The sequence below is a fragment of the Macaca nemestrina genome, chromosome 15, assembly GCF_043159975.1.
Source record: "Macaca nemestrina isolate mMacNem1 chromosome 15, mMacNem.hap1, whole genome shotgun sequence".
NCBI lineage: Eukaryota > Metazoa > Chordata > Mammalia > Primates > Cercopithecidae > Macaca > Macaca nemestrina.
In genome coordinates this window covers 109,764,519-109,833,693 of record NC_092139.1, presented here as the reverse complement: position 1 = coordinate 109,833,693, position 69,175 = coordinate 109,764,519, and the positions used below count along the sequence as shown (strand labels likewise).

The following is a 69,175-nucleotide window of genomic DNA, read 5'->3' as shown; positions in this document are numbered from 1 at the left end:
GTCTCTACTAAAAACACAAAAAATTAGCCAGACGTGGTGGCAGGTGCCTGTAGTCCCAGCTACATGGGAGGCTGAGGTGGGAGAATGGCATGAACCCAGGAGGCAGAGCTTGCAGTGAGCCAAGATTGCGCCACTGCACTCTAGCCTGGGTGACAGAGCAAGACTCGGTCTCAAAAAAAAAAAAAAAAAAAAAGAAAAGAAAAGAAAAAAGAAAGAGCAACAAATTAAAAAACACTGCTGTTTTATTTGGACTCAGGGACCCTATCCTCAAACTGTGATGTGTCAATTTTTTTTTTTTGAGACGGAGTCTTGCTGTGTTGTCCAGGCTGGAGCGCAGTGGCACAATCTCATCTCACTGCAAGCTCTGCCTCCAGGTTCACGCCATTCTCCTGCCTCAGCCTCCCAAGTAGCTGGGACTACAGGCACCCGCCACCACACCTGGCTAATTTTTTGTATTTTTTAGTAGAGACAGGGTTTCACCTTGTTAGCCAGGATGGTCTCGAGCTCCTGACCTCGTGATCTGCCTGCCTCAGCCTCCCAAAATGCTGGGATTACAGGCATGAGCCACCGCGCCCGGCCGCCAACTTCTAATTCAATATGTAAATGATAAAAGTCCAGTCTCTCAAGAAGAACAGGTCTATGCTCTTCGTTGGAGGCAGGGACCTGTCCTCCTCTTTCCCTTAAAGACAACTAGGGAAAAACCCAATCCAGCACCTCACAATGAAGAGTCAGAGGGCCATCCTGCTTCTGTCTCCCAACATCAATGTCACCTCATGTCTCTCCTGACAAGGGGAAAACTTGGCGTTCCTTGGAAGCTTAACAGGATGCAGTGAGCTTAAGCCTTTCCAAGAGCTTACCCATCAGTCTGCCCTTACTCATCGTCAAGCAGATGTACGGTGGTACTGTGGTGGACCCTTACTGGACACTCTGCCAAGTAACTGGAGTGGTACTTGTGCTCTTGTCCAATTGGTTATCCCTTTCACCCTGGCATTTCATCAACCAAAAAAAACCACAACACTGTAAAATAAGAGAAGGCCCTTATGGTTTTTTTGACTCTCAAGTTTATTTAGATGCAATTGGAGTCCCATGGGGAGTACCTGATAAATTCAAAGCCCAGGACCAAATAGCTGCAGGATTTGAATCAATATTTCCATGGGTAACTATTAATAACAATGTAGACTGGATAAATTACATCTATTATAACCAACAGCAGTTTATTAATTACACTAGGATGCTGTCAAAGGAATAGCTGAGCAGTTAGGGCTGACCAGCCAGATGGCCAACAGAATGGCTAATTTTTTAGCCTAGGCATGATATTAGCTGAAAAAGGTGGAGTTTGTGTTATGATTAAAACTCAGTGTTGTGCCTTAATCCCGAACAATACTGGCCCAGATGGGAGTATAACAAAAGCCTTACAAGGACTTACCATTTTATCTAATGAATTGGCTAAAAATTCTGCAGTCAATAACCCTTTTTCAGGATGGCTAGACAGGTGGTTTGGTATACAGGTGCGCCACCACACCCAGCTAATTTTTGTATTTTTAGTAGAGACGGGGTTTCATAATGTTGGCCAGGATGGTCTTGATCTCCTGACCTCATGATCTGCCTGCCTCGGCCTCCCAAAGTGGTGGGATTACAGGCGTGAGCCACCACGCCTTGCTGAGTAGCTATTCCTATATCACACAAACAGACTTTAAAGCAACAACAGTTAAAAAAGACAAAAAGGAACATTACATAAGGATGAAAGATCAGTCCAACAGGAAAATATCGCAATTCTAAATACATATGCACCTTAATGCTTAAGCTCCCAGTGTATAAAATAATTATTACTAGATCTAAGAAATGAGATAGATGGGCTGGGCACGATGGCTCACACCTGTTATCCCAGCACTTTGAGAGGCTGAGGCATGTAGCTTTTGTTAGAGTATTTTCTCTATGTATTTTACATTTTGGATGCTATTATAACTGGGTTTTAAGAAATTTTAATTCTCAATTGTTTATTGCTATTATATAGCAATATAATTGATTTTAATACAGTGATCTTGCATCCTTCAACCTTGTTAAGCTGTAGTAGTTTTTGGATGATCTCACAGCATTTTACACACAATCCTGTTATTTGAAAATACAGTTTTATTTCTTTCTTTCCAACCTTGCATTCCTGGGAGTGAATGCTATGGATAATGTTGAGGTCGGGAGTTCGAGTCCAGCCTGGCCAACATGGTTAAACCCCATCTCTACTAAAAATACAAAACTTATCTGGGTGTGGTGGCAAGCACCTGTAATTCCAGCTACTCAGGAGGCTGAGGCAGGGAAATCACTTGAACCTAGGAGGCAGAGGTTGCAGTGAGCCAAGATCATGCCACTGCACTCTAGCCTGGGCAACAGAGCAAGACTCCATCTCAAAAACAAACAAACAAAAACAGGTAAAGATGACACAGATTAACACCCTCATAAACACAGATGCAAATATTATTAACAAAATCTTATCACATTGAAAATAATATGTAAATATATACAACATTATCCATAGCACTTACTCCCAGGAATGCAAGGTTGGAAAGAAAGAAATAAAACTGTATTTTCAAATATCAGGATTGTGTGTAAAATCCTGTGGGATCATCCAAAAACCACTACAGCTTAACAAGGTTGAAGGATGCAAGATCACTGTATTAAAATCAATTATATTGCTATATAATAGCAATAAACAATTGAGAATTAAAATTTCTTAAAACCCAGTTATAATTAGCATCCAAAATATAAAATACATAGAGAAAATAATCTAACAAAAGCTACATGCAAAATCATATACTAATAATGAAAAAACATTCCTGAGAGAAATTAAAGATGATCTAAATAAATGAAGAGCCATACCATGGTCATGAATCAGAAGACTCAACATTTTAAATATGTCAGTTCCTCCCAAATTAATCTATAGATTCACTGTAATCACAATAAAAATTCCAGCAATTTTCTTGTTGAAATTGATTGCTGTTTCTAAAATTCACAGAGGAATGCAATGCAGGCCAGGCACAGTGGCTCATGCCTGTAATCCCAGCATGTTAAGAGGCCGAGTCAGGTGGATTGCTTGAGTCCAGGAGTTCGAGACCAGCCTGGGCAACATGGTGAAACCCCGTCTCTACAAAAGGACAAAAATTAGCTGGGTGTGGTCGTGCATGCCTGTAATTCCAGCTACCCGGGAGGCTGAGGCAGAAGAATCTCTTGAACCTGAGAGGCAGAGGTTGCAGTGCACCAAGATTGTGCCACTGCACTTCAGCCTGAGTGACAGAGTGAGACTCCATCTCAAAAAAAAAAAAAAAAAAAAAAAAAATACAGGTATGAACATGCTTCAAAAAATAAAAATAGAGTCTCAGCATAGAAATAGGAGATATAAGGAAGAATCAGATAGAAATTTTAGAACTAGAAAATATAACAACTGAAATAAAAAGCTCAGTGAATGGGCTCAAAAGTATAAAAGAGGACAACACAAGCAGTGAACTGGAAGACAGGACAACAGAAATTACCCAATCTGAACAACAGAGAGAAAATGGACTGGAAAAAGTAAACAAGAAAGAAAAGAAAAGAGGCCAGGCGCAGTGGCTCCCACCTGTAATCCCAGCACTTTGGGAGGCCAAGGCGGGTGGATCACGAGGTCAGGAGATCGAGACCATCCTGGCTAACACGGTGAAACCCCATCTCTACTAAGAATACAAAAACAAAATTAGCCGAGCATGGTGGTGGGCACCTGTAGTCCCAGCCACTCGGAGGCTGAGGCAAGAGAATGGCGTGAACCCGGGAGGCAGAATTTGCAGTAAGCCAAGATCACACCACTGCACTCCAGCCTGGGCAACAGAGTGAGATTCCATCTCAAGAAGAAAAAATAAAAAAGAAGAAGAAGAAGAAAAGAAACAAACAATAAAAACAACCTCGGGGATCTGTGAGGCTATTAATAAAGGATCAGAGTGGGGCGTGGTAGCTCACCCCAGTAATCCCAGCATTTTGGGAGGCAGAGGCAGAAGGATTGCTTGAGTCCAGGAGTTTGAGACCATCCTGGACAACACAGTAAGATGCCATCTCTACAAAAAATACAAAAATTAACTGAGTGTTGGGGCCGGGCACAGTGGCTCACACCTGTAATTCCAGGACTTTGGGAGGCCGAGATGGGCGGATCACAAGGTCAAGAGATCAAGACCATCCTGGCCAACTTGGTGAAACCCCATCTCTACCAAAAATACAAAAATTAGCTGGGCGTGGTGGCAGGTGCCTGTAATCCCAGCTACACAGGAGGCTGAGGCAGGAGAATCACTGGAATCCGGGAGGCAGTGGCTGCAGTGAACCGAGATCATGCCACTGCACTCCAGCCTCGCGAAAGAGCAAGACTCCCACTCAAAAAAAAAAAAAAAAAAAAAAAAATTGAGTGTGGTGGTGCACACCTGTGGTCCCAGCTACTCTGGGGGCAGAAGTGGGAGGAACGCTTGAGCCTGGAAGGTCTAGGTTGCAGTGAGTCATGATTCTGCCACTGTACTCTAGCCTGGGTAACAGAGTAAGACACTGTTTCAAAAAAATACATTAATAAATAATCAAATGAACAAATATTCAAAGAAAACTTTCCTACTTGACAAATACGTGACAAATGCACAAGCTTCAGTAACCGACTCGATCAACTGGAAGAAAGAGTATCAATGATTGAAGATCAAATGAATGAAATGAAATGAGAAGAGAAGTCTAGAGAGAAAAGAGGAAAAAGAAATGAACAAAGCCTCCAAGAAATATAGAACTATGTGAAAAGACCAAATCTACGTCTGATTGATGTGCCTGAAAGTGAGGGGGAAAATGGAACCAAGCTGGAAAATACTCTTCAGGATATCATCCAGGGGAACTTCCCCAACCTAGTAGGGCAGGCCAACATTCAAATTCAGGAAACACAGAGAATGCCACAAAGATACTCCTCAAGAAGAGCAACTCCAAGACACATAACTGTCATATTCACCAAAGTTGAAATGAAGGAAAAAATGTTAAGGGCAGCCAGAGAGAAAGGTCAGGTTACCCACAAAGGGAAGCCCATCAGACTAACAGCAGATCTCTCGGCAGAAATTCTACGAGCCAGAAGAGAGTGGGGGCCAATATTCAACATTCTTAAAGAAAAGAATTTTCTTTTTTTTTTTTTGTTGAGACGGAGTCTTGCTCTGTCACCCAGGCTGGAGTACAGTGGCCGGATCTCAGCTCACTGCAAGCTCTGTCTCCCAGGTTTATGCCATTCTCCTGCCTCAGCCTCCCGAGTAGCTGGGACTACAGGCGCCCGCCACCTCGCCCGGCTAGTTTTTTTTTTTTTTGTATTTTTAGTAGAGACGGGGTTTCACCGTGTTAGCCAGGATGGTCTCGATCTCCTGACCTTGTGATCCGCCCGTCTCGGCCTCCCAAAGTGCTGGGATTACAGGCTTGAGCCACCGCGCCCGGCCAAGAAAAGAATTTTCAACCCAGATTTTCATATCCAGTCAAACTAAGTTTCACAAGTGAAGGAGAAATAAAATCCTTTACAGACAAGCAAATGGTTAGAGATTTTGTCACCACCAGGCCTGTCCTACAAGAGACCCTGAAGGAAGCACTAAATATGGAAAGGAACAACCAGTACTAGCCATTGCAAAAACATGCCAAAATGTAAAGACCATCGATGCTAGGTAGAAACTTCATCAACTAATGAGCAAAATAACCAGCTAATATCACAATGACAGGATCAAGTTCACACATAACAATATTAACCTTAAATGTAAATGGACTAAATGGTCCAATTAAAAGACACAGACTGGCAAACTGGATAAACAGTCAAGACCCATCAGTTTGCTGTATTCTGGAGACCCATCTCACATGCAGAGACACACATAGGCTCAAAATAAAGGGATGGAGGAAGATCTACCAAGCAAATGGAAAACAAAAAAAAAGCAGGGGTTGCAATCCTAGTCTCTGATAAAACAGACTTTAAACCATCAAAGATCAAAAGAGACAAAGAAGGCCCTTACATAATGGTAAAGGGATCAATTCATCAGGAAGAGCTAACTATCCTAAATATATATGCACCCAATACAGGAGCACCCAGATTCATAAAGCAAGTCCTCAGAGACTTACAAAGAGACTTAGACTCCCATACAAAAATAATGGGAGACTTCAACACCCCACTGTCAACATTAGACAGAACAATGAGACAGAAAGTTAACAAGGATATCCAGGAATTGAACTCAACTCTGCACCAAGCGGACCTAATAGACATCTACAGAACTCTCCACCCCAAATCAACAGAATATACATTCTCAGCACCACATCACACTTATTCCAAAATTGACCACATAGTTGGAAGTAAAGCACTCCTCAGCAAATGTAAAAGAACAGAAATTATAACAAACTGTCTTTCAGACCACAGTGCAATCAAACTAGAACTCAGGACTAAGAAACTCAATCAAAACTGCTCAACTACATGGAAACTGAACAACCTGCTCCTGAATGACGACTGGGTACAACACGAAATGAAGGCAGAAATAAAGATGTTCTTTGAAACCAATGAGAACAAAGATACAACATACCAGAATCTCTGGGATACATTTAAAGCAGTGTGTAGAGGGAAATTTATAGCACTAAATGCCCACAAGAGAAAGCTGGAAAGATCTAAAATTGACACCCTAACATCACAATTAAAAGAACTAGAGAAGCAAGAGCAAACACATTCAAAAGCTAGCAGAAGGCAAGAAATAACTAAGATCAGAGCAGAACTGAAGGAGATAGAGACCCAAAAAACCCTCCAAAAAATCAATGAATCCAGGGGCTGGTTTTTTGAAAAGATCAACAAAATTGATAGACCACTAGCAAGACTAATAAAGAAGAAAAGAGAGAAGACTCAAATAGACACAATAAAAAATTATAAAGGGGATATCACCACCGACCTCACAGAAATACAAACTACCATCAGAGAATACTATAAACACCTCTATGCAAATAAACTAGAAAACCTAGAAGAAATGGATAATTTCCTGGACACTTACATTCTCCCAAGACTAAACCAGGAAGAAGTTGAATTCCTGAATAGACCAATAACAGGCTCTGAAATTGAGGCAATAATTAATAGCCTACCAACCAAAAAAAGTCCAGGACCAGATGGATTCACAGCCGAATTCTACCAGAGGTATAAGGAGGAGCTGGTACCATTCCTTCTGAAACTATTCCAATCAACAGAAAAAGAGGGAATCCTCCCTAACTCATTGTATGAGGCCAACATCATCCTGATACCAAAGCCTGGCAGAGACACAACAAAAAAAGAGAATTTTAGACCAATACCCCTGATGAACATCGACGCAAAAATCTTCAATAAAATACTGGCAAACCGAATCCAGCAGCACATCAAAAAGCTTATCCACCATGATCAAATGGGCTTCATCCCTGGGATGCAAGGCTGGTTCAACATATGCAAATCAACAAACGTAATCCAGCATATAAACAGAACCAAAGACAAAAACCACATGATTATCTCAATAGATGCAGAAAAGGCCTCAGACAAAATTCAACAGCCCTTCATGCTAAAAATTCTCAATAAATTCGGTATTGATGGAACATATCTCAAAATAATAAGAGCTATTTATGACAAACCCACAGCCAATATCATACTGAATGGGCAAAAACTGGAAGCATTCCCTTTGAAAACTGGCACAAGACAGGGATGCCCTCTCTCACCACTCCTATTCAACACAGTGTTGGAAGTTCTGGCCACGGCAATCAGGCAAGAGAAAGAAATCAAGGGTATTCAATTAGGAAAAGAAGAAGTCAAATTGTCCCTGTTTGCAGATTACATGATTGTATATTTAGAAAACCCCATCATCTCAGCCCAAAATCTCCTTAAGCTGAGAAGCAACTTCAGCAAAGTCTCGGGATACAAAATCAATGTGCAAAAATCATAAGCATTCTTATACACCAGTAACAGACAGAGAGCCAAATCATGAATGAACTCCCATTCACAATAGCTTCAAAGAGAATAAAATACCTAGGAATCCAACTTACAAGGGATGTAAAGGACCTCTTCAAGGAGAACTACAAACCACTGCTCAGTGAAATAAAAGAGGACACAAACAAATGGAAGAACATTCCATGCTCATGAATAGGAAAAATCAGTATTGTGAAAATGGCCATACTGCCCAAGGTAACTTATAAATTGAATGCCATCCCCATCAAGCTACCAATGACTTTCTTCACAGAATTGGAAAAAACTGCTTTAAAGTTCACATGGAACCAAAAAAGAGCCCGCATTGCCAAGACAATCCTAAGTCAAAAGAACAAAGCTGGAGGCATCACGCTACCTGACTTCAAACTATCCTACAAGCCTACAGTAACCAAAACAGCATGGTACCGGTACCAAAACAGAGATATAGACCAATGGAACAGAACAGAGTCCTCAGAAATAATATCACACATCTATAGCCATCTGATCTTTGACAAACCTGACAAAAACAAGAAACGGGGAAAGGATTCCCTATTTAATAAATGGTGCTGGGAAAATTGGCTAGCCATAAGTAGAAAGCTGAAACTGGATCCTTTCCTTACTCCTTATACGAAAATTAATTCAAGATGGATTAGAGACTTAAATGTTAGACCTAATACCATAAAAACCCTAGAAGAAAACCTAGGTAATACCATTCAGGACATAGGCATGGGCAAGGACTTCATGTCTAAAACACCAAAAACAATGACAACAAAAGCCAAAATTGATAAATGGGATCTAATTAAACTAAAGAGCTTCTGCACAGCAAAAGAAACTACCATCAGAGTGAACAGGAAACCTACAGAATGGGAGAAAAGTTTTGCAATCTACTCATCTGACAAAGGGCTAATATCCAGAACCTACAAAGAACTCAAACAAATTTACAAGAAAAAAACAACCCCATCAAAAAGTGGGCAAAGGATATGAACAGACACTTCTCAAAAGAAGACATTCATACAGTCAACAGACACATGAAAAAATGCTCATCATCACTGGCCATCAGAGAAATGCAAATCAAAACCACAATGAGATAGCATCTCACACCAGTTAGAATGGCAATCATTAAAAAGTCAGGAAACAACAGGTGCTGGAGAGGATGTGGAGAAATAGGACCACTTTTACACTGCTGGTGGGATTGTAAACTAGTTCAACCATTGTGGAAACAGTATGGCGATTCCTCAAGGATCTAGAACTAGAAATACCATATGACCCAGCCATCCCATTACTGGGTATATACCCAAAGGATTATAAATCATGCTGCTATAAAGACACACGCACACGTATGTTTATTGCGGCACTATTCACAATAGCAAAGACTTGGAATCAACCCAAATGTTCATCAGTGACAGACTGGATTAAGAAAATGTGGCACATACATACCATGGAATACTATGCAGCCATAAAAAAAGGATGAGTTTGTGTCCTTTGTAGGGACATGGATGCAGCTGGAAACCATCATTCTCAGCAAACTATCGCCAAGAACAGAAAACCAAACACCGCATGTTCTCACTCACAGGTGGGAACTGAACAATGAGATCACTTGGACACGGGAAGGGGAACATCACACACTGGGGCCTATTGTGGGGAGTGGGGGGGGAGGGATGGCACTGGGAGTTATACCTGATGTAAATGACGAGTTGATGGGTGCAGCACACCAACATGGCACATGTATACATATGTAACAAACCTGCACATTGTGCACATGTACCCTAGAACTTAAAGTATAATAATAATAATAAAAAAAGAAGTTCACACCAAGACACACTATAGTCAAACTTCTGAAAACAAAACAAAAAAATTTTTTGAAAGCAGCCAGAGGAAAACAATTTGTTACTCATATAGAAAAAATAATTTGAATGACAGCTGATTTCTCATCAGAGACAACAGAAAGCAGAAAGAAGTGACACAGCATTTTTCAACTGTTTAAAAAAAAAACTATCAACTCAGAATCTCATATCCAATGAAAATATCCTTCAAGAATGCTGGGGGAAATCAGAAAATTCTGAAAGGAAGGAAAACTAAGAGAATTTGTCACCAACTAATATGCCCAATTGGTTTTTTTATAAAGTGCTGATGCAATTCAACAGAGGAAAAATGGCTTTTCAACAAATGGCTCTGGAGTAATCAGATATTCATAGGCAAGAAAATGAACCTTGAACTAAGTCTTACATTATATACAAAAATTATGACAAGGTGTAGTGGTTCATGCCTATAATTCCAGCATTTTGAGAAGCTATGGAGGGTAGATCACTTGAAGTCAGGAGTTCAAGACCAGCCTGGCCAACATGGTGAAACCCCGTCTCTACTAAAAATACAAAAATTAGCTGGGTGTGATAGTGTGCACCTGTAATTCCAGCTACTTCAGAGGATGAGGCACTAGAATCATTTGAACCTGGGAGGCAGAGGTTGCAGTAAGCCAAGATCATGCAACTGCACTCCAGCCTAGGTGAGGGAGTAAGATTCTGTCTCAAAAAAAAAAAAAAAAAAAAGACCACATAGACCATGGACTCAAATGTAAATCATCAAACATCTAGGAGAAAATCTAGAGCTACGCAAAGCATTTTTAGTCTTGACACCAAAAGCACAATCCATAACAGGAAAAATAATAAACTGGATTTCATCAAAACTAAGCACTTTTGCTCTGTGAAAGACCCTGTTCAGAGGATGAAAAGGCATAGAGGGGATAACATATTTGCAAACTATGTATCTGACAAAGGACTAGTATCTAGAATATATAAAGAACTCCCAAAACTCGAAAGTAAATAATCTAAATAAAAAATGTACAAAAGACATGAAAAAGCACTTCACTAAAGAGAATATACAGATTGGAAATAAACTTGGGAAAGGATGTTCAATATCACTAGCCATTAAGGGAATGCAAACTAAAACTACAATGGGATATCCTGTACACTTATCCAAATGGCTAAATGTAAAAAGTTGCTACACCAAATATAGGAGAGGATGTGGAGAAACTGTATCACTCATAAATTGCCAATGGGAATGTAAAATGATACACTTATTCTGGAAAACAATTTGGCAGTTTCTTTTTTTTTTTCCTGAGACAGTCTTGCTCTGTCACCCAGGCTGGCATGCAGTGGTGTGATCTCAGTTTACTGCAACCTCTGCCTCCCGGGTTCAAGCAATACTCCTGCCTCAGCCTCCCAAGTAGCTGGGATTACAGGCAGACACCACCATGCCCGGCCAATTTTTGTATTTTTAGTAGAGATGAGGTTTCACCATGTTGGCCAGGCTGGTCTTGAACTCCAGACCTTGTGATCCACCTGTCTCAGACTCCCAAAGTGCTAGAATTACAGGTGTGAGCCACTGCACCCAACCTAATTTGGCAGTTTCTTAAACAACTAAATATGCAATAACCATGTGACCCATTGCACCTGGGCATTTATACAGAGAAACAGACTTATGTTGACAGAAAAGCCATACACAAATGTTTATAGTAATGTGATTTGTAATAGCCAAAAACCAAAACAACCCACATGTCCTTCAAGGGGTGAATGGTTAAACAAATTGTGGTGCCTCCATACCATGGAATACTACTCAAATGTAAAAAGGAATAAAGTATTTTTACATGTAACAAGCTTGATGAACCTCAAGAAATTGATACTGAGTGGAAAAAAAAAAAAAAAAGCCTAGCCAAAAGGTCATATAGTGCATGATTTCATTTATATCATAATCTTGAAATGATCAAATTATAGAAATGGGTACAGCAAGGTGGCTCACGCCTGTAATCCCAGCACCTTGGGAGGCTGAGGTGGGAGGATTGCTTGAGCCCAGGAGTTTGAGACGAGCCTGGGCAACAAGGTAAGACCCAGTCCCTACAAAAAAAATACAAAACAATTTAGCTGTACATGGTGGTATGTGCCTGTAGTCCCAGCTACTTGGGAGGCTGAGGTGGAAGGATCTCAAGGGGAGGCTGCAGTGAGTGAAGATTGTATCACTACACTCCAGCCTGGGCCACAGAGTAAGATGCCGTCTCAAAAAACAAAAATTACAGAAATGAAGTTCCTTTGTCAGGGACTAAGGAGGGGGAGAGGGAAAGGCAATATGAAGAATCCTTGTAGTGATGGAGATAGTCTGTATCTTGATTATATTAATGTCAATATCCTAGTCGTGACATTTTACTACCGTTTTACAAGATGTTACCATTGGGGGAAACTGGGTAATGGGTACACCTGACCGCTCTGTATTACTGATTATACAAATGAATCTATATCATCTCAACATAAACATTTAATTTAAAATGTGCCATATAATATAGGAAAAATGATAAAAGTCACTCTCTTCCTTATCGAGACAAGAAAGAAAAGCAGAAGTATGAGGCAATGTGTGGCTGTTATGTGGGCTCTGAGGAATTGTTTCCAGTTCCTGATACCTCCCCCTTGCTTTGGCTTGCATCTTGGAGCCCTATGAGCCCATATGCCACTGGAATAAAAAAGACCCTCTGCTCTTAACACTGACTTTATTGTGATCTCAGAGAAGAAGGACACAAACAGATGCTTGGCCATCTTAGGCAGGGGATCTTTAAACTGAAGCCAAAAGAGGGGTGGGGGTGAGGAGAGAGGCAGTAAAACACTGAACTGGGGTAAGAAATTCTGGGATCTGGTTCTCACTCTACTAGCAACTACACAAGTCCTTTAAATGCTGAGGGCTTCAATTCAACCCAATTTAACATTCTCTGGGCACTAAGGACAGTGGCGAAAAGAGGCCAGGTAGGTGGTTAACCCTTATCCCTATCTATGTCAACACCTATCACCAAAAAGAGCAATATTATTTGCTACAGACACTGACATTTCTCAATCTTGGATAAAAGTGCATGAAAGGGGCCGGGCGTGGTGGCTCACTCCTGTAATCCCAGCACTTTGGGAGGCCAAAGCAGGTGGATCACCTCAGGTCAGGAGTTTGAGATCAGCCTGGCTAACATGGCAATACCTCGTCTCTACTAAAAATTCAAAAATTAGCCGGGCATGGTGGTGGGTGCCTGTAATCCCACCTACTCAGGAGGCTGAGGCAGAATTGCTTGAACCTGGGAGACAGAGGTTGCAGTGTGCTGAGATTGTGCCACTGCACTCCAGTCTGGGCCACAGAGCAAGACTCCATCTCAAAAAAAAAGTACATGAACCTACCTTTAGAAATCTCTATTTGGGCCAGGCACGGTGGCTCTCGCTTGTAATCCCAGCACTTTGGGAGGCCGAGGTGGGCAGATCACAAGGTCAGGAGATCGAGACCATCCTGGCTAACACGGTGAAACCCCGTCTCTAGTAAAAATAAAAATAAAAAAAAAATTAGCCAGGCGTGGTGGCAGGCGCCTGTAGTCCCAGCTACTCATAGCACCAGCTACTCAGGAGGCTGAGCCAGGATAATGGCGTGAACCCAGGAGGCGGAGCTTGCAGTGAGCCAAGATCGCGCCACTGCACTCCAGCCTGGGCGACAGAGTCAGACTCTGTCTCAAAACAAAAAAAGAAATCTCCATTTGTATTAATCCATAATTACAATGTAAGTAAAAAATAAGAGGCTTAAGATGCAAACGCAGGCCGGGCGTGGTGGCTCAAGCCTGTAATCCCAGCACTTTGGGAGGCCGAGACGGGCGGATCACGAGTTCAGGAGATCGAGACCATCCTGGCTAACACGGTGAAACCCCATCTCTACTAAAATACAAAAAAAATTAGCCGGGCGAGGTGGCGGGCGCCTGTACTCCCAGCTACTCGGGAGGCTGAGGCAGGAGAATGGCGTGAACCCGGGAGGCGGGGCTTGCAGTGAGCTGAGATCCGGCCACTGCACTCCAGCCTGGGCAACAGAGCCAGACTCCGTCTCAAAAAAAAAAAAAAAAAAAAAAAGATGCAAACGCAGTTTGAAGACAATCTGCTGGATGTTCTCCAACCATCCCCCTGAACAAGGCTGCTGCCCTTCAGTGGCTCTTAGTCACTAAGATCTACTCTGAAAGGTGTGAAGGCTGAGATTAAAGAAAGTTAACAGAATTCTCATAATCTGATTAGTAGACAAAGGAAAAGAAAACTAACATTTATCAAACATCTGTGTCCACCTGACACTCTTCTAGGCACTTCTTATTATATACGTTGTCTCATTTAATCCTACTGTGTGGTAGTCATCCTTATCCCCATTTTATACATGCAGAAACCAAAGTTCGTGGAGGAAAGGTAACTTGACATACAGCTTGTAGCTGATGTCAGGGTCTGACTCTAAAGTTCGAATTCTTTTTACTATATACTACATTGCCTCTATCACTATGGAGGATATTTATTTTCAGAACTGTTCTGTTCTTTCCCAATTTTCTAAAATTACTCTTGTTAATAAGAATAAATAAGGTTTTTTCCCCTTTTTAAGGTATGATAGCAAAAAGGCACCATTCACTAAATTACACTGAACTCTACACATTTAAAAAATGATCAAGGGCCATTTCCGCCCCTCAGTGGCTTTACTGTGATGTAATTTACATACTATAAAATATCTCCTTCACCCATTTTAAGTGTAAAACTAAATGAATTTTAGTATATTTTAAAAGTTGTACACTGTCATCACAAACTAATTTTAGAGTATTGCCATCAGTCTTAAAAGAAACCTTAAGACCGGGCAGGGTGGCTCACCCTTGTAATCCCAGCACTTCGGTAGGCCGAGATGGGCGGATCACAGGTTAGGAGTTCGAAAACAGTCTGGCCAACATGGCAAAAACCTGTCTCTACTAAAAATACAAAAATTAGCCAGGTGTGATGGTGCACGCCTGTAATCCCAGCTACTTGGGAGGCTGAGGCAAGAGAACCGCTTGAACCCAGGAGACGGAGGCTGCAGTGAGCCGAGATCGCACCACTGCACTCCAGCCTGGGTGACACAGTGAGACTCCTCTGTCCACTGCCCCCTGCCCAAGAAAAAAGGAAACCTTGTGCCTTTCACATTCAGTCCCCATTTTCACTCTCAGCATCTGATAACCACTCATCTTCTGTCTCTATAGATTTGTCTCTTCTGAATCCTTTATATAAGGAGAATAATATGATACGTGCTATTTGTGTTTAGCTTTTTTCGCTTAGTGTATTTTCAGGGTTCAACATTGCTGAACAGTATCCATTACATGGATATACCACATGTATTAGGCCCTTCTTGCATTGCTATAAAGAAATACCTGAGGCTGGGTGATTCGTAGAGAAAAGAGGTTTAGGCTGGGCGTGGTGGCTCATGACTGTAATCCCACACATTGGGAGGCTGATGTGGGTGGATCACTTGAGGTCAGGAGTTTGAGACCAGCCTGCAACATGGTGAAACCTTGCCTCTACTAAAAACACAAAAATTAGCCAGGCGTGGTGGCGTGCGCCTATAATCCCACCTACTCGGAAGGCTGAAGCAGGAGAATCACTTGAACTCAGGAGGCAGAGGTTACAGTGAGCTGAGATCGTGCCATCACCCTCCAGCCTGGGCAACAGAGCAAGACTCCACCTCAAAAAAGAAAAAAAAGAGAGAGAGGAAAAAAAAGAGGTTTAATTGACTTAGAGTTCTGCAGGCTGTGCAAGCATGGCTCCAGCATCTGCTCCTGGTGAGGGCCTCAGGAAGCTTCTAATCACAGCAGAAGGAAAAGGGAAAGCAGGGATGTCACATGGTGACAGCAGGAGCAAGAGAGCAAAGCGGGAGATGCCATACACCTTTAAACAACCAGATTGCAGCCGGGCGCGGTGGCTCAAGCCTGTAATCCCAGCACTTTGGGAGGCCGAGACGGGCGGATCACAAGGTCAGGAGATCGAGACCATCCTGGCTAACACGGTGAAACCCCGTCTCTACTAAAAAATACAAAAAACTAGCCGGGCGAGGTGGCGGGCGCCTGTGGTCCCAGCTACTCCGGAGGCTGAGGCAGGAGAATGGCGTGAACCCGGGAGGCGGAGCTTGCAGTGAGCTGAGATCCGGCCACTGCACTCCAGCCCGGGCGACAGAGCCAGACTCCGTCTCAAAAAAAAAAAAAAAAAAAAAAAAAAAAAAAACAACCAGATTGCAGATGAACTCACTCATCACCAAGGGGATGGTGCGAAGCTGTTCATGAGAGATCTGCCTCCATGATCCATTCACCTCCCACCAGGCTTCAACTCCAACACTGGGGATGACATTTCAACATGAGATTTGGAGGGGACAAACATCCAAACCATATTACCATTATTTTGGGTTTTGTTTAGGTTTGTTTTTTTGTCACCCAGGCTGGAGTACAGTGGTAGGATCATAGCTTATGGTAAGCTTGAACTCCTGGGTTCAAGAAATCCTCCTACCTCAGCCTCCTGAATAGCTGGGACTACAGACACGTACCACCATGCTCAGCTATTTTAAACTAATTTTTGTAGAGATGCAGTCTCACTATGTTGCCCAAGCTGTTCTCAAACTCCTGGCCTCAAGCAATCCTGAGATTACAGGAATGAGCCACCATGCCTGGCTGACAGACCACATTCTATTTATCCACTTATCAACTGATAGCCATTTGGGTGTTTTTAGTTTTTGGCTATAGTGAATAATGCTGCTATGAACATTTGCATACAAGTTTTTGTGTGGACAAAAATTTCTTCAGGGTAAGTACCTAGGATTGGAATTGTTGGATCATATAGTAAGTCTACGTTTAACTCTTTTTTTTTTTTTTTTTTTTTTTTTTAAATAGAGTCTATTTTGCCTAGTCTGGTCTCAAACTCCTAAGCTCAAGCAATGCTTCTTCCTGGCTATATTTAACTGTTTAAGAAACTGCCAGACTGTTTTCTCAAATGGCTACACCATTTTACATTCCCACCAACAAAGTATGAAAGTTCTAATTTCTCTACATTCTTGCCAACACTAACTTTTGTCCTCTTTTTTTTTTTTTTGAGATGGAGTCTTGCTGTGTCACCCAGGCTGGAGTGCAATGGTGTGACCTTGGCTCACTGCAACCTCCACCTCCCGAGTCAAGCAATTCTCCTGCCTCAGCTTCCCTAGTAGCTGGGATTATAGGCACGCACAACCATGCCCAGCTAATTTTCCTATTTTTAGTAGAGAAGGGGTTTCAACATGTTGGCCAGGCTGGTCTCGAACTCCTGAACTCAAGTTATCTACCAGCCTTGGCCTCTCAAAGTGCTGGGATTACAGGCGTGAGCCACCGTGCCTGGCTGTGTCTGTCTTTTTTATTCTAGCCATTCTACTGAGTGAGAAATGCTATCTCATGAGGGCTTTGATTTGTATTTCCCTAATGGTTCATGATGTTAAATGTCTTTTCATATACGTATTGGTCATCTGTATATCCCCTTTGGAGAAATGGTTATTCAAATAATTTGCCCATTAAAATAAAAATTTCATCTTTAAGAGCAGTTTTGAGTTCACAGCAAAACTGAACAGAAAATACAGGGTTCCCCTACCCACCCCCCACCATCAACATCAGGCACCAGAAGAAACATTTGTTACAAGCAATGGCGCTATACTGACACACCAGTATCATCCATATCCCATAGTTTACATTCGGTTTCACTCTTGGTGTTGTACATCCTGTAGGGTTTGACAAATTTGTAATAACATGTATCCACCCTTATATCGTCCAGAGTAATTTCACTACCCTAAACATTCTCTGTGCACCACCTCTGTGCATTTCTCCCCACTCCCAGCCCCTGCCATCTTTTTACTCTTTCCATAGTTTTACATTTTCCAGGATGTAATATAGTTGGAACCATACAGTATGTAGCTTTTTCAGATTGGCTTCTTTCACTTAGTAATATGCATTTAAGGTTTCTCCATGCCTTTTCACGGCTTAATAGCTCATTTCTTTCTAGTGCTCAATACAGTTCATTGTCTGGATATACCACAGTTTATTTATCCATTCACCTGCTAAAGGACATCTAGGTTGCTTTCAAGTTTTGGCAATTACAAATAAAGCTGCTCTATACATCCATGTGCAGGTTTCTGTGTGGACATAAGTTTTCAGCTCATTTGGGTAAACACTAAGAAGTGCAATGGCTGGATCTTCTGATAGGAGTATGTTTAGTTTTGTAAGAAAGCCAAACTGTCTTCCAAAGTTGCTGTATCATTTTGCATTCCTACCAGTAAGGAGAGTTCCTATTGCTTCACATCCTCACCAGCACTTGTGTTGCCACCCTTGCCCATTTCTAAATTTGGCTATTTGTCTTTTCATTATTGAGTTGTAAGAATTTTATGTATGCTAGATACAAGTCCCTTATGGAACATGTGATTTGTAAAATTTTCTCAGGCCGGGCACGGTGGCTCAAGCCTGTAATCCCAGCACTTTGGGAGGCCGAGACGGGTGGATCACGAGGTCAGGAGATCGAGACCATCCTGGCTAACACGGTGAAACCCCGTCTCTATTAAGAAATACAAAAAACTAGCCGGGCGAGGTGGCGGGCGCCTGTAGTCCCAGCTAGTCGGGAGGCTGAGGCCGGAGAATGGCATGAACCTGGGAGGCGGAGCTTGCAGTGAGCTGAGATCCGGCCACTGCACTCCAGCCTGGGTGACAGAGCGAGACTCCGTCTCAAAAAAAAAAAAAAAAAAAAAAAATTTTTCTCTCGGTTTGTGAGTTGTTTAGAGGTCTTTTTTTTTTTTTTTTTTTTTTTTGAGAAAGGGTCTCACTCTGTCACCCAGACTAGAATCCCGTGGCGCAATCTTGGCTCACCACAACCTCCGCCTCCCAGGCTCAAGCAATTCTCCTGCCTCAGCCTCCCGACTAGCTGAGATTACAGGTGCCCACCACCACGCCAGCTAATTTTTGTATTTTTAGTAGAGACAGGGTTTCACCATGTTGGCCAGGCTGGTCTCGAACTCCTGACCTCAGGTGATACACCCGCCTTGGCCTCCCAAAGTGCTGGGATTACAGGTGTGAGCCACCACCCCCGGCTGATATACTCATTTTATAGATGAGAAAACTGAGACACAAAGAGACTAAGTTACTTTACAGCATTGGGGTTGAAGCCCAGGCAGCTGGTGCCACAGTCGGTTTTCTGACTCTCACAGCACCTATACCATGATATCTACCTGTGTGATTCTAACTGCACCATTGCAGTCCAGTCTAGGTGAGTCTCACTCTGTCTCAAAAAAAAAAAAAAAGAAAGGATATATCAACATTATCTCACTGATGTGTTGTGGGGCCTAGCCAAGTTAATGTACCTAGAAAACTAGAGAACAGTGGCTACTAAGGACGTCTAAGGACACTTCATATAAACCTTAAGTGTGTTACAACTTCTTAAGTCAGTACTGAAGTTCAAAAGCTTCCATTTTATTATTATGCTTTATACTTTATGTATGTTACGTGCTTCCTTTTTTATAGCTCACTTGAATATACATATACATTTTAGAAGATAATAAGGAAGAAAAAAGCATATCTGGTCTTTTAAACCTTCGAAATGGGAAAGTTTGGACTAGATGCAGGGGTAAGCTCAGTCCTGGCCCCTGGCCCTTCCCCAGTACTCACAGGCTCCTGTCAACTGCACCTTCAGAAAAAGACCGAGACTCTTAGGCAGGAGTCAGGCAGGTGGGGGGCGATCTGTCACGTGACCTAGACTCCGGCCCACCTGAGTTTCCTCATCTGTAAAATGGGGATGCCGACGGTACCTACCTGACCTGAGAGCGGAGAACACTGAGATATCTTGCCCGTGGCCTGCCCTGTGGTTAGCTGTCCTTTTTTCCTTGACACTTGTAGGTTCCTCTCGTGGGAAAACGCCAGCGAAGAGAGACACCCAGAATGGACGATCTAAGGTTCCTTCCAGCTTCCAAATTCTGGTCTGCTTTTCAGAGATCCAGGGCTCGGGATGCGAATGTCCCTGTCTACGATGGGGCTGCCGTTACAGCCTTCCTCCCGGGGCTCTGGAGACGCGCCGGCGCTTTGACACCTCTCTTGTGCTAAGGAAGAGTCGGTTTGCAGAAAATCAAGTATACCCTGGCCCTGCAGAAAGCCGCCAGGCGGCAGGGCAAGCGCCACCGCAGTCCAGGCGCCATTATCTGCCTCAGCAGTTACCTCGGGGGCCCGCCGCGAGGAGGTTCTTCAAGGCCTGCGCGTCCACTGACACTACCAGGGAGCGCGGCGGGCAGCCGGATAGCAGGACGCTGACAGAAGCCCCGCAGTCGCTCGGCGTCCTCGGCGCCAGCTCACGACCCAGCGACCACCCTGCTGCCCAAGCGTCCCCTGGCGGCGACGCCGGCCCGTTAGCGCGACAGATAGGTTAGTCCAAAGGCCAAGCGGCGCTTCTGTAGATGAGCATGCGCAACCCCCACGCTTCGCTCAGCCAGAGAGAGGCTTCGCAGCCAATCGGAGAGCCTTACAGTCATCCTCCCGCCCACCCAGCATACAGGCGGGGCATTTCCCCTCAGCCAATGAGAAAAGACATTCGCCCGCGGGTCGCACGCGCGGCTTGCAAAGAGGTGGGGTTGTGGAGTGGATACTTTGGCAAGATGGCGGCGAGCGGCGTCCGCCAAGCTGCGTCTACCGCCAGCACCTTTGTGAAGCCCATTTTCAGTCGGGACACGAACGAGGCCAAGCGGAGGGTGCGCGAGCTCTACCGCGCCTGGTATCGGGAGGTGCCGAACACTGGTGAGAGGTAGCGGCTTACGTGGGGACCCGGAGGCCGCCGCTCAAGGTCGTAGCCGGCCCAGCCGGGGTTTCTCATGGGCCGAGCTGAGGTCACCAATTTGGGCAGAGGCGATTGCGGGTGCTTCAGGGGAAGAGCGTCACCGGAGCCTACCACGGGCCGGATCCGGCGGCGGCGCCGTGGTCAGACCGGCCGTCCCCAGCATTCGTACGGTGCCCTCGGAGCTTTGGTTTGTCCCCCGCAATTGGCAGGAGGACGAGGACTGTCAGTGACACACTCACTTTGTGGGTGAGGCAGCGGAGGCACCGAGAGGCGAAGTGATGTGCCCAGGGCCCAGGCCGAGCCACTGGTGTACCTGGAACCCAAAGTCTAGAGTTGCGGAGTGTAATTTAGATGCCCGTTGGATTTTTTGTTTTGTTTGTGACAGAGTCTCGCTGTGTAGCCCAGCCTGGAGTGAAGTGGCACGATCTCGGCTCACTGCAACCTCTGCCTCCTGCGTTCAAGCGATTCTCCTACCTCAGCCTCCCGAGTAGCTGGGACTACAGGCGTTCGCTAGCACGCCTGGCTAATTTTTGTATCTTTAGTAGAGACGGGATTTCACCATGTTGGCCAGGCTGGTCTCCAACTCCTGACCTCAAGTGATCCGCTGGCCTTGGCCTTCCAAAGTACTGGGATTACAGGCGTGAGCCACTGCGCCCGACCTGACTCGGTGTTTTCACATGGCGCGTAATGCTAGTCGGAGAAAGAGGTGTTTGGTTTTTTGTTTTTGTTTTTGTTTTGAGACGAAGTCTCAGGCTGGAGCGCAGTGGTGCGATCTCGGCTCACTGCAAGCCCCGCCTCCTGGGTTCTCGCCATTCTCCTGCCTCAGTCTCCCGAGTAGCTGGGATTACAGGGGCCCCCCACCACGCCCGGCATATGTTTTTGTATTTTTAGTAGAGACTGGGTTTCACCGTGTTAGCCAGGATGGTCTCGATCTCCTGACCTCGTGATCCGCCCGTCTTGGCCTCCCGAAGCGTGAGAAAGAGGTGTTTTTGAGTGAGCTGGAGCATGGTGCCACTCCTCAGGGCTGTCTTGTCCCTGCTTGTGTGTGTGTGAAGAGGCGGTAGAATGTGGTGGTTAGGAGCATGGACTTTTATCCAGGCGCTGCCCTCAACTAGCTATGTGACTTTGGGCGAGGTATTTCATCTGTTCCTGTTTCTTCATCTTTAAAATGGCAATGTGGCCGGGCGCGGTGGCTCAAGCCTGTAATCCCAGCACTTTGGGAGGCCGAGGCGGGTGGATCACGAGGTCAGGAGATCGAGACTATCCTGACTAACAAGGTGAAACCCCGTCTCTACTAAAAATACAAAAAACTAGCTGGGCGTGGTGGCGGGCGCCTGTAGTCCCAGCTACTTGGGAGGCTGAGGCGGGAGAATGGCGTGAACCCGGGAGGCGGAGTTTGCAGTGAGCCGAGATCACGCCACTGCACTCCAGCCTGGGAGACACAGGGAGACTCCGTCTCAAAAAAAAAAAAAAAAAAATTAAATAAATAAATAAAATGGGAATGATAATTCCTTCTTCAGAAAGTTACTGTATTAAGTTAAAATATCTAGAGTGCTTAGAACAGGGCTTGGTGCATATTTAACTCATTAAATATTAGCTGCTGCCATTGTTTTTGTTGTTATTTTTGTTATTTATAGGGCTTACCTTAGCAGCAGCTTCCAAGCAGAACCCGGTTCTTTGACATATGAGAACCGTCTCTGCTCCACAGAGTCCCTGTCCTCAAGCTGACTTTTGGAAAAATTGCTACTGACTAGAACTTAAACCCACGCGTTACTAGAGAAGGAGAAACTTGAGTGATCCGCTGGTTCAGGGGCTGCAAATTCAGATGCCTTCAGGGGCAGGCAGATAAAAGATGTGTGTGGGGAGTGACAGTAGCAGTGTGTATGTGTATGTGTGTGTGTTTTGGGGTGGTGCATTCAAATTCAGAAGTTTGAAAACATAATGTTTACCTGGCAGAATACTTCTAGGAGTACCCAGAACCCTCTCTGGTTGCAGGAGGAAGGAGCTGGGGGAAGGAGGACCACATTGAAAAAGGGTGGCTTGTGAAGGGTAAATCAGTGGCCAAGTAGAAGACAGAACCCAGGTATCCTGACTCTGAGAATCCAGCTCTTTCTAAACCATCCCCTCCCAAGACCTTCCCTCAAATTCTGTTTTGGGAAGAAAGTCCTAAAGTCAGAAGGGTCTTGAGAGGAGGAAAGAAGGCAGAGGGTTACAGGAGCCTAAAGAGCAAGGGAAGAGGAGAGAAAAGAAGGGGTCAAGGAGTGTGCATCCCTATGGGGAAGATCAGTGATCTGCAGCTGGCCAGTTACACAGACCTGTGCCACATGGGTTTTATGGTATCCATCATCAGGACTCCAGCTGAGGAATCAAATCAAGGAAGGGGAAAATAGTGTCAATAACTTAGACAGCCTGAGCATTAATAAACAAAAGTAAAATTTTAAGTATTTAATGAAAAAAATAGTATTGATAACTCACTTTTTTTTTTTTTTTTTTTTTTTTTTTTTTTTGAGACAGTCTCGCTCTGTCTCCCAGGCTGGAGTGCAATGGCGTGATCTCGGCTCACTGCAACCTCTGCCTCCCGGGTTCAAGTGATTCCCCATGCCTCAGCGTCCCAAGTAGCTGGGATTATAGGTGCGCGCCACCACACCTGGCTAACTTTTGTATTTTTAGTAGAGATGGGGTTTCACCATGTTGGCCAGGCTGTCTCGAACTTCTGACCTCAGGTGATCCGCCGGCCTCAGCCTGCCAAAGTGCTGGGATTACAGGCATGAGCCACTGTGACTGGCTGATAACTAACGTTTATTAAAATGCTTACATATGACTCAGCACTATGCCTTATTTTAGGGTGGGCTCTAATAGTTTCCCTGCCTTGTAGATGAGAAAACTGAGGCACATAAATTTGTCTCAGATGACATCGTTAGGAAGTAGAAGAGCCTACCTGTAAACCCCTAATACCCGGCTCTTAGCTTCTACTGCAGTTTTCCCTGAATCTCCCAGGGCCCAGTTTTGCATGGGAGCACAGGGATAGAACTGCCTTTGAATCCTTCCTTGGAAAAAATATGACATGCTGTTTGCTGGCCGTAAGGTAACAGGAGACTTTCTATAGAAACAGTTCATTCATTTAATTTCCATTTCATTAAGTATCTGTTGTACTTCAGAGTCAGTACTAGATGCCTAGAGAGATACAAAAATGAATAAAACACAACCCTGCCTTCAAGGGTCTGATGGTCTAGTCTTATGGTCTAGTCTATTATAGGCATTTAACCAGATAATTAAACCCAAGGTATTATAGAGGTATGGGGGAAAAAGTGTGACAGTTTTAACAGCCAGCATTTGGATCATGCTTTACAAGGTGTCACTTGATTTTTCACTATATTCCTGTAAAAGAATTAGGTTAGAGTTTATTTTCTTTCCTATTTTTTTTTTTAGATGAGATGACAGGCTAAGGAGGCTGTACCCCAGGCAAGATCATAATTTATAATGATCTGGAGACCTTACCCAGCTTATTTGACCCCTAATCCCACATTATTTTCCATTATACTATGCTGCCTTCCCATCTAAGAATACAGGCCTTGTGCCTTGTATGAATGCAACCAAAATGAATTGGAGCAAATAACTGAGAGCAGTATCGGATTGTCCTTCCGAATCTGTCAGAGCCTTCTGGACTCAAGAAAGCCTTAACAATAACTTCAGAAAAGCACACAGAGACTGTGGAAAAGTCACCTTCACCCAAAAGGGGTACTTCCTTTTGAGCCTCTCAGATTTTTTCTAATTGAAATAGAAGTATTCAGGATTCAAAGAATAAGCCAGGAATTTGTGAGTTGAGAAAGAACAATTGGAACTGATTTACATCAGGGTTTCTCAACAGTGGCATGTGGGCTGGACGATTGCTGTGCAGGGCTGTCCCCTGCATCATAGGATGTTTAGCAGCATCCCTGGCCTCTACCCACAAGATGCCAGTAGCACCCACCCCATGGGTGTGACAACCAAAAATGCTTCCAGACACTACCAAATGTTCTGGGGGGCAAAATCATTGCTGGTTTGCCACAGATTTAGACCAAGGAACGATTCAGTCTACGGCTAGGCTATTTCCATTTGCTTTTCTGCAGCCTTTCTCGCTGGTTGGGGGGGTGCATTCAGAGTGTTGGGATGGGAGGAGGGAGCCTGGGACAGACCTATATGGAATTTGTCTTTCTAGAGACAAGGGTTCTTAATCTGAGGATGGGCACTCAAGGATCTGTAACCTCCTGAAACTGTAAGTAAAATGTTGCATTTATGCATGTGAATATTTTGCTGATGAGAAGATTCATCACCCAGTGCCCTGCTGTGTAGTAGTTCAGGAGATCATGAGGAATGGGAGCTGATGGGCACAAGCTCCCGTAAGAATGCCCAGAGAAATATTGTTTTTTTGTTCCCAAAGTTGGTCAGGAATCTAAAATAAAAAATGCAGGAAAGATAAGCACTGATAGTAGGGGAAGATTCCTCATAGTCTCTTCCTTAAAAGAGCACTGGATTGTAAAAAAAAAAAAACAAACCCTGGATTCTAGACACACGTGTACCAAGGACAGGTTTGGTCAGGTGTGGTAGCTTACACTTGTAATCCCAGCACTTTGGGAGGCAGAGGCAGAAGGATCGCTTAAGCCCAGGAGTTCAAGACCAGCTTAGGCAATGTAGTGAGACACCCGTCTCCACAAAAAACTAAAAAAGTATGGGCGTGATGGTGCATGCGTGTAGTCTCAGCTACTTGGGAGGCTGAGGTGGGAGAATTGCTTGAGCCGGGAGGTCAAGGCTGCAGTGAGCCATGATCATGCCATTGCACTCCAGCCTGGGTGACAGAGCAAGACCCTGTCTTAAAAAAATAATAATAAAATTCCAGGTTCCATATTAGTTTGCATTTATTTTTGCATCTGTCTTCTTATTGTCCCTTTGCTCTTTACTGGAATTCCTAATATACCTTGGTGAACAGCTCTGTGGGAGGTAGAACTCAAATTTATAGTGTTTGCCATTTTCCATGGTATAAATACTCCCACTATGATTGATTTTTAAGTGAAGTCAGTGTGGATGGATTTGGGAAGAGATATGTAAAGTTGGCTCTCCATGAGAGCCTGCTCCAGCACACCCTGGACACTTACTTCTAGTGAATGATCCTCTGTCCTCTGTGGTGTTAACATTGACCTATCAAGCTGGGATGCCAGTTCTCCTAGTAGATTTCTGCTGTTGCTTTTTCCTTGGTTGGATCAGAAACTTTGTTTTCTTTGCAGCATGGCCTGATATGTCCCTCAGCAGAGGCTTTATTTTTCTATCACTGTCACTAAGTTAGGAGTAAAAAGATTCAGGTGAGGTGCAGTGGCTCATGCCCATAATCCCAACACCTTTTGGGAGGTCAAGGATTGCTAGAAGCCAGGAGTTCCAGACCAGCCTGGGAAACATAGTGAGACCCTGTTTCTACAAAAAAAAAAAAAAAAAATTAAGGTTCAAACTTTATTGCTAATTCAATCAGAAAATGGCGGCCAGGCGCGGTGGCTCAAGCCTGTAATCCCAGCACTTTGGGAGGCCGAGACGGGCGGATCACGAGGTCAGGAGATCGAGACCATCCTGGCTAACACAATGAAACCCCGTCTCCACTAAAAATACAAAAAAATTAGCGGGGCGTGGTGGCGGCGCCTGTAGTCCCAGCTACTCGGGAGGCTGAGGTAGGAGAATGGCGGGAACCCGGGAGGCGGAGCTTGCAGTGAGCCGAGATCGCGCCACTGCACTCCAGCCCGGGCGACAGAGCGAGACTCCACCTCAAAAAAAAAAAAAAAAAAGAAAATGGCCTTCATCGTTTTCAGAGCTGGTTATGATAGTTCTGTAGGCCAGGGTGAACATGTCACAGGAATGGCCACAAGACAAGGTATTCCAAAGGAATACACTGGTTTCCTTCACTACAGTGCTCATTCTAGCCTGGGAGCCTTGATTTTGCTGTCCCCACAGCCTAGTGTGCCTCTGTCACCCTATGTGTATCCCACCTACCACGTAAGACCCTGTTCATGACCTTGTCATCAACAAATCCACTGATGGCTGAGCGTCCCAGGGGGTGGTAATGCATGTAACTAAAACCTAATTTTCAAAGGATATCCGTACGTCTCATCTGAAGTTCCAGGTTACTGAATCTTTGTCACTATTTTAGGAGCTTAATCAGGGATTGTTGAATATTATGATTTTATGTTTATATTCATAGCTGGCTGTCTCTCCAGTCAGAATTTAACACCTAGACAAGTGGAGCTACATCTTAAACTTTGCTTCCTCTAAGTAACCTAAGATGGTATTAATTGCTTGTTGGATTGAAGCCTCCCTAACCTGCATAAACCCCTAGCAGTCTCCCTCAACTCAAAGTTTGTGTAGTACTTAACAGCCTAGGCCACATCCTTTTACATTAATTTCAATCCTGTTTTCTTTTGCCGATTGTTCCATATAAAAATAATGCTAATGTCTATTGAGAGCTTATTCCATGTGAGGCACTATTGTGAGCATTTTGCATTGTCTCATGAAATCTCCACAAGAGCCCTGGAGTTATATGTGCTGTTATTGTCTTCATTTTATTGATAAATAAATACACTCAGCCAGGACAATGGCTCATGCATGCAATCCCAGCAACTTGCCGGGCTGAGAGGCAGGAGGATCACGGGGGCCCAGGAGTTCAAGGGTGCAAGTAGCTATGATCACACAGAGCAAGACCCTGTCTCCAAAAAAATAATTTTTTTTTTTTGAGACACAGTCTCACTCTTTCACCAGGCTGGAGTGCAGTGGCACCATCTCAGCTCACTGCCACCTCCGCCTCCCGGGTTGAAGTGATTCTCCTGCCTCAGCCTCCCGAGTAGCTGGGATTACAGGCGCCCGCCACCACGCCTGGCTAATGTTTGTGATTTTAGTAGAAATGGGGTTTCGCCATGTTGGCCAGGCTGGTCTTAAACTCCTGACCTCAGGTGATCCACCCTCCTCAGCCTCCCAAAGTGCTGGGGATTACAGGCGTGAGCCACCGCACCCGGCTAAAAAAATAATTTAAAAAAAATACACTCAGGCACAAGAAAGTTAACTTACACAGGATCATATACCTAACAAAAGTTGGGATTTGAACCCAGGTTGTTCAAACTCTTGAACAATGCTTTACTGCCTCTTCAAATTCAGTGGTCTTTTTCCCCAAACAAAATAATAAGTTCCTTGAGAGCAAATGCCATGAATCACACGTCTCATCCTCAGGCACCTAGCCTAGGGTCAGGCTAATTTTTGGTGAAGGAATGAATGGGCGACCTGTATGTGTTCAATGAGTATCCTTTGACTCTAGGTTTTAAAAACATGTTTTAACCATACAATTTCTACCCTGAGTCATGTTTTTCTCTCTAGTACACCAATTCCAGCTGGACATCACTGTGAAAATGGGACGGGATAAAGTCCGAGAAATGTTTATGAAGAATGCCCACGTCACAGACCCCAGGGTGGTTGATCTTCTGGTCATTAAGGTAACTGACCCTCCCTGACCAATTTAAAAGATCACCAACTTGTTCACTACTTCTCAGTCTTTCCAAATGAACATTTTGTCTCCAAGTTTAGAAAGCAGCTACTGGTTCAGCAGTGATTATTGCTGTATTTCAGAGAAATACTTGAACTTGGAGGTTATCATCTAGATAAATAGATAAGATTCATCAAGGCAACATCCACTGGGACTTGCATTTTATAACCAAAAAAAAAAAAAAAGATGTAGGGAGGAAAGTTTGAATTCTTCTTGAACCTCATCCCTAGAAGTTACCACTTCACCTGAATGCCAGTTTACAGCTGGAAGAGGCAATTAGGCTGGTTATGAGTCCTGTATAAATGGGGTCAAATCCTGGGGCTGATTCTGTCCCCCTGGCCAGTCACATTAGCATCAATGGGAGCTTCAGCATAGACCAGTCAGTAACAGAAGAAATGATAAGCAGAAACATAAGCCAGTCAGGTTAGGTGGTCATGGGATAAGAGCCTGTTAACCTATATGTTTCTCCTCTTGGTACCAGTTAACCACAGAGTTAAAGAATCTTTGAAAGGTCTCAGAAATCATTTACCCCAACCATCTCATTGTCCAGACATAGAAACTTTGCCCAGACAGAGTAGTAACTTGCCCAAGGTCATTCAACAAGTCCATGCTGAGCAGAGAATAGAATCCTGGCCTTCAGTGTCATATGCCTTCAACTTGACCACTGTGACTGACGACCTCTCTCCTCACTGTTCAGGGAAAGATGGAACTGGAAGAAACAATTAAAGTATGGAAGCAGCGGACACATGTTATGCGGTTCTTCCATGAAACAGAAGCGCCAAGGCCAAAGGATTTCCTATCCAAGTTCTATGTTGGCCATGACCCATGAAGTCACTCAGTGGAAAGGTGCATGTTGATATTATTTTAGAGCACAAATAAACTCGCTATACGATGGTCACTTTGTGATAGAATTCCATTGATGAACCAATTTTCTGAAGCCTGTTTTTTGCCTGAGCAAGTGGGGCTTTGGTATACACACCACCTGTTCTTTCCCTTTTCTTGAAATGTGGTGTTTGCTGTAAATTGGATTGAATTATTTTTCTCAGAGCCTTGCATGTCAGTAAACAGGAAGGAAGGAGGCCATCTGTTCAAAAACTGTGACACTGGGCATGAGGCTGGATAACTTGTTAATGTAGTAGTTTCTACAGTCCCCATGATTAGACACCTTTGTGTCAGGGCACAGATTATACAAAATTAGCCAGCTCTTGCTGTCAGAGAGGGATCAGAGCAGCACTAACAGGCGCAAAAGTAGAGCTGTCAAAATGGGCTAGTTTTCCTTGGGTTCTGAAGAAAATGGATGTGCAAAGGCTTGGCTCCACTACTTGTAACAAGCTCTAGCCCTTAAAATGAAATTAACTTCCTACTCAGGCACCCTGCTAGGTGCACAGCTATTCAATATACACACAGAGAACAGAAATATTTCTACTGTCTTTGCAAACTCTGGTCTACCTCTCAGTGGCAGGAAAATAAACATCAACCCCAGTTCAAGAACTGATCTCTGTTTGGATGGTAGTCTTCTCTCGTCCTTCCCAGGGCAATCCAAATGATAGAGAACGGGGTTTGGAATCTATAAGTATCATCACTGAGGAGTCCCATACTTTTTTTTTTTTTTTTTTGTAGAGATGGGGTCTCCATTGCCCAGGCTGGTCTTTTTTTCTTTTTCTTTCTTTCTTTTTTATTTGAGATGGAGTCTCGCTGTTGTTGCCCAGGCTGGAGTGCAGTGGCGTGATCTTGGCTCACTGCACCCTCCGCTTCCCGGTTCAAGTGATTCTCCCTGCCTCAGCCTCCCACGTAGCTGGGATTACAGGCGTGGACCACCATATCCGGCTAGTTTTATATTTTTAGAAGAGACGGAGTTTCACCATGTTGGCCAGGCTGCTCCCAAACTCTTGACCTCAAGCAATCCACCCGCCTTGGCCTCCCAAAGTGCTGGCGTGAGCCACTGCGCCCAGGCTGGTCTTGAACTTTGGGCTGAAGTGATCCTCCTGCCTCAGCCTCCCAAAGTGTTGGGACTACAGGCCTCAGCCATTGTGCATGGCCCCAAAACTTAAGGCACCAAGGATCCCTTTATATTTTCACCTTAGGAACCTGAGGAAAAAACTCAAAAATGTTTTTGTGTTCTCTCACTCAGTAACAATAAACACGTAAGACTTCTGTGATCAAACGTATGAGGGTTTCTCCCCACACTAAGCAAGCAGTCAGTTCTGCAGCAGACACCAGCTGGCTGTCCTCCAATTCTCTTCCAACACTATCTACCTGGAGATAGCATCAGATTCCACAGGTTTGGGGCTCAGTCCCACAAGACTGCTCCCACCCCCATTAGACAACATTCACAAGTCCAAGCCTCCAGCACTTGTGAGCTTCAAGTTGGAGTTCTCATGACCCCTTCTTTTTAATTTGCTGGAGCAGCTTGCAGAACTCGGGAACACTTAGGTCCATTTACTGGTTTATTGTAAAGGATATCACAAAAGATACACATGAAGAGATGCATAGGGTGAGGTATAGAAGAAGGGGCATGGAGCTTCCAAGTTCTCTCCAGGCATGCCACTTTCCAAAGCCAAGTGTTCTGTTCTCCGAAAACTCTCTGAACATGTCTTCTTGGGCCTTTTATGGAGACCTCATTGGATAGGGATGATTGAAGCATGGACAACGGTGGAAAAATGGGAGTAGACAAAAGAGGCATAATCTAATACAGATGGAGTGGGGAAGTCCAACAAGGCCTGTCCACATTTCTTCCTCCCAGGTAAGGGAAAGAATCCCTTCTGAAATGGGGGTCTCATGACCTAAAATCAGAAAAGGTAGGTCAGATAATTCTTTTTATGGCCAACTCGAAGACAGGCAAAGGAAGATTATACTTTTAGTTTCTATGGCCTACCTTGGGGAGAAAAAGCAGCAGGTGAAAGGAGGTCAGGAGAAGGTCTGAGAAAGAGACTGTTGTTTTCTGAGGCCCGAAGTGCCCAACATTGTAACAAAAGCCTAAAACAAGAGCTTTGGGAGTTATAAGCCAGGAAATAGATGAAAACCTATATATATCCTCATATCACAGAACCCAAGTTTTGAATCATTCTAGTTATATTTAAGTAGTATGCTAACAAGCAGAGCGTACTACTTAAATGACTGGCACTGAACACAGAATGGCATGAGGCTTTAGTTAGGCCGTGTAGCTTTCTTAAGGGAAAATGCGCAGTTTCTGTTGGGCTTTTGTAAACAATGAAAATCGTTCCCAGGCCCCCAGAATAGTTCACCGGGCTCCACTGCAGCCTGGATAGCCTGGGCCTATGTTTCTCTCATGAATAAAGGACAGCAGAAACAACCGCACCAACTAGAGCCTAGGCATACTGAGAAACTGCAGCAATCACTCAGTCACACACAGCTGATATTTATTATGTTTATTCATAATTTGATTGCTTGTTTGTACAGTGCTTAGTGGACAGCACATCTCAGGGAGCCTGCCAGAGCCTGGGGTAGGATATGGTCATGGACCATACAGGAAGCTTCACCAGACTGGGAGGCTGAGGGCCTTCCCTGAGCCCTTCTGCTGATAGGGAAGGCAGAGAAGCTGAGAGCATCACCATTTCTTCAGTTACTGCTTTCTCCTTTCTGTAATGCCTGGAAGAAAGGAAAGCAGCAGTGAACTGGGCAACAGAGTAGCCTTCCATCCGCAGACTGAAAGAATTCCACAAAGTGCTTCTATCAAACATGGCAGGAGAAAGGCAGCTTTGAGCACGTTTGATTGTTTATGCATATGTTAACTGGGCATTCACCACGGGCCAGGCACTGGGGGCCCAAATGTATAAAAAACGTCCCCTGCCAGCAAGAAGCTCAGAGTCTAGTAAAATTTTGGTTTGAGTGTGTTTAGACACATGATACCGAGTATTTGAAGAGAGGTACTGGAGGTACTGGTTGCTCAGAGGAAGGAGTAGTCAACTTTCAAATGAAGGGAGGAAGGAAGACTTCAAAGACACTGTAGAATGGGGTGGAATTAAGACCCAGAGCTCTCGGAAACAGCCTTCCATGTGGGAGGAACAATGAGCCAATGTTTGGGGGTGGGTATGAGTGTGAAAACTCAAGAAATGGTGAATACTGGGAATCGGTGTGTGGCTGGAAATATGGAAGATGAGACTGGAATAAGAGGTGTGACCAGATTATGGCAAGCCTTGAATGCCAGGCTAAGGAGTCAGGAGTGTCCTCATCTCTGACAGTAATGCCATGAAGCACATATTAAAGCACATGAAGTCGGCTGGGCGCAGTGACTCACGCCTGTAATCGCAGCACTCTGGGAGGCCAAGGTGGGTGGATCACCTGAGGTCGGGAGTTTGAGACCAACCTGACTAACATGGAGAAACCCTGTCTCTACTAAAAATACAAAATTAGCCAGGCATGGTGGCACATGCCTGTAATCCAAGCTACTCAGTAGGCTGAGGCAGGAGAATCGCTTGAACCTGGAAGGCAGAGGTTGCAGTGAGTTGAGATCATGCCATTGCACTCCAGCCTGGGTAACAAGAGCGAAACTCCGTCTCAAAAAACAAAAAACATTAGCCACCAAGTGGGTCAATTCATTAAAGCTTCTGCCCTCATTGTCCAAATGCTGCTACCAGGCCAGACTGCATCACAGACAGATGCTCCACCCTGCTTCCTGGTCCATCTAGGGTAAAGCAAGTCTTACCTGTTAGTCATCATCATCGTCATCCTCTGGAACAAAAATGTCATGTTCCTCAAGTAGAGCAGCAAAGTTCTTGCTAATGAGTGTCCCGACATAGAGAAAGGGGATCACAATGGAGAACACACGGAGAAGGCCAAAGGACATCTGCAGAGGGTCAGAGTGGCAGCTGTGAGCTCCAGAGCCCACTCTGGCAGGACCAAAGAAGACCTGGCCCTCTCACGGACATACCCTCCTGTGGACCTCAGACCCATCATAAGCAACTTGATTTTAAAATCCTTGGAAAAATTCAGGGCAAGAAAAGTAATTAGAAAAGGAGAGGGCCAGGCAGGGTGGCTCACACCTGTAATCCCAGCACTTTGGGAAGCCAAGGTGGGTGGATCACCTGAGGTCAGGAGCTTGAGACCAGCCTAGCCAACATGGTGAAACCCCGTCTCTACTAAAAATACAAAAAATTGGCCCAGCAGCCGGGCGCGGTAGCTCAAGCCTGTAATCCCAGCACTTTGGGAGGCCGAGACGGGCGGATCACGAGATCAGGAGATCGAGACCATCCTGGCTAACACGGTGAAACCCCGTCTCTACTAAAAAATACAAAAAACTAGCTGGGCGAGGTGGCGGGCGCCTGTAGTCCCAGCTACTCGGGAGGCTGAGGCAGGAGAATGGCGTAAACCCAGGAGGCGGAGCTTGCAGTGAGCTGAGATCCAGCCACTGCACTCCAGCCTGGGCGACAGAGCGAGACTCCGTCTTAAAAAAAAAAAAAAAAAATTGGCCCAGCATGGTGGTGCACGCCTGTAATCCCAGCTACTTGGGAGGCTGAGGCAGGAGAATTGCTTGAACCCAGGAGACAGGGGTTGCAGTGAGCCAAGATTGCACCATTGCACTCCAGCCTCGGCAACAGAGTGAGGCTCTGTCTTAAGAAAAAAGGCCAGGCGCAGTGGCTCATATCTGTAACCCCAGCACTTTGGGAGGCCGAGGCAAGCAGATCACGAGGTCAGGAGTTCGAAACCAGCCTGGCCAACATGGTGAAACCCCATCTCTACTAAAAATACAAAAAATTAGCCGGGTGTGGTGGTACACGCCTGTAGTCCCAGCTACTCAGAAGACTGAGGCAGAAGAATCACTTGAACCCAGGAGGCGGAGGTTGCAGTGAGCCGAGACTGTGCCACTGTACTCCAGCCTGGGTGACAGAGTGAGACTCCATCTCAAAACAAAAAAGAAAAAGGGATAAGGTGACTGTTATGGCCATCAAAGTGGATGAAAAGTCCACTGGAAAGAAAAGTCTAAGGCACCCTAGACATCTAAAGTTAGGACACAGCCTGCTAATTACTTTAAATCCCTACGGGTGCACCAGTACTAAGAGGGCCAGACTACGGTGAGCTCTATCTGAACACGAAATACACGAAAACCGATGACCGAAAGATGTACACTGAAGGGATATTCTATACAGTTCATTAAGTAACACGTTCCCTGATGCCTGAGAAATTTGATTTAAAAATTTTAGAAACAGATGTATTTGAAAGTAGGCATGTATTTACACTCAAAGACTATTTAAATGGATTGGGAGAATGTCAGTAAAATCTCAGCAACGTTTCTCTTGTATTCCTAGAATTTAAAAAAAAGTTTTTTGCAACTGTTTTGATAAGGCAGGTCTTTCCCAACATGGACCTGCAGTCAACTGTGTGAGTTAGCATAGGCCAGACTAGCTTTAAGAGAATGTTTTTTTTTAACTCCCACACCACACAGCCCTGCAGTGCTAAAGCAAACTTTTGTTGGATATAAGGGACTGTTTCCGTTTTCCCTAGAAAAACTCAAGCATGTGACAGCGTTCAGTGTTGGAAAAAGATAGAACCTGATGGGGACGGTACCAGGAAGAAACCCGGATGCTGCGGCCTCAGCGATGGCCTTGGATACTAACTTCACCGCTCTAGCCCGATTGTTCATTTGAAAAACCGTGATTTTAATAATTCCCTGCACATCTATCAGGACTGTAAATCACATGAATACTAGGTGACAACTCATAAAAAGATGAGGCCCATCCCACGTACCCTTTATTTACAGAATCCTTTCACAATTCATATTTCATCCCATAAACTAGGAGACAGGCAGGGCAGAGATTACAGGACTGGTCTAAGCTAGAAGCACACGGCCTAGTCTTCTGACTCCAGAGGTGCAGAGCACCCCACCTCTCAGGACAAGCTAATGTGAAAGGCCATCTTCCTCAGCGTTTTCCCCCCATCTTCTGTCTACCTACCATTTTCTACACACCTGTCAAAATTAGCAACTCATTAGCGTATTTATTCTTGGTCCGCCTTCCAGTCTAAGGTAGTCGTTATGATTGGCCTTCGCTCCCGTCAATCAGCACCGCCCTCACGCACTCCCCACAATGATTGGCCTCAGCCCCTTCACCCCGTCTCCAGGCAGACACTCACTTTCACCGGTTTGGGCAAAATGGCGCCGCTGCGGGTAACGATGACTGACCTCGACGGTACCAGGCTCTGGCCTAAGCCACTCCGTGCTGCGGCGACATCGCCATCTTTCCTCAAGCTAGGCCCGCTTCGGAGAGCCCCGGACCTGACTGGTACCAGTGCTAGCCAGCGAGCCGCTCCGGACGCCATGCCCCCAGCTCCGCCCCTCACCAGGGCACCCGGACCCCACCGCCCGGCCCCGGTGCCGCCCTCGGGAAGAACGCCGCCCGAAGCCTCGCGAGACTTTGAGGAGCACACGAGAAGCCCAGCCCTCGCATTCGCGCAGTGGTGGCGGCTCCTGGGGCGGTGGGAGGCGTTTGTCACTGGCCGGCGTAGTGACGTCACGAGAGCATCGGCGCCGCCCCGGCTCCCTACGTCCGCGTCCTCCGGGGCGGGGCCGCGGTCCTGGGTCCCGCACCTAGGACTGCACGGTGGCCGGAGCAGGACTTAGTGGCCGGCTGTAGAAATAAACCCAGGGAGACGAATGGGTAATAATGAAAAAGCTTTACTAGTGTTTTAACCGCGTACAAAACACTGTAGCAATAAGAGAAGGGCCCGTCAACAAAATGCAGTGGCTGCGGAGCTTCCAGGCAGGGCTGGGGAACAGGCCGGGCGCCCGCCCTGGGCGCATCTCCGCCTCCTGGGGGTAAGAGGCTCCGAGCGTCCCCCTTAGGCCTAGTTGGGTGCGGGTCAGCCCTGCCCAAGGCCCCAGTGAGGGGAGCCGAGGCCAGGAAGAGGCAAGTTTTGTGTGTTTGGGAGGGGGTGTCTCCTCCCGGCCTCTGCGTCTTCCCCCTGGGGCGTCAGTCTGGTTAGGCTCTGGTGACCCAGCCGCTTTGCCTCCCAGAACAATAGAAAAATCACGCTGGATGTTGGGAAGAGTAGCAAGGAAAGGTCCTGGCAAGTACACCCTGGGTGACAAACAGGGCTATGAGAGTTTCCAGGTGGTTTCTCGAGCAGCTTCAGTTTACCGGAGCCCAGCCAGGAGGGAGAATTTTAGCACAGGAAACGGAATCCCGTGTCCAAACTTCTAGAATACCCAGGACTGAGAACCAAAGCAACAAACATTACCCAGGGAGCCACGCTGCCTACCCACCTCTTCTTTAACCCCTCACTTGGCAGCTCCAGGAGTTGGCTGCTGAAGACAGTACAGGAGGGCATTTCGTTGACATAAAAAAGCTACAAGCCCCTTCTGGGGCAAGGTCCAGCACCATCTGTTAACAGGGGAGCCGGGGAGAAAGGATGGGACCCCAACACTCTGAGCAGAGTAAATCTTCACTGGCCGAAGACCCTCTGCCTCAAAGGGCCCTACCCAAACTGCTGAGTGAGGATCCCCAATCTTCCCACCCCTCTCAGGAAGAGCTGGGCCCCAGAAACTCCTGTGACACAATAAATCCACTTTCTCTGACAGTGTCAGAGCCTCAAGCCAATACTGCAGCCTACCTCGGATTTAAATGCACACGAGACTCCCCAGGTTGGAAATTATGGCTCCAGAGCCTGGTGTATAGGTCAAAGGTAGGGCAAGTCTGTGACACTCTCAGGTGACATTTCCCACTTCCTTCATTTCATTAACATCCCCTGGGAGGGGCCAGTCAGGCCAGTGCAGTCAGGAGATAGGGGTCTTGCTCTGTGGTGTCTAAGTCTCCTTTCCTCTGTGGACCTCAGGAAATAAAGAGGATGGAAGGAATGGTCCCTCAGTCCCTTCCAGACACACGGGTGGATCTGGAATCTGGAGAATGCCTAAATAGCAGGAAGGAGAGAACCCATGTCCCCTCCCAAAACACAACGTTGGAAATGGGTAAACATTTAACTCCTAAAAAAGAACTGGCCCTGGTTTCCTGACTCAAAGGGTCCAGACTTAGGGCTTATCCTGTTCCTCACATTTTGGCTGGCTCCTCTGGGCCCTCTGCTGCCAACACTGCCGCAGCTCCATGATCTCCTGGCCATACCAGTCATGCAGGGTAGAGAAGCAGGAGGTCTCAGGGGACACAGGGCTCTGCCCCCTGCCTAGGAGGAGGCTGGCAGGGCCCTGCAGCTCCCACTCAGCCAACCCCCGCCCTGAAGACCTGCTGCCCCCTTCTTCAACCAAGCCCACGGGGCTGCTGTCCTTGGAGAGGGAGTGGCCATTCTCCAGGCCCACAGATCGGTGGTTAGGAGCCTGGGGCTTACAGCGGCTGGCAACAGACTTCCAGGATGAGCGGCGTTGCAAAGCCAGGCTCTGGCGTGCGTCCTGCAACTGGCTCTCCAACTCACGTACCACCAGGCGCATGTAGCCAAAGCTTGCCCGAGACAGCGCCTTCACCCAGGCCTCCTGGGCCGCCGGCCCTTCTGCGGCCAGCAGGTGTGGGCGCACTCCAGGAGCATCAAAGCAGATGGCAAAGGCAAACTCCTCAGGCACGGGAGCCTCAGCCAGCTCCACTGTGCAGCCTTCCAGCACCACCAGGCTCAGCGGGGCCCGGCCCTCGCGACTCTCAAAGGAGAACAGCAGGTTGCCCTTGAGGACAAACCAGCATCTTCGGCCAGTGCCACTAGGGGTCGATGGGGTTCCTGGGCCCCCCCAGGTGCGCAGGAAGCCCGTGTGGTCTGCTGGGGAGTCGCTGAGTGCATAGTGGGCTACACTCCTCTCGTTCAGCTTCATGGCTCCCACAGGAACTGTGAGGCGAGAGAGATGGCAGCGGATCAGAGAGGGAGGTGGTTCTGTGCCCCACTGGGGAAGAGCACTGGCTCCGGAGGTGACCTGGATCCCAGCCCTGGGGCTCCTACTCGCTTGCTGTGTCCGTAAGGCCCCTAAAGTCTCCTGAGAAGTGGGCTCGTCTTTCCTTCCTTTTCTCTCAAAGGGATGTTGTGAGGATCATGCAAAAAAAAAAAAAAAACTGGACATTGGCGGACTTGGAGAAAAGAATAACAAGACTGCATCAGACAGGAGGCATGGCAGGACCTGGGCAGGGCTTTCTAAAATCCAAACAAACAGGCGTCAGCTGAGCTGAAATGGACCCCAGACCCATCGAAACCACTGTGCTTAAACTATTCCCTGATCTGGGGTCCTCTCAACTACAACTCTGAGGCCAAGCTTCCAGGGTTTCCATGACCCTCCTGGGCCTCTACTGGCCTCTTATTTGCATATAGCAGTTGAATCTTAGTGACCTAAAGGCAGAAGCTGAGGCACAAAATATAACTTTAAAGAATTTACTTGAGTGAGAATAAGGACAGAACAAACTTCTAAGTTGTCATGGGGTGTGATGCATTGGGCCTTTCCTACAAGCAGGTTTTTATAGGCAGAAGGGGGCAAGGATGACAAAGTTGTTTGGCATGAATTCTCCTTGGTTTATAGAAATAACATTGATTGGCGGGGTGCGGTGGCTCACATCTGTAATCCCAGCACTTTGGGAGGCCAAGGTGGGGGTGGATCACCTGAGCTCAGGAGTTCAAGACCAGCCTGGCCAACATGGTGAAACCCCATCTCTAAATACAAAAATTAGCCGGGCACGGTGGCGGGTGCCTGTAATCCCACCTGCTCGGGAGGCTGAGGCAGGAGAATTGCTTGATCACAGGAGGCAGAGGTTGCAGTGAGCTGAGATTGTGCCATTGCATTCCAGCCTGGGTGACAAGAGAGAAACTCCATCTCAAAAAAAAAAAAGAAATAATATTGATTAGTGATTGGCTATACATTGTTGAACTATAGGGTAAGAACTGGAGGGTGTCCAGTGTACAACATTTTATGGCTACTTGGTGTCGCTCTAGAGCCACATAGCAAGTGGCTTCAAGAGGTAATTCTTGATCCTTTTGTAGTTCATGAGTGTGATGATTGGGTGTTCACGTGCATGTGTAAGCCATGCCACCCTCGAACCTTGTTACCATGTGGGCACATTACTGACCTGACATGAAGAAAAGAAAATAAAAAAGAAAAAGAGATAATTCTTCAGCTCAAGGGAGGAGGAAGACTTGACAGCTGTTGCATTTCAATATGTCTGGGCCTGATTATTTAAAGGGGCTCCAGTTCCTCAGATAAAACATTATTTTTCTCTCTCAATCTGCAGCCTTCAGGGCCAGATGGGGACCTGCTCTGTAAACAAGAGTGTAGCATAAACCCAGGTACAGCTGAGAAGATCTAACCGCAACCATTGAATGTGGGTGCCCCCAGGATCATGAACGACACTTAGTCCAACTGTCCTTACTCATGGAAAACCAAGGCCCAGCGCAGGGAGGGGAACTTGCCCAAGGTTACATGACCGATGAAACGCAGAGCTTCGTCTCCCAAATCTCTCACACTGTACCACTTACCGGCAGGGCTCACTGGGGGAGGGCAGGGACCTCTTGTCTGGCCACACAGCTCAGCCCTTGGACCACCTGGTTCCCAGGGAGCCTGCAAAACAATTCTCAAGCCCAGTCAGCTTATCCCAAAGAATGAGAACTCCTACTCCACCTTCGAGGCCTAATGAAACCACAGCCTCCACCAGGAAGCCTTCCGTGACCCCTGAGAATCCCCCCACCCATCTACCCAGCCAGGAACCCCTGAGCAGCTTAAGGGGCTGGGTCCCCTTTTCTTGACCTTTACTCTTCAGACCCCAGCTTTCTGCCTGAGTCCAGGTCAGAGATACACGTGCCCTCATGGTTCCTAGCTTTTCCCTTCTAGCACCTCCCACTCAGTTTCTTTGTGGCTTTAACTGAAGTCACCTAATCTGGGAGGCCCTGCATGATCACCATATCATCTAAGGTGGCCCTGACCACCAAGGTGGCCTGACCTGAGGTCATCTGACCAGTAGACCCCCCATTTCTGGTTTCCTTCATCTCACGACCATGTCATTTGTGTTTACAGCACTGTTCCCAGCCCCAGAATGTCTAGGGTGGGGCTCGGCTAAGTTCCCAGGAGAACCCCAATATCCAGCACTGTGCAGGGCTCAGAGAGGCCCTCAGGAGGGATCTGTTGAATTAATGGGAATACATCAGTGGACAAATCAAAGTCTCCCGCCCTCCTGGAGCCTACAGTCCCACAGGGAGAAACACACTGTAGGCAAACAAAATAAATGCTAATAAATTAATGAAAGAATAATTAGTGAAATAAGAGATACCAAAAGGACCGGTAATACTAAGGGTTATGGAGAAAAACAAGTCAGGCCCCTGGATGGGGAGAGAGGCCATTCCAGTAGGGGTGGCCCAGGAAGCGGGAGGAGGAGATCACAGATATTTGCCAGAGGAGTGGCCTCACTGGGGGTCCTGGGCCCAGCACTGGGGCACACTGAGGGGGTGGGCAGCCCGTGAGGCCATGCCCCCTCCCCTCTCCCGCGTCCGGGGAAGGGCGCTTCCTCCTCTCCACCAGCAGGGGGGCCAGGCCGCCCGCACACCCGGCCTCCCGCCTGCCCCGTCGTCTTCCTGGATTCTTTTGTTGGAGGAGAGGCGAGCTGGGGTGCGGGACCGCAGTGCCAGTGGCCACTGCGGGGAGCACCAACCCGGCTGTCGCCCTAAACAGGGGTCATCTCGGTCAGGGTCTCCCTGGCTACCGCCTCGGTTTCCCCGTCCTCGTGTCGGGGCTGTTACCCACCACGTCCCCGCGGCCACGCCTTCCCTGGGGCCACTTCCTCCCGGAGCCCGCCGGGTCCACTCTCACCTCCCGCCGCCGATCGCACCGATGCCCAAGAGGGCGATCTTGGCTCGAGACCCCTCGCCTCCGCCTGGGCTGCAACGTGGCCGCGGGAGCTGGGAGACCCCGCCCGGGAGGCTGGAGTTACGCCCCTCCCCGCCCAGTATTCAACCGGCCCGGGATCTCCGAGGCGGCCTCGGGATCAGCGAGGGCGGGAAACTGAGGCCCGAGAGGGCGTTGAACTGCCCGAGCCACAGAACTGGTCGGTGCGGGCGGCCTCGAACCCAGAGGTCCCCCTCAGATGGTCCGCGGGCCTCGGTCCCGGCCCACCGTCCGGAAAACTCAGTCCATCTCTTCCTCTCTGGTCCCCCTCTCCCTGCTAGGCCTACTTCCCCGGCAGAGCCAAACCAGGGACGTCTCGCTCTGGGCACCTCCTAAGGGCGGGCTCCTACACAGCCCGCGAGGGCTGGTCAAGCTTTTTGGGCCGGTCAAGCTTTTTGGGCCACCCACCGGCCCACCGGGGTCGGCTGATTTCTGCCTCTGGAAATTACCCATTTCTGCTTCCCTGGCCTGAAGCCCACCAGCAGCCCCCAGGCTCTGCCCTAGTGGGTCCAGGAGGCGGCCTGCGGTGAAGGTCTCGGGAATGCACAACCAAACCCAAGAGACTAGAGCTTCTGGAAGGCCCTGGAAGCCGGAGGTGTCCTCAAACATCTGCCCATGAACTTGGCTCCCACCTCAGAGCCTTTGCCCTTACAGTTCCTGCAGCCTAGAATGGCCTTCCTTCCCACCCCCAGCCGCAGCTCCACTCCTCAGGACGCCTCTGGACGCAGATTTGAGTCTCTGCTCAGAGGTCCCCTCTGGGACCATTGTAAGGCAACCTGCCCTGCAGTCTGTGTCCCATCCCTGGGGTGTTATTTCCATCAGAGCACTCACTGCTAGAGTAAACTCTCCTATGCTCATGCTTTTATTTTCTTGTTTATTGCCTGTCTCCCCTACTAAATTTTGTTCAGTTAATACTATATAATAATAATAAATGTGTTAGAAGGTAATAAGTGGCACGGAAAAAACAGAGGAGGATAAGGGAGACGGGAAATTGTGGGAGTAGGGAGGTTGCAATTGCAAATAGAGTGGTCAGGGTAGGCCTTACTGAGAAAGTAACATTGGACAAATACTTGAAGGAAATGAGGGAGCCAGTCATGCCAATTCCAGGCAGACGGAACAGTCAGCGCAGTGGCCTCAGGCCTGCTGTGTAAGAAGGCCAGTGAGGCTGGGAGGCCTGGGGCGGGGGTGGCAAACAGTAGGAGGTGGGGGTGGAAGGGGTGGGATGGGGCTCTGTAAATCTGGGAGGGCTGTTAGTCTAGACAGGGCTGTGAGGAGGGACCTGAGAGATTTCAAGGCGTACTCTCGCTGCTGTGGCGAGAATCAATGTCAGTGGAAGCTGGAGACCAGTGAGGAGCCTGCTGCCACTATCCAGGCGAGATGTCACAAGGGCGGTGAGAGCAGGGAGGGAGAGGCAGCCAGATTTAGAATGGCTTTTGAAGGTAGAGAACACAGGATTTGCTGAGGAGTTGGATGTAGGGAGTGAGGGAAAGAGCAGGAAGGACTGCACAGTTTTGGCTTGAGCACCTAGGAGAGTTGTCATTATCTGAGATGTGGAAAGTGGCCGGTGCTTGGTCTGGGTTATGTTTGAGATGCCCAGTGGTCATCTGAGTGAAGGTGCTGTTAGGGGTCAGAAAGCGATGCCTAAAAAGATGACACTTGGGCGTGCTGAGTACTTTGAACCAAAGGACACTGGAAGAGCCTCAGAAGCCAAGTCTCTCTCTGACCTTCTCCTGCCCCCCTTCTTTCTCCCATTTTTCTCCTGCAAGGCAGGCCATAGAAACTGAAATTCCTCCTCCTTAAGGTGAGTTACAGAAACTACAAATATTGGCTGGGCGCAGTGGCTTATGCCTGTCATCCTAGCACTTTGGGAGGCCAAGGCGGGCGGATCACAAGGTCAAGAGATCGAGACCATCCTGGCCAACATGGTGAAACCCAGTCACTACTAAAAATACAAAAATTACCTGGGCATGGTGGCGTGCGCCTGTAGTCCCAACTACTCGGGAGGCTGAGGCAGGAGAATCACTTCAGCCTGGGAGGTGGAGGTTGCAGTGAGCAGAGATCACGCCACTGCCCTCCAGCCTGGTGACAGAGGGAGACTCTGTCTCAAAAAAAAAAAAAGAAAAAGAAAAAGAAAAAAAAGAAACTACGAATATTACTGGAAACATCCCCCACCTTTCTGTGTCAGGCCTGGCCATAAAGGAATTCTCTGACCTACCTTGTCTGATACTAGGCCATAAGACTGTCATTCCAGAAGGGGTCCTGCCCTCTTCCCAGCAGGAGGGAATGCCACACAGAGAGAACAAGAAGAATCTGAACAGACAGACATTACTGGGTTTCCACACTCAGCTATTAACATCAAATCATTCCCTTTTGTCTAATTGCATTTATACAATTGTCCATTCCTTATTCCTTTTTTCTGTTGCCCAGGTTGGAATACAGTGACATAATCACAGCTCACTACAACCTCAACCTCCTGGACTCAAGCAATCCTCCTACCTCAGCCTCTCAAGTAGCTGGAACCACAGGCACCTGCCCGGCTTTTTTATTTTTTTGTAGAGAAGGGGTCTCACTATGTTGGACACAGGCTGTCCTTAAATGTCTGGCCTCAAGCAATCCTCCTGCCTCAGCCTTCCAAACTGCTGGGATTGCAGGCATGAGCCAGCAGACCTGGCCAGGGGTGTCCATTCTTCATCAGAGACATAAAAATAAAGTTTTCCCTGAGTATTTGTGTCTTTATTCCTGAAGGCTCCCAAGTCACATAAAACATTGTGTAAATCAATCTGTTATGCTTTTTTCTTGCTAACCTATATTTTGTTTATAGGAGTGTCCGCTGTGACCTTTGGGATGAGTAAGGAAAAATATCCTTCTGCCCCTACAATGCCCAGAACAAAGCATTTGCCAGCTAGCAGTTTCTCAATAAATACTTGATGAATGAATGAAGAAGGAAGTAGCCGAGCCTGTGCGAGCAGTCCCTGAGCGTCAGGCGGGGAAGGGGAGCCGGCTGCCTTTGCTGGAGCTGCGACCGCCTGCTTTGCTGCCTCCCACGCATCCTCCTCGTAGAGACGATTAATCCCAGACTTCCATTTTCCTAGCGGCTCACTAGGGGGGACCTTGCTTCAGAGCAGTCTCTCATTTCCTCTAATCAAAGCCCTCAGCAGGTATTCACTGCACGGCCGCTTACTGAGCGCCCACGGTGAGGCTGGCACGATCCTCGCCCTCGTGGTCCCCACAGAGGTGGAAGCCTCGCGGTGTCCGGGCCACGAAGGACAGCCCCAAGCCGGCTCTGCCAATGCTAGCCTGGCTAGCACGCAGGGCGGGACCCCAGTGGGGAAGGGCTAGGGGAGGCTGGGAAGCTGGGCCCGTATGGGCGGGGCACAGCGTTGCTAGGGGGGATTCTGATAGGTTGCGCGGAGGGTTGCCTTCGTGAGGCCCCGCCCTCACTGGAACGCTTCAGGCTTATCAGGTTACCGGAATCGAGTCAGAAGGGGCCGCGGGTCTGAGCGCTTCGGTAAGATAAGTGCGGCGGGAGGGGGCTCTGCGGTTTTGGGGGGCCCAGGGCGGGAACCCGGACCCGGCTGGGAGTCCGGAGCCTGGCCGCAACCCTGCCCCTCCGCTCTTTCTGGGCGACCTTAAGGCGGTCGCTGCCTTTTTCTGAGCCCTGACCGGGCCGAAGGCGGCCCGTAGGCGCTCAGGACTCCCAGCACTGCAGAGGGTGTAAGGTCTGACATCCAACACACATTGTTCAGTATTTCTGAAGGAAGAACTCAAGCTCCGGGAAGTGAGGCTGGGGACTGGGCGGGCGACTTGGGGACTGAGTGTAGGATCCACGTCCAAGGTTGAGGGCGGCCGAACTAGCCAGGCAGCCGTGACCCCAGTGCTTTTCTGACGTTTCTTAGCTTCCAGAGCCCAATACATACAGCTGATACACGCAGACCAGATCTGGTCAGGTTCTCGGAAGCTGAGTCCAGAGCAATGCTGTTGAAGACAGGTACCTACACCGGCTGGGGTGGCTTGGGAGGTAGGGGTGAGTGCTAGAGTGCTACAAGGAGGGCTTTGACTGGTGCTTCTTCCCTAATGTGGGTATGTGGGGAGACAGGTTCCCTCTCTCTTTTACTTAGAGCTGGGCAGGAAGGGAGGAGATGCTTCCCCATACAGGAATCATTTCTCCTTTAAAGGGGCCCTTCCTTTCTCACTTCCTCCCCCTCAAGTACAGAGGCCCTATCTGATGTGATATCAACATGTACGGAGAACCGCCTGTACAGTCCCTACAGTAACTCCATATTACAGATAAGGAAACTGAGGCCCGAGGAGGAAAGGGCTCACTTAGGTGAGCTGATTGGGTGCCCGTCCTGGCTGGCTTACTTCTTAAGCCTCTCTGAAGCCTCTTGAGGGTCTGTGGTAGGGAGCAAAGAGCCCTGGACTGGGGCTCAGGAGTCCTGGAGTCTGGCTAATGGCCCCGACTTAAGGATTTTTCAACTTTACTGTGGAGTGAAAGCGACACACATTCAGTAGAAACCACAGTACCTATACAACCATTGTGTTTCAGTATTCAGTAAATTGCATGAAATATTCAACAATTTATTATAAAATAGGCTTTGTGTTAGATGATTTTGCCCAGCTGTAGGCTAATGTGCGTTGTCGCACCTTTTTTTTTTTTTTTTTGAGATGGAGTCTCACTCTGTCACTCAGGCTGGAGTGGAGTGGCGTGGCGCAATCTCGGCTCACTGCAACCTCCACCTCCCAGGTTCAAGCAAGTCTCCTGCTCAGCCTCCTGAGTAGCTGGGACTACAGACACTCGCCACCTCAACCCGGTATTTTTTTTGTAGTTTTAGTAGAGATGGGGTTTCACCATGTTGCCCAAGCTGGTCTTGAACTCCTGATTTAACGGTGATCCGCCCACCTTGGCCTCCCAAAGTGCTGGAATTACAGGCGTGAGCCACCGTGCCTGGCCTGTCGGCATTTTTAAGGTAGGCTAGGCTCAGCTATGATGTTTGGCAGGTTAGGTGTATTAAGTACATTTTTGACATAATATTTTCTTTATTATTTTGAGATGGGGTCTCGCTCTGTCACAGCCCAGGCTAGCATTCAGTGGCACGATCTCAGCTCACTGCAGCCTCCGCCTCTGGGGTTCAAGTGATCCTCTTGCCTCAGCCTCCCGGGTACAGCACACGCCACCACGCCTAAGTTTTTGAATTTTTAGTAGAGACAAGGTTTCACCTTGTTGGCCTGACCTCAAGTGATCCACTCGCCTCGGCCTTCCAGAGTGTTGGGAATGCAGGTGTGAGCCACTGCACCTGGCTGATTTGATATTTTCAACTTACACTGGGTTTACGAGAACATAGTTCCATGGTAGGCCTAGGAGCATATGTACTGTTAAGTTCTGTATATGGGATGGGAGGAGCTGATGGGGGTTATGGGAAGGACATAACTTCAGGTGTTAGTTTTGCTAATTCAAGCACTGCTGTGGTGACGGCCAGACCTCAAGCCACTGCCTGGCCCAGGCACCATCCTCCCACTTACTGCTTTGCAAGAGCCAGCCATTGCAGGAAGAGCCAATTCTACCCTAAACCCAGAAGTCTAGTTTCCCTTATATATAGGCAGGCAGCCTCTGTAGGGCTGAGCAGCATACAGATGGGATGGGATGAGGGCTGGAGCTGTGGGGGCAACTGACAGTCACCATCCCCTCCTCCCTTGCCCCCTAGTGCTCTTGCTGGCGCATGTGGCCCAGGTGCTGATGCTGGACAATGGGCTCCTGCAGACACCACCCATGGGCTGGCTGGCCTGGGAACGCTTCCGCTGCAACATTAACTGTGATGAGGACCCAAAGAACTGCATCAGGTGAGTAAGGTCCACACCCACCTGATGAGCCTTGCCCAGGGCCCTGCAGAGTTGGGGGCAGGAAGTGGAGGGTCCAGTAGAAAAGAGGACAAGGTCAGAGTTCTTCATCCCAGAGACTGCAGCCAGAAGTCACTCGGACTGTCTGACACCTAGCCCCGTGACCTGCCTGGGGCCTCTGTAGGGACTCTCAGGCCCCAGCCTGGTCAGAGGCAGAGACCTTACATGAACCCAGCCCCTGAGATAACTGTTAGAAGGTCAGGCCAGGCCCCGGTACTTCCCCTGACCCAGTCCTGCCTTTTGGCCTGGGGCCAGCCACTCCTTTCAAGCCAGCTTATGGCTTATGGCACAATCCCTGGTGGTCATTTACACTGATACCTGGCTTAGGGTTCAGCAAGGTCATGGTTTTTATAGCCCAGATTCAATCAGAGCTGAGGCAGGGTGTGGGTGAGGGCCGGGCTGGGTCCCTGAGCTACCCCATCCCTCCGCCTCTCACTAGTGAAAGGCTCTTCATGGAGATGGCTGACCGGATGGCACAGGATGGATGGCGGGACATGGGCTACACATACCTCAACATTGATGACTGCTGGATCGGTGGGCGCGATGCCAGTGGCCGCCTGATGCCAGATCCCAAGCGCTTCCCTCATGGCATTCCCTTCCTGGCTGATTATGTGAGCCTGACCCCTGCCCTGCCCTTGGCCTCAGGGCTAGACCACTTCTTTCACCCTGCCTTGCTCAGGGCTCATTTACATGATTGAGATCTCACAGTCTAGCAGGGGGAAACAGACAAATGAACACCAACTTTGGGCCCACTGTGGTGAGAGCCAGAAAGGGCATCTCACGCAGTCTGGGATTCCAGGAAGGTTCCCTGGAGGAGGCAGTTCTTGAGCTGAGCCCAGAGAGATGGCATTGGAGGCGGAGAGGATGGCAGGAGCAAAAGCCTAGGGGCAAGAAACAGCCGCTGGGAAGTGTGTGTTGGGGAAGAGGTGGGCCATCATGGGCAGAGGCCAGGCCAGCATGCTGGGATCACCTCCTTTGGTCAGTGGGAGTCACTGGAGGTTTAATGGAACCGGGTCAGATGTGCCTTGAGGAGGCTCTCTGAGGGTCCTGCTTGAGCCCACTGTGTCCTCAAATCCCCACAGGTTCACTCCCTGGGTCTGAAGTTGGGCATCTACGCCGACATGGGCAACTTCACCTGCATGGGTTACCCAGGCACCACACTGGACAAGGTGGTCCAGGATGCTCAGACCTTCGCCGAGTGGAAGGTAGATATGCTCAAGCTGGATGGCTGCTTCTCAACTGCCGAGGAGCGGGCCCAAGGTGAGTTACACAGTTGGCTGGAGCACACAGGCAGATGGGGAGGGTGGCCATGGAGACCCACCCAGCGCCCTCCTGGCTGAGCTTCCCAATTCCCCCCACCCAGCGGTTAGGGGGATTGTGGCTCCCAGGCTCCCTAAATATGGGTGGCAGCATAGCCCACCCCAGAAGCATCTGAGGCTCTGGGTATGTGGGAAGGCACCTACTCTTTGGAGCTTGTGTCTTCACATCTGTTGGGAAAAGGTCTGGGCTAAGGCCCCAGACTGCCTCCTGCCCCTCCTCAGGACTGAAACAGATTGGGCTTTCTCTAGGGTACCCCAAGATGGCTGCTGCCCTGAATGCCACAGGCCGCCCCATCGCCTTCTCCTGTAGCTGGCCAGCCTACGAAGGTGGCCTCCCGCCAAGGGTAAGCCATTCTGCGCCCTGCCTGATGGCGCTTCCCACACCCAGGCCTCCTTGCCTTCTGAGTGCCAGGCTTCAGGGATGGGGCCTTCCAGAGCCAGGGCTGCTCTCACCACAGGTGCCCATATAGTGATTTGTAGGTGTCTAGAGACCTGTGTAAGTACCCCAAAAGAGCGGATGGGCTCAGCCAGCCCAGAGAGGTGTGTGTGTTGGAGGGAGGGGCAGGCCTTAGAGAAGAAGCCCTTGTGAAGTGGGCTGAAGGAGTTGAGATCAGAGGCAGGAGAGCCATCTGTGCTGGCACACAGCGCCCAGGATCCCAGGAGGTGCCCATTAGACAAGGAGACCCAGAATGCTGGGGAGGTCAGGCAGGTGGGGCCGAGCCTCGGAGTGGCCTGTGGGCTCATGAGGGGTCCCTCAGCATGTCTGACACCAAAAAGGGTGGGCTCAGGCCTGTGGAGCTGAGAAGACAGCAGACAGCGGTTTCTCACGAGAGAACATGGGGGTGGGTGGGTGTCAGGGAGGGTTGTTTGTGGGTGCACCAGCCTGGGCCCACACCCTGGGCTTGACCCAAGCTGGCATGAGAGGGCAGGGTAGGCTCCTGGCACCAGCATGCACAGAGGGGAAACCCCAGTAGCCCCAGAGCAGGGCCACCCTCTGAGGCCCTCCTCATCCTAAGCAAGCTGGTGGGTCCTGTTCTCTTCCCCCTTTCCCACTCTGTGTCTCCTACTGAGCCTCCCCAACTCCTGTGTGGGTCTCTGGGCTGCAGCATGTGATTCTGGTGCTGGACTCTGCCTTCCCCTCGACATCCAGGTGAACTACAGTCTGCTGGCGGACATCTGCAACCTCTGGCGTAACTATGCTGACATCCAGGACTCCTGGCAGAGCGTGCTCTCCATCCTGAATTGGTTCGTGAAGCATCAGGACATACTGCAGCCAGTGGCCGGCCCTGGGCACTGGAATGACCCCGACATGGTACCAGGATGGAGGGGGATGTCCCTAGGCCCACCATCTGTGACGACCCTGTTCCCCACTGCCCTGTGCTCTCTTCCTTCCTGGAGGCTCACTGCCGGGTTCTAGGTCAGCACTTCTGAAATTTGTCCCTGAACTAGTTGCTTTAGACTTGACCTAGAAGCTGGTTTCCAGGGCCCCATCCCCAACATTTTTTTTTTTTTTTTTGAGACGGAGTCTCACGCTGTTGCCCAGGCTGGAGTGCAGTGGCGCGATCTCGGCTCACTGCAAGCTCCGCCTCCCGGGTTCCCGCCATTCTCCTGCCTCAGCCTCCTGAGTAGCTGGGACTACAGGCGCCCGCCACCACGCCTGGCTAATTTTTTGTATTTTTAGTAGAGACGGGGTTTCACTATGGTCTCGATCTCCTGACCTTGTGATCCGCCCGCCTCGGCCTCCCAAAGTGCTGGGATTACAGGCTTGAGCCACCGCGCCCGGCCCCCAACATTTTTTTTGTTGTTGTTTTGTTTTGAGACAGAGTTTCGCTGTCTCCCAGGCTGGAGTGCAGTGGCTGGATTTCGGCTCACTGCAAGCTCCACCTCCCAGGTTCACGCCATTCTCCTGCCTCAGCCTCTCGAGTAGCTGGGACTAGACACCCACCACCATGTCCAGCTAATTTTTTGTATTTTTTAGTAGAGATGGGGTTTCACTCTATTAGCCAGGATGGTCTCGATCTCCTGACCTCATGATCCGCCCACCTTGGCCTCCCAAAGTGCTGGGATTACAGGCGTGAGCCACCGCGCCCGGCCCCATCCCCCACATTTTGCATCAGAATGTTTAGGGGAAGAACCTGGGAATGCCCACTGTTAACCATCTCCCCAGGCAATTCTGTTGTTTCTGAAAGCTCAAGAACTTGGGTCTGTAATGATCCTGGAATAAGATGTTATTGCTGTGCAGGTTGAAGATCATGACCTTGCTATTCCTAGTGCCTGGACTGCCCTCCCCCGTCTGCCTCTGATCCTTTTGTCAATGCCCTGCCTCGTCCTCCACAGGCACGACTGGCCCTCACAGTCCTGCTTCTAGCCCTTCCGTTTTATCTCAGTCATTGCCCTGTGACATTTTGTTGTTGCTGCAATTTATAGCTTTATAATTATGTTAGTCAACAAGCATTTACTACCTGATTGATTCTATGATTATAAGAATTACAAGTGCTAAGCCAGGAGGAGGGAGCAACCTGGAGGAGCAAGAACTGGCCTGCTGTGGAGTCCCAGCTCTAGCTCTGCCAGTTTACCTTGGGCAAGTAACTTAATTTGTTCTGTGCCTCAGTTTTGTCAATTGGAAAATAAGAATAGTAGCTACCTTATAGGGTTGTTTTGAGCGTTAAAATAACTGAAATGCTTGGCACAGTGGTGGACACATACACAGTGCTTAAATTGTTGTCACTAAGCCTGTAACTTGTGTCCTGACTATGGACTGCTTGCCCTGGGGTCAGGAGTCCCCTTGGTCCATTCAGCTGTGGCTAGGGCACATGGGTGTGGCCAGTGGTAGGTGCAGGGACTTTGTCCAGTTCTGTTTCCTACCACTGTCACCCTGGAACATTTATTGACTTTACCTAGTTTATAAGCTTTTTGACAACAGGAGCCCATTTGATCATCTGAACAAACCGCAATGTAGCCAGGGCATATTACCACCCCCATCATCCCCGCGGGGTTTTTGTTTTTTATTTTTTGAGATGCAGTCTTGCTCTGTTGCCCAGGCTGGAGTGCAATGGCGTGATCTCTGCTCACTGCAACCTCCGCCTCCCAGCTTCAAGAGATTGTCCTGCCTCAGCCTCCCGAGAAGCTGGGACTACAGGCGCCTGCCACCATGCCCGGCTAATTTTTTTTTTGTGTGTGTATGTTTTTAGTAGAGGTGGGGTTTCACCATGTTGGCCAGACTGGTCTCGAACTCCTGACCTCATGATCCACCCGCCTCAGCCTCCCAAAGTGCTGGGATTACAGGTGTGAGCCACCACACCCGGCCTATTTATTTATTTAGAGACAGAGTTGTGCTCTTGTTGCCCAGGCTGGAGTGCAATGGCATGATCTCTCGCCGCAACCTCCGCCTCCCAGGTTCAAGTGATTCTCCTGCCTCAGCCTCCCAAGTAGCTGGGATTACAGGCATGCACCACCACGCCTGGCTAATTTTGTATTTTTGGTAGAGACGGGGTTTCTCCATGTTGGTCAAGCTGGTCTCAAACTCTTGACCTCAGGTGATCTGCCCTCCTTGGCCTTCCAAAGTGCTGGGATTATGGGCGTGAGCCACCACACCTGGCCTTTTGTTTTTTGAGTCAGAGTCTCACTCTGTTGCCCAGGCTGGAGTGCAGTGGTGCAATCTCAGCTCACTGCAACCTCTGCCTTCTGGTTCAAGTGAATCTTGTGCTTGAACAAGTAGCTGGGATTACAGGTGTGCACCACCACGACTGGGTAATTTTTATATTTTCAGTAGAGACGAGGTTTTGCTATGCTGGCCAGGATGGTCTCTAACTTCTGGGCTCAAGTGATTCACTTGCCTCAGCCTCCCAAAGTGCTAGGATTACAAGCATGTGACACCTCACCTGGCCATCTGCCCACCTCCCTACCACCGACTCCATGTTCTTGATGGAAAATAAAAGCTGATGCTCAGATGGAAAGTAACTTAACTCCCCCAAGGCCACAGGGCTGGGGAATGGTGTTTGCTGAACCAGGCCTCCTCCACATGCAGCCATCTTTCCCTAATCCCTAATTGCTCTTCCTCAGCTACAAGTTTGGGGATGGTCCCTGTGTCTACCTCCTTGAGGAGATCAGAGCTGACTACTCCTCTTCTCTGTCCCCAGCTGCTCATTGGGAACTTCGGTCTCAGCTTAGAGCAATCCCGGACCCAGATGGCCCTGTGGACGGTGCTGGCAGCCCCCCTCTTGATGTCCACAGACCTACGTACCATCTCCGCCCAGAACATGGACATTCTGCAGAATCCACTCATGATCAAAATCAACCAGGATCCCTTAGGCATCCAGGGACGCAGGATTCACAAGGTACTGGGGTGTGGAGGGAAGGAAGGGGAGGGCTGAGGAACTGGGCTCTCCTGAGAGAAAGGCTGCCAGCCTCCCTGGGGGCAACACCTGGGGAGGTACAGGAGTTGCCCAGTCCCCAACCAGGGCTCACCCATCTGGTTGCTTATGATTGTTGAGGACTGTGCTAGGAGCTGCTCCAACTGTCCTCCTCTTGCTGGGTGAGACCAGGGCTGAGCAGGACAGCTGAAGGGAGTCGGGGATGAGAGGCATCAGCCATGTAAGTGCACACAGGAAGGGTGAGGCACAGGGCTTCTATACACCTGCGATGGCCTGCGGAGAACTTGGGCTTCCCTCCACAGCAGGAGGAGCTGGTTTGTTTTTGAGACAGGGTCTCACTCTGTGACCCAGGCTGGAGTGCAGTGGCACAATTTCGGCTCACTGCCATCTCCACCTCCCAGGTTCAAGCAATTCTTGTGCCTCAGCCTCCTGAGTAGCTGGTACTACAGGCGCCTGCCACCACGCCCAGCTAATTTTTGTATTTTTAGTAGAGACACCATGTCAGACTTGTCTCCAACTCCTGGCCTCAGGTGATCCACCTGCGTTAGCCTCCCAAAGTGCTGGGATTACAGGCATGAGCCACTGCACCCGGCCAGGAGAAACTGTTACAGTCAAGGAATACAACGACTACTAGTGGCTGCTATTTATTGAGTACCTACTATGTGCTGGGAGTTTTAGATACCTTTTCTCAGCAAGGTAGGTATCTTGCCATTTTACGAATGAGAAAACTGAAACTTCAAGAGTCTGAGTAACTATATCGCAAGGCTACACAGTTGGTACAAACAAGACTGGACTTCAGTGTCACCTCAAAGCCTTTGCTATTTTTTTTTTTTTTTTTGAGACAGAGTCTCACTCTGTCACCCAGGCTGGAGTGCAGTGGCCGGATCTCAGCTCACTGCAAGCTCGGCCTCCCAGGTTTACGCCATTCTCCTGCCTCAGCCTCCCGAGTAGCTGGGACTGCAGGCGCCCGCCACCTCGCCCGGCTAGTTTTTTGTATTTTTTAGTAGAGACGGGGTTTCACAGGGTTAGCCAGGATGGTCTCGATCTCCTGACCTTGTGATTCGCCCGTCTCGGCCTCCCAAGGTCCTGGGATTACAGGCTTGAGCCACCGCGCCTGGCCTTTTTTTTTTTTTTTTGAGATGGAGTCTCACTCTGTAGCCCAGGTTGGAGTACAGTGGCGCCATCTCAGCTCACTGCAACCTCTGGCTCCCAGGTTCAAGCAATTCTCCTGCCTCAGCCTCCCAGGTAGCTGGGATTACAGGTGTGCACCACCAAGCCCGGCTAATTTTTTTTTTTTTTGTATTTTTTTCAGTAGAGACAGGGTTTCACCATGTTGGCCGGCTAGTCTCAAACTCCCGACCTCAGGTGATCCACTGGCCTTGGCCTCACAAAGTAATGGGATTACAGGAAGCGTGAGCCACTGTGCCCGGCTGCCTTTGCTCTTTACCAAATCCTGGACTCTGGTAAAAAGAAACCTACAGAACTACAGAAGGCACCCATAGAACTGGTGATGCCCAGAGGAAGTAACAATTCCCTGCCAGAGGGGCTGATGGTGGAGCTGGGCCTGGAGAACCTTCTGGAGGATGGCAGTTCACATCCAGCTCTACTCTCCACCCTCCTGGAACAGAGATCACTGTTCCCACTGGACAGAACCCTCTAGGCCAGCACTGGCAGCTGTTTGGGGCCGGCACTCACGTGCTGTACTGTCGTTGCTTCCCCGTTTCTGCGTTTATCCCTCCCATTGTCCTATGAGCTTCTGGGGCAGGGCCTCATGCAGCATTTGTCTCAGTGTGCTCGCATAGGGGTCGGGCTCAGAGTAGGTGTTGATGAGTATCTGCTGAGTCAGGGAAGGCAGGCAGGTAGGGTTAGATAAGCTGGGGTGCTCGAGGCCTGTGGCATCCTCCCCAGCCTGTGTGATATGGAGCTGTGAATTGGGGGACCCAGAACTCAGGGAGGGCCAGGAAGGCAATGGTAGGTCCTGTCTAAGCAAGGGACCCCAGCCAGTAGCCATCTTCTGTGCCCAGGAAAAATCTCTTATCGAAGTGTACATGCGGCCTCTGTCCAACAAGGCCAGCGCCTTAGTCTTCTTCAGCTGCAGGACCGATATGCCTTATCACTACCACTCCTCCCTTGGCCAGCTGAACTTCACCGGGTCTGTGACATACGAGGTGAGCACCCGGCTGCCTGCAGCCATCCACCTGGCCTTCAGATTTCCGTGGGAGGGTATTGTGGGGGGTGGTTGTTCACATATGGCCTCCCCTGAGCCGTGGGCTTAGGGCCTCTGGCAGGTGCCCATGGGGAGTTGCAGGCACTGAGAGCTGCAGCCACAGCCGTGCTCTGCACCAGTGTTTTCAACCTATGCAAACAGAACTACTGCATATAAATATGAATCCCATTAGCCTCTAGGGCTGTACTCCTCCCTCCCAAGGGTCAGCCCTTGCTGGCACATTCCTCACAGTTTTCCAGGGGCTGGGGCTTTCTCCACTGCCTGTGCTTGGGCATCTGTTGGATTTGCTGGTGGAGAAGTGATGGGGATTCGGGGCTCCCACTTCTGTAGGGCATACTGGAAGCCCGGCACAGACAGGCCAAAGTCCAGGAAGAAGGCTTCTACATCCTCTAGGGGGGGTCTCTGTGCAGCCATTCTCATGGTGGCATTGGTGATGTCCCTCCCCACTGCAGGCCCAGGACGTCTACTCAGGTGACATCATCAGTGGCCTCCGAGTTGAAACCAACTTCACAGTGATCATCAACCCTTCGGGGGTAGTGATGTGGTACCTGTATCCCATCAAGAACCTGGAGATGTCCCAGCAGTGAGGAGCTGGGACATAGGACAGGCTGTGATGGCACCACTGAGCCTAGACCATGGATCCTTGGCATGCCCAGGGCAAGTGGGCAGGTTCTCTGCTCCCCAGGCCTGCTTGGTGACTGACCCCATCATACCCAAAGTGCAATCTCAGGGCCAGGTTCTATGCCCTGCCCAAGCGTAAACCTTCTTGGAAACTTTTGGGGCAATTTTCCTGTGGCCTTCCTGGCCTCTACTTCGTGTGCGCAGCCCCACAGACGTTGCTGAGCAACTCGCCAGCCTCCCAAGCCCCATGCCCATCAGGACTCTAGCCTCTGACCTTGCTGCTGACTCTGAAATCAGGATTTGGAATTTTTCAAATTAGGAGTAGAGAGATCTGACCTCTTGTCAGGAATGCCCATGAATCGTGTGATTGGCTTTTCTACCCATAGAGGGCCTTGCAGGCTGATACCACCTGGGAGTGAGGGTCACAAAGGAGACCTTGGCACCTTCAGGTCACCAATAAACCTGTTCTTTAATCAAGTAGTTGTAATATGGACCTGGGGTACCTTTAGTTAGGGACTCTGGTGGCACTACACGGGGTGCTGGATTCAAATCTCACCTCTATCAAGATGTTTGGCATCTTCTGGCCCGTCCTTTTCCAAAGTGACCGGAAGATTCTACTTCCAAGAGATGCCAGATTTGCCTCACACCCAGGAGCTGCCCCTGCTGTGCCTGGTATGCTGGCAGTGGTGATGGTGACCTCCTTTGCAGCCAGGTTGTCACAACACAATGAGGCCAAATAGCAATGCTCCTAGGTCCTGCAGCTTGTGCTCTGCCCAGCAGTGCCCCTGATCCAGCACTTCAGCCTGCTCTTCTCTCTGGTGGCTCCACCCCCACCCCTACTTCTTTCCCTTTATTATTTCTCTCCCAACCTGGCTGCAAAGGAGGTTCATATTCCCCAGATGTATCCACAAACCTGTCCAGGAGTTGTGTCTTAAAATTGATTTCCTGTTCCTCTTCCTTAGGACAGGGGTGACAGTCAAAGCAAAGGAATGATGGATTCTTGCCTATCTTGCTTTGGTCCTTATTTCCCAAGCCTTCCTCTTTTAGCCAAGGCTACAGGGCATTTGTCTTCCCTGGTGGCTCTCTCCCCTTTGGAGAGAGCAGGTGGCAGAGCAAGCTAGCTAGGTCCTCCTTGGGCTTTGAATGTGGGAGCACCCAGTGCCCCAGGCCTTGCACTGTCCTGCCCAAGGAGTATTTCCTGGGTGGATCTCCCATACTCCTCAGGGTTCTGAGGTCCTTGTATTTAGGGTATGGTGTAAAAACTTACATGTACACATTTTGTTACATCACTTAAGATTACTGGAGCTTCACTGGTTAAATATAGGGTCACCAGAGAAAGTTCCTTTCCCCAGTTGATATCTTGAGGCTGTTGAGAAACTTAGGACAGAAGCCTACCTCATCCCAGGCCTCTGTCCTTGAAGGCCTGCCCCTCTGTGCATAGCTCTGGCTTTGGGTCTTGTTCATAGTGCTGTTCAAGCATAATGGAATAGTCTCAGGTGGGGACACCTCTTGCCAGCTCCAGGAAGGCTTTCCCACCAGTCTGGGATGTGGTGGGAAATGAGTTGAGACCAGGGACTTGGGAGTTGGGTCAGAGTTGAGCCTGGACTTAACCAATTAATTCCCTTGCCTTTCAGCCCAAGATAGCTACATGTCTTTACTTGCTGTGTAAGTTATCCTTTTGTCCTGGGGGCGCCTGATTGATCCTGTCTCTTCACCCTTCATTCTTTCAACAAACATGCCATCTATCTCCCAGGACATTTATTCCTTTCTATTCAAGGCCAGTTAGGAATGCAATTATTTTTTCTCAGTTCAATACAGACTTGTTTGGACCCAAGGTACCCTTTCTCTTTTTAAAAACTTTTTATCATGAAAACTTTCAAATACAAAAATAAAATGGTAGAGTGAACCTCCATGTATCCAGCATCCAGCTCCAATAACCATCAACTTGTACCATTATTTAATCTCTCTTCCTACACATGCTCTTCTGATGTGTGAGCTAGAGTATCTGAAAGGAAATTTCAGAAAACCCTAAAAACCACTATGTCTCTAACAGATAAGGGCTTTAAAAATACATACATGGGCTAGGGGTGGTGGCTCATGCCTGTAATCCCAGCACTTTGGGAGGCCAAGGTGGGTGGATCACAAGGTCAGGAGATCGAGACCATCCTGGCTAACACGGTGACACCCCATCTCTACTAAAAATACAAAAAATTAGCCAGGTGTGGTGGCGGGCGCCTGTAGTCTCAGCTACTTGGGAGGCTGAGGCAGAAGAATGACGTGATCCTGGGAGGCAGAGCTTGCAGTGAGCCAAGATAGCGCCACTGCACTCCAGGCTGGGTGACAGAGCCAGACTCCATCTCAAAAAAAAAAAAAAAAAATATATATATATATATATATATGTATGTGTATATATATATACACACACACACACACACACACATATATATAACGTTAATACAATTTTCCTATCCAACAAAACATAATTTTAAAATAATCTAATAACCAGTCTATGTTCAGTTTTTGGCAGTTGTCTCAACAATCTCTCTCTATAGTTTGTCTGAATCAAGATCCAGTAAAATGGTACAGCACGAACCACTGGAAGTTTGCTCCCTTCATAAAAGCATTGAAAAACCTGCCACATACTATCAAAATCAACTTTCACAGAACTCTGGAAATTAGCCAAAAGCTTGCAACCCAGAAAACTTCAACTAAAAAAAAAACACACAATTGAATTCCAGTAGGAACAGCAAGCTACGTGGTATTTTACCTTATTACCAGATTTTAAATCAGCTATTTTAAACACGTTCAAAGAGCCAAAGGAAGCCAGGTCTAAAGAAATAAAGGAAAAAGAATAAGAATGATGTCCAAACAGAATAACAAAAAAGAGAGAAAATATAGTGGGGAAGAAAGCACAAATTCTGAAGTTGGAAAGTACAATAATTGAAATACAGAATTCACTGAAGAGGTTTAGCAGTAGATTTGACAGAAAAAGAATCAGCAAACTTGAAGATAGATCTGTTGAAATTAACCTCTCTGAGGAAAAGAAAGAAACAAGAATGAAGAACAATAAGCAAAACTTCCAAAACCTTTAGGATACCACCAAATGTACCAATATACACATAAAAAAAAGAAAGGGGCAGAATATTGGAAGAGAGAATGGTTGAAAATGTCTCACATTTGATGGAAAATATCTACCTATCCAAGAAGCTCAATGAACTCCAAGTAGGTTAAACTCAAAGAGCTCCATACCTAGACATATCATAATCAAACCCTCAAAAGACAGAATGTTGAAAGCGGCAAGACAAAAGCAACTCATCACACAAAGTAGTCTCAATAGGATTAACAACTGACTTCTCATCAGAAACCATGGGAAAACAAGAAGGCAATGGGTACATTTAAAAATAACCAAGAGTATAATTGGATTGTTTGTCACAAAGGATAAATGCTTGAGGAGCTAGATACCCCCTTTTCCATGATGTGATTATTACAGGAATGCAATGTCTGCATCAAAACATCTCATGTACTCCATAAATATATACACCTACTATGCATCCACAAAAATTAAAAATGAAAAAAGGCAGTGGGTTGACATATTCAAAGTGTTGAAAGAAAAAGACTATCTATGAAAAAATCTGTATTTGGTCAAACTATCTTTCAAAAATGAAGGCAACATGAAAACATTCCCCAATAAACAAAAACAGAGTTCATCTCTAGCCAACCTGCCCTACATAAAATACTAAAGGATGTCCTTCAGGCCGAAATGGAAGGAAACTAGAAGTAACTTGACTCCACATGGATAAATACAGAGCACCAGTAAATGGAACTACATAAGTAAATACAAATGATTTTGGTTTGTAACTCATTTTTTTGTCCCCATTAAAAGGCAACTTAAATGCAGTAATTATAAACTAAGATGGGTAGACCATGTATAAAGATGGAATTTGTAACAATAACAGCATAAAGGAGGAGGGGAACAGCCATATAAGAAGCAAAATTTTTATATACAAGTGGCATGAATTAGTATTAATCAGAATGAGATAGTTGAGAATAAGATGTTAACGGTAATCCCTATGGCAGCCACAAAAACTTTAAAAATATAGTAAATATATGACAGATAAAATGGTACAAAATAAAATGTCTAACCCAAAAAGAAGCAGTAATGGAAGAAATGTGGAACAAAAGAGATTTAAGACATAACGCACAAATAGTAAAATGGCAAATGTAAACCTTATCAATAATTATATGTAAATGGATTAAACATAGATCGACAGAATGCATTTAAAACATACACACACAAGTACACACACAATCCAAAAATGTGCTTTATTTAAGAGACACTTTAGACTCAAAGACATAATAAGTTGGAAGTAAAAGGGCAGGAAAAGATACACCATGTAACTGGTAGCAAAAGTATTAGGGTTGGGGGGGTCTATGTTAATATCAGAAAAAGACTTTAAGACAAAAATTGTTACTAGATCCAAGATTTTATAACATTGAAAAGATCAATCCACCAAAAAGATATAATTATACACAGTAGTATACCTAGCAAGAGTCCAAATATACAAAGCAAAACCAGACACAACTGAATAGAGAAATAGATAATTCAACAATAAGTGTTAGAGACCAACACATCACTTTCAATAATTGATAGAATGAGACAGAAGTTCAGCAAGAAAACAGAAAACAACATTATAAACCAATTAGACCTAACAGACATCTATAGAACATTCCACCCAATAGTAGCAGAATATACATTCTTCTCAGTACAAATGGAACATTCTCCAGGACAGACCATATGTTAGGCTATAAAATAAGTATCACTAAATTGTAAAAGACTGAAATTCCAGGCACGGTGGCTTACACCTGTAATCCCAGCACTTCGGGAGGCTGAGTTGGACAGATCACCTGAGGTCAGGAGTTCCAGATCAGCCTGACCAACAGGGTGAAACCCCATCTCTACTAAAAATACAAAAATTAGCCGGGCTTGGTGGCAGGTGTCTGTAATCCCAGCTACTCTGGAGGCTGAGGCAGGAGAATTGCTTGAACCCTGAGGCAGAGGTTGCAGTGAGCCGAGATCGCACCACTGCACTCCAGCCTGGGTGACAGAGTGAGACTCGGTCTCAAAAAAAAAAAAAAAAAAAAACTGGGCATGGTGGTGGGTGCCTGTTGATGCAGGAGAATCTTCTGAATTTGGGAGGCAGAGGATGCAGTGAGCCGAGATCACACCATTGCACTCCAGCCTGGGTGACAGAGTGAAACTGTCTCGGAAAAACAAAAACAAACAAACAAAAAAAGACACACACTTTCAATCTCAGTATCTACCAAAAAGCTACAGTAATAAAAACAGTGTGGTACTGGCATAACAATAGATGTACAGTTCAGAGTCCAGAAATAAACCCATACATCTATAGTTAATTGATTTTTTTTTCTTTTTTAGACACCAGGTCTCACTCTGTTGTCCAGGCTGGAGTGTACTAGTGTGACATAGCTCAGTGCAGGCTTAAACCCCTGGGTTCAGGCGAACCTCCCACCTTGGCCTCCCCAAGCACTGGGATCATAGGCATGAACCACTGCATCAAGCCAGTTAACTGATTTTTTTTTTTTTTTTTTTTTTTTTTACACAAAGGTTCTAAGACCCTTCAATTAGAAAATAGTCTTTTAAATAAATGGTGCTGAGACAACTAGATATCCACTTTTATATGATATTCATTTTTATATGAATGTAACTCAAAATGCTTAAAAGACCTAAATATAAGACTGAAAACTATAAAACTCTTAGAATAAAACATAAGTGTAAATCTTAGTGACTTTGGATTATGCCACAGTTTCTTAGATAGGACACTAAAATCAGAAACAGGCTGGGTATGGTGGGTCATGCTTATAATCCCAGCACTTTGGGAGGCCGAGGCAGGTGGATCACCTGAGGTCAGGAGTTCAAGACCAGCCTGGCCAACAAGGTGAAACCCCATCTCTATTAAAAATACAAAAAAAAAAAAAATTACCTGGGCTGAAGGAGGAGAATTGCTTGAACCTAGGAGGTAGAGGTTGCAGTGATCGTGCCACTGCACTCTAGCCTGGGTGACAGTGTGAGACTCCATCTCAAAAAAAAAATTTTTTTTTAATCAGAACCAATCAAATAATTTAAAAAAAGGTAAGTTGGACTTGATTAAAATTCAAAACTTTTCTGTGCCAAAGTATACTGTCAAGAAAATTAAAAGAGGCCAGGCACAGTCGCACACACTAGTAATCCCAGCACACCGGGAGGCTGGGATGGGAGGATTACTTGAAGCCAGGAGTTCAAGAAGAGCCTGAGCAACACCGTAAGACCTTGTCTCTATGTTTTTTTTTTAATAAAAAATAAAGTTAAAAGACAACTCACGGGATGGGATGCAACATTTGTAAATCATATACTCCAATTAGGGTCTAGTATCCAGAATATATACAACTTAATAAAAAAGACAAATGACTTAATTAAAAATAGGCAAAGAATGTGAAGAGACACATCTCCAAAGAGTTATACAAATGACTAATAAGCTCATGAAAAGATGCTCAACATTGGCCAGGCGTGGTGGTTCACGCCTGTAATCCCAGCACTTTGGGAGGCTGAGGCAGGTGGATCATGAGGTCAGGAGTCCGAGACCAGCCTGGCCAACATAGTAAAATCCTGTCTCTACTAAAAATACAAAAATTAGCCAGGCATGGTGGTATGCACCTGTAGTCCCAGCTACTCAGGAGGCTGAGGCAGGAGAATCACTTGAACCCAGGAGGTGGAGGGTGTGGTGAGCCGAGATCATGCCACTGCACTCCAGCCTGGGCGAGTGACTCCGTCTTAAAAAAAAAAAAAAAAAAAAGGCCGGGCGCGGTGGCTCAAGCCTGTAATCCCAGCACTTTGGGAGGCCGAGACGGGCGGATCACGAGGTCAGGAGATCGAGACCATCCTGGCTAACACGGTGAAACCCCGTCTCTATTAAGAAATACAAAAAACTAGCCGGGCGAGGTGGCGGGCGCCTGTAGTTCCAGCTACTCGGGAGGCTGAGGCCGGAGAATGGCGTGAACCCGGGAGGCGGAGCTTGCAGTGAGCTGAAATCCGGCCACTGCACTCCAGCTTGGGCGACAGAGCGAGACTCCGTCTCAAAAAAAAAAAAAAGGCCGGGCGCAGTGGCTCACACCTGTAATCCCAGCACTTTGGGAGGCTGAGGCAGGTGGATCATGAGGTCAGGAGTCCGAGACCAGCCTGGCCAACATAGTAAAATCCTGTCTCTACTAAAAATACAAAAATTAGCCAGGCATGGTGGTATGCACCTGTAGTCCCAGCTACTCAGGAGGCTGAGGCAGGAGAATCACTTGAACCCAGGAGGTGGAGGGTGTGGTGAGCCGAGATCATGCCACTGCACTCCAGCCTGGGCGAGTGACTCCGTCTTAAAAAAAAAAAAAAAAAAAAAAAGGCCGGGCGCAGTGGCTCACGCCTGTAATCCCAGCACTTTGGGAGGCTGAGGCGGGCAAATCATGAGGTCAGGAGATCGAGACCATCCTGGTTAACATGGTGAAACCCTGTCTCTACTAAAAATACAAAAATTAGCCAGGCGTGGTGGTGGGCACCTGTAGTCCCAGCTACTCAGGAGGCTGAGGCAGGAGAATGGCATGAACCCGGGAGGCGGAGCTTGCAGTGAGCCGAGATCACGCCACTGCATTCCAGCCTGGGCGACAGATGCCCATCATCATTAGTCATCAGTCACTGTAGAAACCTGCCTGGCAGTTCCTCAAAATGTTAAACAAGTTACCATATGATCCAGCAATTCCACTCTTAGGTAGATACCTAAGAGAAATTTTAAAATATGCCTACACAAAGACTTGTATGTGAAAGCTCACAGCATTATTCATAATAACCAAAAAGTATAAACAACTCAAATGTCTATCAACTGATGAATGGATGAACAAAATGTGTTATATCGATGCAATCCACACAGCATATCCATACTGACACATGCTACAACATGGTTGAACCTTGAAAACTTTATGCTAAGTGAAAGCCAGACACAAAAGGACAGGCATTGTATTAGTCCATTTATATGAAATGTCTGGAATAGACAAACCTATAGAGACAAAAAGTAGATAAATGGTTGCCAAGGGATGGAGGGAAGAGGAAATGAGAAGTGATTACTAATGGTTATGGCGTTTCTTTTTGGGTAATGAAAATGTTCTGGAATTATAGTGCCTATGGTTGCCCATCTCCCTGTTCAAGTAACACGTGACTTTTGTTTCCTGACTGGAGCCTTTCAGGTATACAGAGAGCCTACAATTAGTTGCTGTTCAAGGATCCAGGTGAGAGACAGGGAGGCTGGGACAGGGGTGACTGCAGTGAAGATGAAGAAGAGGGACTGGCCAGATCTCCAAGACTCAGTGACCATTGGGAGGGGCTGCCAAGGCAATATGCACAGACCAAAGACACATTGGTAAAATAAAGACAAAAGAGAGGGGAAACTGTTGAAAAGTACCTATTTTGCCACTCTTATTTCCAGCAACAGTCTAGAATTTCTGGACTCCAAGGAAAAAATACAAGTAGGTTCCAGGCCTGGCACAGCAGCTCATGCCTCTAATACCAGCACTTTGGGAGGCTAAGGTGGGTGGATCACCTGAGGTCAGGAGTTCAAGACCAGCCTGGCCAACATGATAAAACCCTGTCTCTACTAAAAATACAAAAAATTAGCTGGGTATGGTGGTACACACCTGTAGTCCCATCTACTCAAGAGGCTGAGGCACAAGAATCACTGGAACCAGGTGGAGGTTGCCTGGGTGACAGAGCCACACTCCATCTCAAAAAAAAAAAAAAAAAAAGAGGGGGCCGGGCGCGGTGGCTCAAGCCTGTAATCCCAGCACTTTGGGAGGCCGAGATGGGCGGATCACAAGGTCACGAGATCAAGACCATCCTGGCTAATACAGTGAAACTCCGTCTCTACTAAAAAATACAAAAAAACTAGCCGGGCAAGGTGGTGGGCGCCTGTAGTCCCAGCTACTCGGGAGGCTGAGGCAGGAGAATCACTTGAACGCAGGAGGCAGAGGTTGCAGTGAGCCGAGATCCGGCCACTGCACTCCAGCCTGGGCGACAGAGCGAGACTCCGTCTCAAAAAAAAAAAAAAAAAAAAAAAAAAAAAAAAAAAAGAGGGAAAAAATACAAGGTGGTTCCTGTTTACAGGGCTTCAAGAAGTTCTCAGAAACTATTCCTCAAGACAATCCCTGGAGAGGCTGTGTGTGAAGTCCTACAAAGAGAGACCTTTACCTCTACAAAGACCCTTTACCTCTCCAGGTTGGAACAAAGCCATCTGCACTGACTTGGGGTATGTAAAATAATAAACTGAGATGATTTTCCTTACTAAAAAGACTGACCAGTTTATAGAATGAGAATAAGATGGTAATTTAGTTGTATATCCTAATATCTAGATTTAAATCCTCGCTTCACTTACAGCTGTGCAATCTTGAGCACTCTACTTAATCTCTCTGTGCTTCTACTTCCTCTACAATGGGGATAATGTATTATAATATTCTATTTCCTTTATAATGGGGATAATAGTTCCTACACCTCATGGGATTATCGTTCAGGTTTTAAGTGAGCTAATTTGTGTAAAGCACTGAGAATGGCACCTGAATAAGTATTCAGGCCCAGGCTTTTCTAGGGTTTTTGCCACCTAGCTTGGGAGCCCTAGGACATTTAAAAAGCTGTGGGAAATCACAGTCTCTCCTTCTAAATGGGCTTCCCATCCCTCCCTTGACCCCAGCCTTTTAAAGACCAGATTTAGGTTTCCTGAACAATTAAGCAGAAAATGAAGAGTTCCCATATACCCTCTCTTCACTCATTATTTCCCCTATTGTTAACATCCTGCATTAATGTGGTAGATTTGTTATAATTGATAATACTGATAAATTATTATTAGCAAACATTCATAATTTACATTAGGGTTCACTATGCTATACATTCACCGGGTTTTCACTAATGTATCATGAGGCACACCCACTGTTACAGTATCATACATAATAGTTTCACTGCCATAAATATTTGTTCCACCTGGTTCATCCCTCCCTTCCCTCTCCCCGACTCCTGGCAATCACTTATCTTTTCACTGTCTCCATAGTTTTGCCTTTTCCAGAATGTCACAGAGTTTGAATCATACAATAAATAGCCTTTCAGATTGGCTTCTTTCACTTAGCAGTATGAATTTAGGGTTCCTCCATATCTTTTCATGGTTTGATAGTACATTACTTTTTAAGCAATGTACTTAAATGAATAATATTCTATTGTATAGATAATACCACTGTTTATCCATTCAACTATTCAAGGACATCTTTGTTGCTTCCAGGTTTCAGTAATTATGAATAAAGCTGCTATAAATATTTGAGTGCAGATTTTTGTGGACATAGATTTTCAACTTATTTGGATAAATACCAAGGAGCACAACTGCTGGGACATATGGTAAGAGTATATTTAGTTTAGTAAGAAACTGCCAAACCGTCTTCCAAAGTGTACCATTTTGTACTCCCATCAGCAATGAGCGTTCCTGTTGCTCCACATCCTCACCAGAATTTGTTGTCAGCATTTTGGATTTTAGCCATTCTAATAGGTGTATAATAGTATCTGTTTTAATTTGCAGTTCCTTAATGACATATGATGTTCAGCATCTTCTAATATGCGTGTTTGCCATCTGTTTATGTTCTTTGGTGAGGTGTCTGGGTCTTTTATCCTTTTTTAAATTAGATTTTTTGATGGGCTGGGGGAATGGAGTCTCACTCTATTGTCCAGACTGGAGTGCAGTGGCATGATCTTGGCTCACTGCAACCTCCACCTCCTGGGTTCAAGAGATCCTACTGCCTCAACCTCCTGAGTAGCTGGGATTACGGGCATGCGCCACCACACCCAGCTAATTTTTGTATTTTTTTAGTAGAGACGGGGTTTTGTCATGTTGGCTAGGCTTGTCTCAAACTCCTAACCTCAGGTGATCCACCTGCCTCGGCTTCCCAAAGTACTGGGATTACAAGCATGAGCCACCACGCCTGGCCCAGATTGGTTTTTATGTTTGTTTTTTTAATTATTGAGTTATAAGAGTTGGGTTGTTTGTTTGTTTTTAGAGACAGGGTCTTACTCTGTCACCCAGACTAGAAGGTAGTGGCACAATCATTGTTCACTGCAGCCTCAAGCAATCCTCCCACCTAAGCCTCCCGAGTAGCTACGACTATAGGAATGCCCAGCTAACTTTTATAGTTTTTTCTAGAGACAGGGTCTCGCTATGTTGCCCAGACTGGTCTTAAACTGGCAATCTTCCCACTTCAGCCTCCCATAGGTTACAGGCATGAGCCACCTGTAAATTTTAGATATAAAAGATGGCAGAATGTGCCACACCAAAATGTGCCACCTTTTTTTTTTTTTTTTTTTTTTTGAGACGGAGTCTTGCTTCTTTACCCAGGCTGGAGTGCAATGGCGCAATATTGGCTCACTGCAACCTCTGCCTCTCAGGTTCAAGCAATTCTCCTGCCTCAGCCTCCCCAGTAGCTGAGATTATAGGCACGTGCCACCACACCTGGCTTATTTTTTATTTGTATTTTGTATTTGTATTCAACCTATCGTTTTCTTTTTCTCTTTTTTCATGCTTTTGATGTTGTTTCTAAAGACTCACTGGAAAAGCCAAAATGTTCTTTTTTTTTTTTTTTTTTTGAGACAGAGTCTCGCTGTCGCCCAGGTTGGAGTGCAGTGGCCGGATCTCAGCTCACTGCAAGCTCCGCCTCCCGGGTTTACGCCATTCTCCTGCCTTAGCCTCCTGAGTAGCTGGGATTACAGACGCCTAACATAACACCAAGCTAATTTTTGCACTTTTAGTAGAGATGTGGTTTCACCATGTTGACCAGGCTGGTCTCAAGGCATGAGCCACCACGTCCGGCCATGGTTTTGGTACCTAGTAGAGATGTGGTTTCACCATGTTGACCAGGCTGGTCTCAAGGCATGAGCCACCACGTCCGGCCATGGTTTTGGTACCTACAAGTTTTTGGTCTCAGAGTATGAGTTAGCAAGTGTTCCTCTCTACTCCTATTTTCTGGAACATACTGAATTTACCAGTGAACTCACCTGAGACTGGTGCTTTATTTTTTGGAAGGTTATTAATTATTGACTCAATTTCTTAAATACATATAGGGCTATTGAGATTGTCTATTTCTTCTTGTGTGAGTTTTGGTTGTTTGTATCTTTCAAGGAATTAGTCCATTTCATCTAGGTTATTGAATTTGTGGGCAGAGAGTTGTTCACAATATTCCTTATAATCCTTGTAATGCCCATGGGATCAACAGCGATTTTCTCTTTCATTTCTTTTGTTTTTTTTTTTTTTTTTTTTTTTTTTTTTGAGACGGAGTCTCACGCTGTTGCCCAGGCTGGAGTGCAGTGGCGCGATCTCGGCTCACTGCAAGCTCCGCCTCCCGGGTTCCCGCCATTCTCCTGCCTCAGCCTCCTGAGTAGCTGGGACTACAGGCACCCGCCACCGCGCCCGGCTAATTTTTTGTATTTTTAGTAGAGACGGGGTTTCACTGTGGTCTCGATCTCCTGACCTTGTGATCCGCCCGCCTCGGCCTCCCAAAGTGCTGGGATTACAGGCTTGAGCCACCGCGCCCGGCCTTTCTCTTTCATTTCTATGAAATTTCACTTCACAGAAATTTGTCTTTTTTCCTTAGCCTGGCAAGAGGTTCTTTTTTTTCTTTTTTTTTTTCTTTTTTCTTTTTTGAGACAGAGTCTTACTCTGTCACCCAGGCTGGAGTGCAGTGGCATGATCTGGGCTCACAGCAAGCTCCGCCTACCAGGTTCACGCCATTCTCCTACCTCAGCCTCCCGAGTAGCTGGGACTACAGGCGCCCACTACCACGCCCGGTTAATTTTTTGTACTATTTTTAGTAGAGACGGGGTTTCACCATGTTGGCCAGGATGGTCTTGATCTCCTGACCTCATGATCCGCCCGCCTCGGCCTCCCAAAGTGCTGGGATTACAGGTGTGAGCCATGGTGCCCGGCTGAGGTTTTTATCTCTTATTGATTTTAGACTGGGCATAGTGGCTCATGCTTCTAATCCCAGTGCTTTGGGACGCTGAGACAAGAGGACTGATTAAACGCCAGGAGTTCAAGACCAGACTGGGCAACATAGTAAGATGCCTATCTCTCTTCAAAAAATTAAAAAGAAATAAAGAAAAAAAAATTAGCCAGGTGTGGCATGTGCCTGTAGTCCCAGCTATTCAGGAGGCTGAGGCAGGAGGATCAACTTGAACCCAGGAGTTCCTAGTTACAGTGAGCTATGATCAAGCCACTGCACTCCAGCCTGGGTGACAGAATGACATCCATCTCTACAAAATAATTTTTGTGTGTTTTTTTTTTTTTGAGACAGAGTCTCGCTCTGTCACCCAGGCTGGAGTGCAGTGGCGTGATCTCGGCTCACTGCAAGCTCCATCTCCCGGGTTCACGCCATTCTCCTGCCTCAGCCTCCCGAGTAGCTGGGACTGCAGGCACCTGTCACCATGCCCGGCTAATTTTTTTTGTATTTTTAGTAGAGATGGGGTTTCACCATGTTAGCCAAGATGGTCTCAATCTCCTGACCTCACGATCCACCCGCCTCGGCCTCCCAAAGTGCTGGGATTACAGGCTTGAGCCACCGCGCCCGGCCTTTCTCTTTCATTTCTATGAAATTTCACTTCACAGAAATTTGTCTTTTTTCCTTAGCCTGGCAAGAGGTTCTTTTTTTTCTTTTTTTTTTTCTTTTTTCTTT

General features: G+C 47.2%; 4 protein-coding genes, 1 long non-coding RNA gene and 1 other non-coding gene across 17 annotated transcripts in view; 3 read left to right on the top strand and 3 right to left on the bottom strand.

Annotated features, from left to right (window-relative positions):
- The window catches only part of LOC139358744 (uncharacterized), a 35,143-nt gene extending 19,428 nt beyond the window's left edge, over window positions 1–15,715 (bottom strand). The window contains exons 1-2 of one of the 2 annotated variants that reach the window (XR_011614183.1): window positions 15,366–15,715; window positions 13,156–13,287 (exon numbers count right to left, since the gene is read on the bottom strand). This is a non-coding gene — a long non-coding RNA (uncharacterized lncRNA). Of the gene's footprint in view, window positions 109–13,155; window positions 13,288–15,365 lie in introns of those variants that run through there. The other variant, XR_011614185.1, reaches the window with a different exon arrangement.
- A 4,666-nt stretch (window positions 15,716–20,381) lies between these two features.
- LOC105464351 (NADH:ubiquinone oxidoreductase subunit A6) lies at window positions 20,382–29,054 on the top strand. The gene is made up of 3 exons (XM_011712165.3): window positions 20,382–20,567; window positions 27,991–28,106; window positions 28,854–29,054. Exons 1-3 carry the CDS (start codon window positions 20,429–20,431, stop codon window positions 28,983–28,985), a joined length of 387 nt encoding a protein of 128 aa, XP_011710467.3. The 5' UTR covers window positions 20,382–20,428; the 3' UTR covers window positions 28,986–29,054.
- A 2,476-nt stretch (window positions 29,055–31,530) lies between these two features.
- On the bottom strand, window positions 31,531–35,501 carry LOC105464353 (single-pass membrane protein with aspartate rich tail 1). Its single transcript, XM_011712168.2, has 3 exons — window positions 35,246–35,501; window positions 32,823–32,963; window positions 31,531–31,765 (listed from the first exon to the last, which is right to left on the bottom strand). Exons 1-2 carry the CDS (start codon window positions 35,429–35,431, stop codon window positions 32,826–32,828), a joined length of 324 nt encoding a protein of 107 aa, XP_011710470.1. The 5' UTR covers window positions 35,432–35,501; the 3' UTR covers window positions 31,531–31,765; window positions 32,823–32,825.
- A 105-nt stretch (window positions 35,502–35,606) lies between these two features.
- PHETA2 (PH domain containing endocytic trafficking adaptor 2) lies at window positions 35,607–44,279 on the bottom strand. 7 transcript variants are annotated; one of them, XR_011614182.1, is made up of 5 exons: window positions 40,884–44,279; window positions 39,560–39,641; window positions 38,790–38,900; window positions 36,375–37,930; window positions 35,607–35,739 (listed from the first exon to the last, which is right to left on the bottom strand). XR_011614182.1 is itself a non-coding variant. In XM_071080671.1 (4 exons), the coding sequence occupies exon 4, from the start codon at window positions 37,914–37,916 to the stop codon at window positions 37,137–37,139; it is 780 nt and encodes a 259-aa protein (XP_070936772.1). In that variant the 5' UTR covers window positions 37,917–37,930; window positions 38,790–38,900; window positions 39,560–39,641; window positions 40,884–44,279; the 3' UTR covers window positions 35,771–37,136. The 7 variants fall into 7 exon arrangements, 6 of the variants coding, with proteins under 6 accessions (XP_070936772.1, XP_070936774.1, XP_011710471.1 ...); XM_071080671.1 differs by lacking the exon at window positions 35,607–35,739 and having other exon boundaries at window positions 35,771–37,930; XM_071080673.1 differs by lacking the exon at window positions 35,607–35,739 and having other exon boundaries at window positions 35,771–37,930; window positions 38,790–38,875.
- On the top strand, window positions 39,056–39,159 carry LOC112423601 (small nucleolar RNA U13). Its single transcript, XR_003014089.2, has one exon. It is a non-coding gene; the product is annotated as a small nucleolar RNA U13 (small nucleolar RNA).
- Window positions 44,280–44,372: 93 nt separating the features above from the next.
- On the top strand, window positions 44,373–65,861 carry LOC105464355 (alpha-N-acetylgalactosaminidase). Of its 5 annotated transcripts, none has more exons than XR_011614181.1 (11): window positions 44,373–44,466; window positions 44,855–44,946; window positions 45,172–45,285; window positions 46,661–46,796; window positions 47,293–47,464; window positions 47,936–48,113; window positions 48,422–48,516; window positions 49,323–49,484; window positions 52,312–52,509; window positions 64,587–64,728; window positions 65,746–65,861. XR_011614181.1 is itself a non-coding variant. In XM_071080665.1 (11 exons), the coding sequence occupies exons 2-11, from the start codon at window positions 44,931–44,933 to the stop codon at window positions 55,357–55,359; spliced, it is 1,350 nt and encodes a 449-aa protein (XP_070936766.1). In that variant the 5' UTR covers window positions 44,374–44,466; window positions 44,855–44,930; the 3' UTR covers window positions 55,360–55,870. The 5 variants fall into 5 exon arrangements, 4 of the variants coding, with proteins under 4 accessions (XP_070936768.1, XP_070936766.1, XP_011710478.2 ...); XM_071080665.1 differs by lacking the exons at window positions 64,587–64,728; window positions 65,746–65,861 and adding exons at window positions 54,570–54,713; window positions 55,225–55,870 and having other exon boundaries at window positions 44,374–44,466; XM_071080667.1 differs by lacking the exon at window positions 65,746–65,861 and having other exon boundaries at window positions 64,587–64,743.
- Window positions 65,862–69,175: the final 3,314 nt, after the last annotated feature.

Excerpts from the sequence above, each read along its gene's own strand:
- LOC105464351 (XM_011712165.3), top strand. The coding sequence starts at position 20,429 with ATGGCGGCGAGCGGCGTCCGCCAAGCTGCGTCTACCGCCAGCACCTTT. Across the intron at positions 20,568-27,990 it reads TCGGGAGGTGCCGAACACTG|TACACCAATTCCAGCTGGAC; the intron begins GTGAGAGGTAGC and ends TTTTCTCTCTAG. Across the intron at positions 28,107-28,853 it reads TTGATCTTCTGGTCATTAAG|GGAAAGATGGAACTGGAAGA; the intron begins GTAACTGACCCT and ends CTCACTGTTCAG.
- LOC105464353 (XM_011712168.2), bottom strand. The coding sequence starts at position 35,431 with ATGGCGTCCGGAGCGGCTCGCTGGCTAGCACTGGTACCAGTCAGGTCC. Across the intron at positions 32,964-35,245 it reads TTTTGCCCAAACCGGTGAAA|ATGTCCTTTGGCCTTCTCCG; the intron begins GTGAGTGTCTGC and ends GACCCTCTGCAG.
- PHETA2 (XM_071080671.1), bottom strand. The coding sequence starts at position 37,916 with ATGAAGCTGAACGAGAGGAGTGTAGCCCACTATGCACTCAGCGACTCC.
- LOC105464355 (XM_071080665.1), top strand. Across the intron at positions 48,114-48,421 it reads TGCCGAGGAGCGGGCCCAAG|GGTACCCCAAGATGGCTGCT; the intron begins GTGAGTTACACA and ends GGCTTTCTCTAG. Across the intron at positions 52,510-54,569 it reads AGGGACGCAGGATTCACAAG|GAAAAATCTCTTATCGAAGT; the intron begins GTACTGGGGTGT and ends TTCTGTGCCCAG.